Source organism: Cornus florida, unplaced genomic scaffold (genome assembly GCF_030987335.1).
Source record: "Cornus florida cultivar Cherokee Brave unplaced genomic scaffold, ASM3098733v1 CherokeeBrave_3.0.0_Hap2_Chr06, whole genome shotgun sequence".
Lineage (NCBI taxonomy): Eukaryota > Viridiplantae > Streptophyta > Magnoliopsida > Cornales > Cornaceae > Cornus > Cornus florida.
The window spans coordinates 75,507,135-75,579,223 of NW_026775576.1; the positions used below are offsets into that span (position 1 = coordinate 75,507,135).

The 72,089-nt window shown below is 36.7% G+C and overlaps 3 protein-coding genes and 1 pseudogene across 3 annotated transcripts; 1 reads left to right on the forward strand and 3 right to left on the reverse strand.

Moving 5' to 3' along the window:
* The first annotated feature begins 7,700 nt into the window (after positions 1-7,700).
* LOC132314366 (uncharacterized) lies at positions 7,701-8,624 on the forward strand. Its single transcript, XM_059813241.1, has 2 exons — positions 7,701-8,462; positions 8,559-8,624. Exons 1-2 carry the CDS (start codon positions 7,701-7,703, stop codon positions 8,622-8,624), a joined length of 828 nt encoding a protein of 275 aa, XP_059669224.1.
* Positions 8,625-21,545: 12,921 nt separating this feature from the next.
* On the reverse strand, positions 21,546-23,865 carry LOC132314933 (7-deoxyloganetic acid glucosyl transferase-like). Its single transcript, XM_059813704.1, has 2 exons — positions 23,002-23,865; positions 21,546-22,640 (listed from the first exon to the last, which is right to left on the reverse strand). Exons 1-2 carry the CDS (start codon positions 23,675-23,677, stop codon positions 21,712-21,714), a joined length of 1,605 nt encoding a protein of 534 aa, XP_059669687.1. The 5' UTR covers positions 23,678-23,865; the 3' UTR covers positions 21,546-21,711.
* Positions 23,866-35,785: 11,920 nt separating this feature from the next.
* LOC132314367 (7-deoxyloganetic acid glucosyl transferase-like) lies at positions 35,786-37,556 on the reverse strand. Its single transcript, XM_059813242.1, has 2 exons — positions 37,028-37,556; positions 35,786-36,708 (listed from the first exon to the last, which is right to left on the reverse strand). The coding sequence occupies exons 1-2, from the start codon at positions 37,554-37,556 to the stop codon at positions 35,786-35,788; spliced, it is 1,452 nt and encodes a 483-aa protein (XP_059669225.1).
* A 10,976-nt stretch (positions 37,557-48,532) lies between these two features.
* Positions 48,533-49,571, reverse strand: LOC132314368 (7-deoxyloganetic acid glucosyltransferase-like; annotated as a pseudogene).
* Between the last annotated feature and the right edge of the window lie 22,518 nt (positions 49,572-72,089).

A 72,089-nucleotide genomic window follows, 5' to 3' on the forward strand; every position in this document is an offset into this window, starting at 1 on the left:
TTGCAGTTGCTAGTAGAGCTAGGGCGTCTGCCTGTTCATTATCTTCTCGGGGGATCCGATGGATGTAAAACTTCTTAAAACAGCCCTTGATATCTTCTATCTTATGCAGATAGGTCTTCATCTTCTCATCCTTGACTTCATATAGTTGCTATTAGCTGAGAATCAGTGTACGCTATTAGTTGCTCAACTTCCAGGGCTTTAGCCATCTTGTGGTTTACCAGGAGGGCTTCATATTCTGCCTCATGATTGGTTGCCTTCAATCCAAACCTGAATGCATATTTGATGCATTCCCCATTTGGGGAGACAATTACTAGCCATGCTCCACTTGCACGGGCGTTGACTGACCCATCCACATATAATGTCCAAGTAGATTCAGTTTCTTTTTGTTCATTTAAGCCATGTTTATGCCCATCTTTTGGTGTGAATTCTGCTATAACATCTGCCAGTACTGGGCTTTTAAGGCCGTTCTAGGTTTGTATTGGATATCGAACTCTTCAAGTTCTACCGACCACTTCATGAATCACCCCAAAGTATCAGGTTTGCGGAGGACCTGCCTAAGTGGTTGGTCTGTCAGTACTATTATTGTATGCGCTTGAAAGTAAGGTCTGAGTTTCCTTGCAAAGACAACATGAACAAATGCCAACTTTTCATCCTTGGGTACCTCTCTTCTGCCCCCCTGAATGCACGGCTAGTATAATATACTGGTTTCTAGACTCCATCCTCTTCACAGACTAAGGCTGAGCTTATTGCCGATGGAGAAACCGCCAAGTACAAATACAACTGTTTTCCTTGCATCGCCCGTGATAGTAACGGTGGTGATGTGAGATACTCCTTCAGCTCTGTAAAAGCTTACTCGCACTCAGGTGTCCATGAAAAAGCTTTCCTGAGCACACGAAAAAAAGGTAAACACCTATCCATTGCCCTGGAAATTAACCTGTTCAGAGCAATGATTTTTCTCGTCAATCTTTGAAGTTCCTTGGTCGATGCTGGAGACCGCATGTTGAGAATCACCTGGATTTTCTCGGGGATGGCCTCTGTCCCTCTCCTTCTTACCATGTAACCAAGGAATTTCCCAGAGGAGACACCAAAGGTACATTTGTCTGGGTTGAACTTCATTTGGTGTTTACTGAGGACTTGGAATGTCTCTTATAGATCAGCTAGGTGGTCTTGAGTTTTCAAGCTTTTTACGAGCATTTCATCCACATATACTTCCATATTCTTTTCGATTTGGTTCTTGAACGTTAAGTTGACTAGTCGCTAGTATGTTGCACCAGCATTTTTTAGCCCAAAGGGCATCACCTTATAGCAATATAAACCTCTGTCCATGACAAAAGAGGTCTTCTCTCTGTCTGATGGATGCATTGAGATTTGGTATACCTTGAATGTGCATCCATGAAACTGAGCAACTCATGGCCAGTCATTCCTTCAACCAACATGTCGATTCTTGGAAGAGGGAAGCTGTCTTTGGGGCACACCTTATTTAAATCGGTAAAGTCCACGCAACACCTCCATTTTTCGTTGGCCTTCTTTACCAAAACAATATTGGCCAACCAGTTAGGATAATTAACCTCTTGGATAAAATCAGCTTTCAGAAGCTTGTTCACTTCTTCTGATATAGCCATGTTCCTCTCTGCGGCAAATGTTCTTCGTTTTTGCCTGATATGTTTGAATGTGGGATCCGTGTTTAATCAATGCTCGATCGTACCTGGATTAATATCAGGCATGTCTTCATGTGACCATGCGAACACATTTTGATTATGTCTAAGGAACTATACAAGAATATTCGTGAAATCTGAGGGGAGCAGGGACCCTATCCTCACTTTTTTTGTTACGTTATTGTCATTTTGGCATATCTCCACTAGGTCCTCAATTGGTTTGGCTCGGTCTTGCTCATTTTCTTTAATTTCTTCGACATTCAAGGCCTCTTGCTGCTTCTTTTCTTTGAGAGACGCAACACAGCATTCTCTGGCAGTGGTCTGGTCTCCTCTTAGTTCGCCTACGCCATGCTCTGTGGGGAAACGCAATAAAAAATGATAAATCGAAGTGATGGCCCTCATCGCGTTTAAGGTCGTCCTTCCTAGGATGACATTATAAGCAGATGGACAATCCACCACCAGGAAGTCTACTATGACGGTAACTTGTTGTGGGCTGGTTCCTGCAGTAACAGAAAGAATGACCGCTCCTAAAGGATAAACCTTATCTTTCGAGAATCCCACCAATGGTGATCTAGTAGGTTTGAGTTTCTCCTTACCAATCTTCATTTTGTTGAATGCATCAAGGAAAATGATATCAGCCGAACTTCCATTATCCACCAAGATCCGTCGAATACTATAGTTTACGATCATTATGGTAACAACGAGAGGGTCGTCATGGGGCTGTTGCACGTCTTTAATATCTTCATCTGAAAATGTGATAATAGGACCACCTAGACGAGGCATTTTTCGATGTTGAATCTGTACTTCAACTTCACACACCTCAAATGAGTTTCACATTCTCTTGACATGGGCCTTACGGGATGAGCTTGATTCCCCACCTCCTGCACATCCCTGACTATAACCCTGATTTCTCCCATTAGTTGCTGACCAGGGGGCGGTTATCTCAGTCTGCTCTTGGTGGATTAATGTCGGTTCTGTCATCCCCCATAATAAACCTTCGCATATGTCTCATTCGGATCAAAGTCTCAATCTGATCCTTGAGGTCGAAGCAATCCTCTGTGGTGTGCCCATGGTCTTTATGGAACCTACAATACTTATCACGAGGTCTCCTCGTCGGATCCGACTTCAACTTTGGTGGCCACTTTAGATATGGTTCATCTTGGATCTACAGGAAAACTTGATCTATTGGCATATTTAAAGGATGTAATTTGCATACCTTTTCACGCTCTTATAACGAGATGCCCTTTCATTCTGGTTGACCATGGGTTTCTTATACTTGGTTTCCTTTTCATCTTTAGTTGTCAGAGCCGGCCTTTCTTGTCTGCCTTTTTATCATCCCCTTCTTTTCCCTTTCTCGCAATCATAGCATTTTCAGCATTCATATGTTTTTGAGCTCGAACCAATAACTCGACCATGCTGGCAGAGGGTTCCTCTGATAAAGAGAAGAGGAATCTTGAGGTTTAGAGTCCTCCTACAAAGGCGGTTAGGGCCATCTTGTCATCCACTTCCTCCACCTACAGCATCTCCGTGTTGAAACGACCAATGTAGTCTCGCAGTGACTCTCCCTTCTGCTGCTTCACTGTAAAAAGGTAAGTAGCCAGCTTTCTATGCCTCTGGCCAGCAATGAAATGGCCCACAAAGCATTTACTCAATTCTTCAAAGGTTTCGATGGTCCCTGGCTTCAGCTTGTTGAACCATACCTGTACTGATCCTTTGCGGGTCGTTGGGAAGGCCCTGTACATGATCTCATTCGGCATCGCGTGCAGATGCATAAGCGCTTGAAAAGTCTCCAAGTGGTCGAGAGGATCTTTAGTTCCGTCAAAACTCTCAATTGAGGGCATTCTAAATTTGTCCGGTAAGGGGCATTTCATAACCGAGGGGCTGAACGGCAAGTTGGTCTTCTGCACCAAACCATCTATGGCTGCAATGCCTTTCCCCTTCATGGCCTACATCACATCCTCCATCTTCGCCTTAAGATCCTGCATCTCTAGGTCAACATATGTAATACCCCTAATTTTAAAAGGATAGTCTTGATATTTTAATTAATTATTTTATTGCATTTTTATTTGTTTATTTGATTATTTGCTTATTTGCGCCTCTTTGTGTAATTGTTTAAGTATTTAATTGCATTATTTGTTTTATTAATGTATGTTTATGTAGGTTATTTGTTTTCATTAATTGTTTAATTAGGTTAATTTAATTCTAATTTTTAATAATGTTACATTAGGGTTTTATATTCTGTTTAGGTAATTAGGATATTAGCCGACTAGTTATATTTTTATTTTAGTTTTTTCATTTCTTAATATGATTAGAATTATGGTAAAGTTATTAGCCTATAAATATACTTGTATAAGTTTGCCAAGGGTTTTAGAACCCTAATCACGTAACAGTGGAGGCGACGAGATACAGAGAGGTCTGAGAGAAATAGAGAGAGGGAAACTGAGGGTTTGGCTAAAGCTAAGGCTAAGGCTAAGCCAATAAAAGAACGAAGAGGTGTTACGTGTGGGTTGAACTAAGGGGTAATAGAGGAGTTAGAGCAGTGAAGGATTGCCGGAAAAGTTAGGAAGACGACGTTAAGATTTCAAAATTGAAATTAGAGGCAAGTTCTATTTCTTGCTCTTTTCCTTTGACCTGTGTTCTGTGCATGCCTAAGTAGTCTCCAGGAACTAAATGGACATTAAAATTGATTGAGTATGCATGTTATTTTTAGACTTTAAATTATATTGTGTTGATGAATTGAAATTGATTTACCGTATATCTTGTTTCATATTCTGTTTTAAAGTTTTTGTAACAATGCGTACTGGAATTCTATGAGTTTCTGGAACCTTTGGGACTTAGATTGGATCCTAAGAATCTTAATAAAAATAATACAGAGGGCTTTGAACATCGCCGGAGATGAAAAAGATGAACAAGATTAAGGATACGGCTCTCAAGGAGAGAGAACCGGCTCTCTGAGGGAGGGAGCCGGCTCCCCCATGGATAGAGCCGGCTCCCACATGGAGGGAGATGGCTCCCAGCACTACAGAGCCGGCTCCCACTTGTGGGGAGCCGGCTCCCAAGAGAGCAGAGTTGGCTCTCAAAGTGTTGGAGCTTGCTTTCGCGCTGGAATTTGCGAAAATTGAGTTTTTAAGTTCTGTTTGGCTGTTTGGAGTATTTCTAAGTTGTTTAAGATGCTGTGAATGATTTAAATAACTGTAATTGACATGTAAAAATACTCAGAAGCATGATTTATAACAATATGCTAAAGAATGGAACAACATGAATTTTAACAGTAAACTTGCATGTTGAGTATGGAATAAAGGATTTAATTGTTTTCTAGTATTTTAGCAATTTTTCTATGTATGGTTAAACAATATTAATCATATTTAAGCACTGAAATAAGCATAATTGACTATTTGAAAATGTAGTATGCTTATATGGGATTAATTGATGTTTTATCTATTATAGACTTCATCAATTGTTAGATTTTTAATTGATGAACTATTAAATTCTGTTCTGTCAATTACATAGATGTTGTTCTGGATTTTAATTGATGAACTATTAAATTCTGTTCTGTCAATTACATGGATGCTATTCTGGATTTTAATTGATGAACCATTAAATTCTGTTTTATCAATTATTGGATTTGTTTTGTGGATTGTATACACCGGCATGAAACGATGGCATACTAGGGACGGATTAGTTCAAAATACTAAGTTCTACCTATTCTAGAATAAGGGAATATATTATAAAATTAAATCCTACTTATATTTAAGTCAGAGCAGCTGAAAAAGTTAAATGACTAACTAGATTACTTGTTACTTATATTTAGGTTAGATCAGCTGAACAAGTTGAATGAATAACTGAATTTCTTTCGGATGGATAGGATATGATTTTTTATATATATGATTATGGTACCACGATATGAGCTTGAATTTCAGAATCGATGGTTAGGGAGCATATATGCATTGGGATGCTGAGGATGCGGCAAGTGGCATGGGTCGGATATGGTTCGCGGGAACGAGATCGGGTCGAATGATTGAAGTAAGATCCATGCCAAAACGCCCTGGAATGGGCCAAACCTGGGGGATCCACCGAGGAAGGTCAAGCCCATTGGAAGACCAAGCCCAGAAGGAAGAGAGCTTTCGAATATATGCCCAATGTAATTGGTTAACAACAATAAGGGTGATGGCCTATAAATAGACCATTACAGGTGGAAAGTAAGGGGAGAATGCTAGAGAGAGAGAGAGAAGAAACGAAATCTTGTATCTTCAATTGGCGCCGTTTGTGGGAAACGAGGACGAAGATCAATTCAAACCCGATCAGTACCATATTAGTTCAATCGAGTTTGTGAATACGCAGTGTGATTTCTGGAAGTTGAATCCAGATCAGTGAGATTGTAGTTTGTTTCGAGAGAATTCTTGCTTATTGTGGATTCTGAGGCATTTGCTTTGGAATGACGCAATTGTGATTTGCTCAGTTGCAGTCAGATCCGACGAGTTTGAAGCTAGAAAAGTTCAGATCTAGCAAACAGTGATCACGATTCGGTGAAGTTAAGCCCAGATCTAGCGGAGTTTGCATCGGTAACGCTTAGATCTGTTTCGAAGTTCGTAATTCATGCCTTTGCTTCGATCCGGAATCATGATAGGGTGTGACAACTCTAATACGGTTGAGAACGTCCAGCAAGTGAAACTAGATGAGTTGATGAACATGATCGAAGCTCTCCAGAGAGAAAATGCGGATCTAAGAAATGAAATGCAGCGTCAAGAAGCTCCAGTAATTCCACGACCACTCTCGGTAGGAGAAAAAGGTGCACGTACCGATGCAGCACATCACGGTGAGGAGGTTGGAAACAATCTAGTAGATCCTCACCGCGAGGAAATCCGGCGAGACGGTTTGCCGCCAAATCTTCGTCGTATGGATGATCGTGAAGGATCGACTCACATGGACCCACGGTGTGAGCAGATCAGGCAAAACGAAGCAATGACTTTTGATCCACATCAAGAAACGTTCAGCCGAGGTGAAGCAACAGAGGTGATTCGTCAGAAAGCTATGCCTCCATGGCGCAAAGACTTCGTTGAGGATAGATCATTAGATCCGACCTATCGGCCTTCCATGACGACGTGTGACTATCATAGCTCAGAGAGGAGATCAGTAGACCAGAGAGCAGCCGCGGGGTTCCAGAGGGAAAATGAAGCACACCGTTCAGCAGCTCGAACGGTTGATTCACCGTTCACCGATGAGATTCTGAATGCTCTGAGTCCAAGGAAATTTTCCATGCCCGTTTTCATTCTGTTCGACGGAACGACTGATCCGATCGATCATGTGTATCACATTCAGCTGAAAATGGCTCAAAACACTGAGAATGACTCTTTGATGTGCAAGTGCTTTCCTACGAGTCTGGCCGGACCAGCTCTGAATTGGTTCAAGAACCTGCCGAGGGGTTCAGTGAATAGTTTCCGAAGCCTGTGTGATCGGTTTATAAGCCAATACTATGGAAACAAGCGTCCAGCGAAAGATATTTCGAGCTTATTCACAATGAAGCAACACGCTGAAGAGCGTCTCCAGGCTTTCCTAACCAGGTTTAACCTTACCAAGAGCATGGTTATTGAATGTCACCCTTCAACGTCAGTTCAAGCATTCATACTGGCCATGAATCGTGGCACCCCGTTCCACACAAGCTTGGTGGTCAACACGCCAAGGACTATGGATGAACTTAACGAAAGAGCCGATGGATTTGTACGCTTGGAAGAAGAAGAGGCAGCAAACACTCGGAAGACATCCGTTATATCCGCGGAAGAAAAGACCAAAGCAAAGATCAGGCAAAAACAGGTTCAACCGCAACGCTCCTCGTGGAAATCCGAGAAGAGGCCCAGAGAGGAAGAACTGATTACTCCATTGAAAGTTACCCTAGCGAGACTATACCAAGAAAATAAAGATAAGTTCCGACCTCCTTTACCAATCAGACAACCTCTCGAACAGAGGGATCAGTATAAGCACTGTGCATTTCATTCTGATTTTGGACACCAGACTAACGAATGCAGGAACCTAAGGAGACAGGTAGAGATGCTGATAGCTAGAGGGGAGTTCACAAGTTATATTCAAGGACCAGCGGTGGAGCAGAACCGACCAATGGAGCATGTGAAAAAGAATCAAAAGTCGAATTCTCACAACACGCAACCAGTTCTAGTAATTAATGCAATTCACGGTCGGCCAGAACCTGCTGAGGAATCAGATGAACTGCTTCGAACACGACTTCGTCAGGCACGGATAAAGAGAAGGATAGGCAGTGTAAACACTCTGCACCAGCAGAGCGCATCAACGCAGATAAAGTTTGACGCAACAGACTTGTTACGTGTTCAAATCCCTCATGAGGATCCGCTGGTCGTAAGTTTGACAGTGGCCAAATGCTTGGTGCGCAGAGTTCTAATTGACCCTGGAAGTAGTGCGAACATCATGCCAAGAGATACGTTCGATCGGCTCGAGATCAAACAGGATCAGCTGAAATCCACCGGGAATCCACTATTAGGGTTTGATGGAAAGCGAGTGGAGCCCGTCGGCACGGTGGAGATAGAAATACATGCTGCCGAGAGGGTTTTGATGGAAACCTTTGTATTTGTTGAAATTCATCCCTCTTACAATCTTCTGATGGGTAGAGGGTGGATCCACAGAGTTCAAGGTGTTCCTTCCACTCTGCATCAGGTAATGAGATGCCTGGGACCGGACGGAACCAAAGTGATTGACATTCATGGAGACCAAGTTGCAGCTAAAGAATGTTACTCTGTAACGCTGAAACATGCCGGAAAGGGGAAAGCTCCCATTCGTTCAGTAAGTCTGAAATAGCAATTACAGGAGCCTCCCTCCAAGCAGAATGGAGAGGATGAACCAGTAGGCTTGACTGAAGAACCCCTGCTTGATGTGCAGATCGATCAGTTCCAACCGGAACGGACAACCAGAGTAGGGGAACGACTCGTTGAGGAGGAAAAGTAGGAATTAGTTGATTTTTTGTCTCAAAACGCAGATGTGTTCGCATGGAGTCACCTAGACATGCCAGGGATCGATCCTTCGGTATCCTGTCACTCCTTGAACGTTAACCCCAATGCAAAACCTGTAAAGCAGAAGCAGCGACGGTTTGCCCCCGAGCGCAACCGAATTATTGCCGAGGAAGTTGACAAGCTGCTTGATGCGGGGTTTGTAAGAGAAGTGTACTACCCCGACTGGCTATCGAATGTGGTCGTTATACAAAAGAAAAATGGGAAGTGGTGCGTATGCATTGATTTTACCAATTTAAACAAAGCTTGTCCGAAGGATAGCTTCCCGCTGCCAAAGATTAATCAGATGGTGGATGCAACTACTGGATATGAACGCTTGACCTTTTTAGATGCTTATTCGGGTTATAATCAGATCCCCATGGACCCCGCTGATGAAGAAAAAACTTCTTTCGTTACTGAACGCGGGACGTATTGCTACAAAGTTATGCCGTTCGGACTGAAGAATGCCGGGGCAACTTACCAAAGACTTATAAGCAGGATTTTTAAGGAACAAATAGGGAAGACAGTGGAGGCTTACATTGATGATATGGTGGTCAAAAGTAAGAAGAAAGCTGATCATGTGCAGCATCTTCGAGACGTGTTTGATGTGTTGCGGTGATATGGAATGAAGCTCAATCCGACTAAGTGCTCGTTAGGTGTAAGTTCAGGCCAATTCCTAGGGCACGTGGTTAATCTCAGAGGCATCGAGGCAAGCCCTGCCCAAGCAGATGCTCTGACTAAGAATGCCGAGCCGACGACAATCAAAAAAGTGCAAACACTTACGAGACGGATTGCTGCACTGAGCCGTTTCATTTCCAAATTGTCAGATCGATGCAAACCATTTTTTGACACAATACGGAACCACGGCAGGCAGGTTTGGGGAGATGAACAACGCCTAGCGTTAACTGCTCTGAAAAAATATATGCAGAACCTTCCGGTACTGTCAGCTCCAGAATCAGCCAAAAAGCTGTTTTTGTATCTCAGAGTATCCAGCATCGTGACAAGTGGCATTCTGATCCGCTACGCAGAAGGGAAGCAATATCCAGTGTTCTATGTTAGTAAGACAATGACTGAGGCCAAAAGACGTTATTCAAAGGCAGAGCGGGTGATACTCTCGCTAATGCATGCAAAAAGAAAGCTTAGGCATTATTTTGAATCCCATCCTATTATTGTTCTAACCACTTTCCCTATCAGAATAATCCTGCACAAACCGGATCTCTCCGGAAGAATGACGAAGTGGGCCATAGAGTTAAGCTCATTTGATATCACATTCGAACCTAGAACGACAGTCAAATGGCAAGTGATGGCAGATTTTTTACTAGAATGTGATTCAGAGGACGTGGAGGAGGATCCTTGTAAGTGCTTATGGAAACTCTTCGTTGATGGATCCTCAAATCAGATGGGTGCAGGCATTGGGATCAAACTGCAGACGCCAGAAGGTACAGCCTTAAGCCAAGCGCTTCGGCTTGAATTCGCAGCCACGAACAATGAGGCAGAGTATGAAGGGTTGCTGGCAGGAATAAAGCTTGCCAAAGAACTTAAGGTCAGGACTTTGATTATTTTTAGTGACTCACAGTTAGTCGTTCGGCAGGTGAGGGGTGAGTATGAAACCAAGGATGAAACGATGGAAGCATATCGTTCTGCTGTTATGCGAGAGGCGAAGAACTTTGAAAAAATTGAATTTATTCAAATTCCAAGAAAGTATAACGAAGATGCCGACAGGCTAGCATGTAGCGCCTCGGGTTCTGGAGAAACATTGGCAAGGGTGGTTCCAGTGGGAATATTAAACCAGCCATCCATTTTCGAAGAACCTTCAGGCTCGGATCCTTGGCAAGTGAATGTTATTCCATATGAGCCAAGTTGGATTGATCCGATCATAACTTACATCCGAGATGGTACTCTGCCTGAACAAAGAGATGAGGCTAGGAAAATCAAACCAAATGCTGCAAAGTACGCCGTAGTACATGACCAGTTATACAGAAGATCTTTTTCCGGACCGTACTTAAAGTGTGTTGCCCCCACAGAGGCTCGGCAAATATTACGAGCTATTCATGAAGGCGTATGTGGAAACCACTCAGGGGGGAGATCATTAGCACACAAAGCAATGGCTCAAGGGTACTTCTGGCCAAACATGTCGCGAGATTCGGAAGAATTGTCCAAAAGGTGCGATAAGTGCCAAAGGTTCGGACCACTGATTCACCAACCGCCTGAAGACTTGCATGTAATGGCCACACCATGGCCTTTCGCACAATGGGGGATGGACGTTGTTGGCCCTTTACCAACTGCCAGAGCTCAGAACAAGTATGTGTTACTGGCTACAGACTATTTTACTAAGTGGGTGGAAGCAAAGCCATATCCGAGCGTTACTCAAACTCATGTGAGACGATTCATTTGGAGTAATATTATTTGCCGGTTTGGTGTTCCGAGGTCAATCGTCATGGATAATGGTACCAACCTTGACAGTAAGCAAGTAAGAGAGCTGTTGGAGGAGTATGGAATTAATCAAAAGCTGGCAGCAGTAAGTCACCCACAGGCCAATGGACAAGCAGAAATTACAAACAGAACAATCTTTACTTGTATCAAGAAGAAACTAGATGAAAGGAAAGGAAGGTGGTTAGATGAACTGCCGAACGTCCTATGGTCCTACAGAACGACCCCTAGACGACCAACCGGAGAAAGCCCATTCCCCATGGCGTATGGAACCGAGTCAGTAATACCAGTCGAGCACTTAGTTCCGACTGTTCGAAGCTTGGCATGGAACCGTGAACATAATGACAGTATGCTAAGGTTTAACCTCAATTTGCTGGAAGAAAAAAGAGACGCAGCAGCAGTAAGGCTCGCATCTTACCAATAGACACTTGCGAACAGCCATAACAGGAAAGTAAAGCACAGAGACTTTAGGCCAGGTGACCTGGTTCTGAAAAAGAAGGTGGGGATAGTCAAAAAGATGATGCCACCATGGGAAGGCCCATTCAGAACTGTAGAGGCCATAGGAAAAGGCCCATATACCTTAGAAACCATGGCCGGAATGCTGGTTAACAGGCCTTGGAATGCTACTTTTCTGAAGAGTTATTATCAATAAAAAGTTGAGATTCAGTACCGAATTTTGTTTATTTTAAATTGAAAACAGTTGAATGTATAAGTTTCTGAGATTTATAGAGATTGCACTCCTCTTTAAAATCCTAAGCAAAGTAAGTGGCAGCTGGCACTATGAGCCGAACGCCAAACACTTGTTAAGAAAAATAAAAGGCCAAGTGGCAAGTGGCATTCCAGCCGAGCGCCAGGCACCTAAGCAAAGTAAGTGGCAGCTAGCACTATGAGCCGAACGCCAAACACTTGTTAAAGAAAATTAGAGGGCCAAGTGGCAAATGGCATTCTAGCCGAATGCCAGGCACCTAAGCAAAGTAAGTGGCAGCTGGCACTATGAGCCGAACGCCAAACACTTGCTAAAGAAAATTAGAGGGCCAAGTGGCAAGTGGCATTCTAGCCGAACGCCAGGCACCTAAGCAAAGTAAGTGGCAGCTGGCACTATGAGCCGAACGCCAAACACTTGCTAAAGAAAATTAGAGGGCCAAGTGGCAAGTGGCATTCTAGCCAAACGCCAGGCGCCTGAGCAAAGTAAGTGGCAGTTGGCACAATGAGCTGAACGCCAAACACTTGCCCAAAAAAAAAAAAAAAAAGAAGGAAGTTTACACAAAAAGTTTGATCAAAAGTCGGCCATCTCATTAATAAGGTTCAGAGGGTTACAAAAAATGAGGTGTAAAGATGGCAAATATACCAAAGTCAGTACATTTTAAAAAAAAAAAAAGTTCTAACTAAGAGGCGTTTGCCTCGTCGGCCTCTTGATGATGTTGGGCTACCTCCTCATTATTGGAGGTGTCGCCGTCCTCACGAGGTAGAGAGTCGAGGTGAATGACAGAATCATTCTGTTGAGTCCTACCCTCAACAGCTTTGGAAGAATCATTCTGCTGAGGGTTATCTTCAGCAGTAACAGCAGATGGAGTCAAAGTGGACAGAGGAAGAATGTCCAAAGTCAGAGCAGCAACAGGAGTAGGAGTGATCCGAGAAGACGCAATCTCCTGACATTCATCGAATATGCCCTCGGCAGCGGTGGAGTCTGGATCGGTATAAACACCAAGAGGGTCAATATCCAGGTCTTTATCAATATCATCAAGGGTAGAGCCAGTTTGACCCTCATCAGGGACGCGATCGGCGTAACCCTCTCGGAACCCCTGAGCATATCTGAGGGCTCCAACTCTAGAGAACCGAGCATGCAGAGCTAGCATACCACCATTTACCCTGCTGATGGTATCGAGTAAAGCGTTGCGCTCGTCCAAGGCCCTTTTCTCAAAGGCCATTCGAGCGGATTGCTCATCACTCAGAAGGCGTAGCAGTTCTTCCTTCTCGGCCTTAAGGGATTCCCGCTCGGTCTGCCAGACGCTCTTTTCAAGCTGCAGAGCATTCCTCTCATCCTGAAGAGAGTCAGTCTCCTTCCTCAGCGAATCCCTCTCTTTTTCAATTTTACCAAGCTGAACCATCAACCCGGTCTTCTGAGCAGCTAAATCGTCGTTCTCCTTGTTCACTGCATTAAGGCTGTCAGAAAGCGCGCGGACCTTGGCAATCACATGCTCAACTTGTTTCTGCATAGCCATCATCCCGTACAAGGTCTGTAGAGATATACAGGACAACTGGTTAAGCCGAGCAGATGGTTAGAAGAAAATAAGTGTCAAGAGTATGTAAAGATTTATTGACTAAAGGGTAGAAGTTAACTCCATGGCGGACAAAGGAAATCGGCTGAACACCTCCCTTTGAGACAGACCTTTGGCTACCTCGATGTCCTTGGGAGTCCACATACTCCTGTAGTAAGCCATTGCGGTCTGACCATCTTTAAACATGGTCTCGGTCGGTTTCACAGACGATCCGTCTGTCCGAATGAAGCGAGGGCTCCATGGCGCCGTTCCTGAAGCGGAGGCATACCCAGAAGGGGTGGGGGGCTTAGCTTGAGGAGGTTTCGCCAGGGATACCACATTCGGCCCAGAGGGCCTAACCCTCTGAGACAAGGGAACGTCATCTATGCTGAGGGCACTGTCAGGTTGATGCCTTTTTCCTCTGGCCTTTTCCCGTGTGGAAGCAGTGGTAGAACCAGGAGGATTGTTGACAGAAGGGGTAACGTTCGGACTGGCAGTCGCCGTGTTAGCGACCGGGTCAGCAGCCGTCACGGATGGATCGGTGGAAGGAGTGGTATCAGAAAGGGTAGCGGAGAAAGATGTGGAAGCCGGTGAGGAATTTGATGCAGGGGTGATAGCAGGCCTGGGGGCAGTTTTCTTCCTGCTGAAGGAAGGGATCTGGAGTTGGCTCATTGTCTTGGCGAGGACTGAGATATCAAGGAGATTATCTGAGGTGAAAAGGTCCGAGCAAGAGGGAACGTTGGTCAGAACGTACCGCTTCAAGCAGTTATCCCTATCCCTGCACACACTGTAGCTCAAGTCATCACAAGGAATACCTAAGGAATGGCACAAGAAAGTACAAAAACGAGGAATGCAAATCTCGCAAGGACAGTCACTCTTATGGTTTTTATATTTCTTGTAAAAAGAGACAGAGCACTCTCCGAAAGCGCTCGGAATAAGGAAATCCTCCGCAGCTGGAGAGAACTAGGCTCCCCTAACCCCAATAATGTTTTTCCTCCAACCCTTTTCGGATTTGATTTTATCCATGCAGATGGACATCTTCTCAATGGGGAAAAAGTGGTAAAACGGTTCGTCAGTTCTGATCTTGCTGACCTTGTAACAGAGGAGAATATCTACGAGGTCCAGATTCAGACCTCTGTTATGAATCAGGAGTAGCATAACGGATAAAATCCTAAGGAAATTGGGGTTTACTTGTAAAGGGGAGAGATTTAGCTTGTTGAAAACATAGCAAAAGAAAGGATGTAAAGGAAATCTAAGGAGATTGAGATGGAGGAGTGAAAACAGGACCTCGTCGGGAAGAAGGCCAGCACCGGTTCTAATATTCACTTCTCGGGGGCAGTTTCTAATTTCTACATCGTCAGGAAGGTGAAGTTTCATGCGAAGAACGTCTAGATCTACTGTCATGGTGGAGTGAATGAGGATTCCGGGGAGGAGAAAAAAGTCTTCCAAAAGAAAAATACAAATGAAACTAACCTTAGAGAGTGAAAACGGCAGAAAGTATTGCAAAGCCACTGGAAGGAAGATCTTTCGCAAGAGATCGCCGGAAAGGATTCAAACAGCAAAAGGTGAGATGGAGACGGTAAAGAGGATTGATGGAGAATCAATGGAGCTTATAAAGACGAGGAGAGCCTAAGGGCCGAGGAGTCAGGAAAGCGATGGGTTGTCTTTTTGAATCTCGAAACGCCGACCCCTAGATCTAACCGTCCATTCTCCCACACGATCTCCTCGAGCCGTCAGGTCATCATTAGTAGCCTCTAATAATTACCCCCTAATCAATAAGGGGTAATTATGGGGGCAGTTGAGGATGCGGCAAGTGGCATGGGCCGGATATGGTTCGCGGGAACGAGATCGGGTCGAATGATTGACGTAAGATCCATGCCAAAACGCCCTAGAATGGGCCGAACCTGGGGGATCCACCAAGGAAGGTCAAGCCCATTGGAAGACCAAGCCCAGAAGGAAGAGAGCTTTCGAATATATGCCCAATGTAATTGGTTAACAGCAATAAGGGTGATGGCCTATAAATAGACCATTACAGGTGGAAAGTGAGGGGAGAGTGCTAGAGAGAGAGAGAGAGAAGAAACGAAATCTTGTATCTTCAGATGCATAACTGGCTATGATAGTAGAGGTATACCCTGTTAGGTCTAGGTACTCATGCCTACATCCGGTGCATTTTGCATGTTGCCTTCTATTCAGGTCGAGACCCCCTTTGTAGTTCAGTGAGAGTCCTTTAGTGTGGATATGTATATGTATGAACTAGATAGATATTGTTGAGTTATATATGATGTATCTGCGTATCGGGTCTCTATTTGGATTGTAGTTAGAATAGAACTTATTCATAGGCCTGACTCACTATTATTTTTCAGGTATCGGACGGTTTCAGTCTTAGAGCTTGTTCGTACTGAGCAGAGACGGTCACTCATTCTTCCGACGGCGGAGGATTTCTCTTCATGGTTTAGTTTTAGATTTTATTTCAGTTGTTCACTTTTCAGTTTGGGATTTTATTATGGGTCTGCTGGATGGATTCCTGAGTTGTTTAAATATCGGAGGTTTTGGGATCATTGGATTTTAATTATTTAATTTTAAAAGATTTTAATTTAGAATTCTTTCAGCTTCATTATTTATTTATTAAATTCTTTTGTATTCTGTGCTCGGACTTGATTGTTTGGTATCTCTCAAATCTGTGCTCGGACTTGATCACCCGTAGCTCTAGAATCGAGGGATATCACAACATGAGAAATCTCTTCTGTCTTTTCAATGACAGTTGTGTCCTCATGGGGTCGGGAACTCCGTGGAAGAGATGGGTGGATCACCTCTCTATGTCGGTTCCCCACCTGGCTTTGTTCCACTTCGGTCTCATTCCGAGGAGGATGATTATCCCGTTCCTCAAGAATCCCATTACCTCCGTTTGGGTTCGAAAGGTCTTATCGTGACAAGTTCTGTTGAACCGGTGGAACAAGATGCTACAGGAACGTTGCATTTTGCTGGATCAACTGGTCTATACCTTGATTCAGAGTTTGAACCTGTAGTTCCAACGCTGCAAGCCGTTCCTAGTCGTTTGGGACGTCTAGGTTTTCACCCAACTCTTCCCCTTGACCAGATCCCTGTAACGGTATTCCTTCGGTAACCATACCGAACCGTAAACATATATACCCAACTTAACAATATTTAAGAAAAATCGTAGTTCCCATAGACTGTGCCAACTGTTGGGGTTGAAATTCGCTGCAGCCTGGTACGACACCGTTTCCTGCAAAACAAAAACGGCTAAATCAAATATCGATGTAGTGCCGGCCGTTGACCCTCCGACTATCAAGTTAGTGGGAGTTTTTAAAGAAAGAATTTCTATCGTAATCATTCTAGTAGGAGTTTTTTGTATGTCCCTTACTCCCGAGTCGTCTTCATATTTATAGTCACTTCCCTCATCTTTGATAAGGGAATATCATCGTTCTTATCCAATGTAAATCTTATCCCTAATAACAGAATGTCATCATTCTTATCCAATGGAAATCTTATCCTTGATAACGAAATGTCATCGTTCGAAAGTCGAAGAGGCTTGGCGGCTGGTCAACACTTGGTTGTCTCTATTGTTAGGTCAAAGTAGGTTAGGTTTATTTTTTCCTATCACTTGTATTCTTAAATTAATAGTACATATGAATGAGAATAAGGTTCTTTAATTAGACGCAATTGGTCTTCAATCTCAAATTGGGGTTCCATCTTCTAATTGTTTATTGAATGTGAAAAGGGTAGAATAATAGATTGTGGAGGAAGTCAGTGGTTTGGGTGATGATATACAATCCCACACAATTGGATCAAAGTTGACAAATTGATCAAATTTAAAACACAATGTTTGGATCAAATCTCCGATCTCACCAAATATTTTGATACATATCATTATGAGTTTAGTTTTTAGAAAGTACTCTAAAGATATATTAACTATAAAGCTCAAAATAAAAACACATTCCCTCGTGTTTGGATCAAAGGCGAACTCACCTGTGGGTGAGGCCCTAAAGATTGGAAAAAGTAACATTACTGCACATGCATATATGTGTGTCAATGTGAATATAAAATTATTATAACATTAAGGCTTTGTTTGTTTCGACCTAAAATTTTTTTTTTGGTAAATTTTTTTTTATTTTTCGATATTTGGAAAAGATCTAATTTGAGATCAAGTCCATCGAGTTGGGTATGTAAAATAGTTTATCGAATATTAATAAATAAGTTATTTTTTTAGATTTTAATATATTTTTTTTCTTCTTAAATAATTTAGGACAACCAAACCTTAAAAAACACATAAAATATTTTAAAATTTAACTGAATAAACCACTTTATAAAACCATTTCCTCTTTAACCAAGCAAAATGACAAAAATAGAACATACCTTTCAAGGGAATTTCATCAGCTTCAATGAGTTCCGGAATACAAAAAGAAGCCCAAAAAGAGGAAGCACTGGCGGGCCGAAAATAAATAAGTGGAATTCCCCTCTGGATAGCAAAATAACCAGCAAAACTGGGGACCCCTTCTGTTATGATGCATGTGACAGGTCGCCTTGTTTGGGTAGCCAAGCAATCGGTGTCTATCATCATTTCTCTGAATAATGGCCCGGTGACAGATATTAGTGAAGAAAAACATCTCCCCGAGTGGCCTGCCAGCACGCGGATGGTCCTGAGGGAGGCCATCCGGAATAGTCCTGAAACAAAATCCGGGATACCGAGCGAAGTGTGAATGGATATGGGTGTGGGTGAGGAGGCGGCCGGGCGTGGTTATCCTCGGAGACGAGCATGGTCACATGTAGGTTGCCGAGGCAGAGAAGCTCAGCTAGCTTGAGCATGGAGTTCACGTGGCCTTGAATCGGCAACGGGAAGACGAGCACGTGAGGAGGGAGTGGTGGTGCCGATTGATCATGATCCATTAAAACTTGTTTGATCCCCAAATGTCTTCACTTCAGATCCAAACTTGCCTCTTTATTGTATTATTGTAGTATTAAATGCATTGCCGACCCTTTGTTTCATTTTTTTATTTTTAGTTAGGTAAACTTTGTCGGGTTTAGTTTGGCCTTAAGGAAAAATAAAATAGTGTGTCCAATTATGAAACCCTTGAAAGAATCGAATATATAATTTAATATAAAATAATCATTTTTATCTGTTGTTGTGAAGCTGGACACTCCATTAATTTGGTAGTAGACAAAGTCAAAATTATTAGAGAAGTTGAATGGAGGGTTCTTTCACTATTTTATAAATTGCTAAAGATTAATTTGACCCCCTTAGTGATGTGAAATAAAATGAAAAAAACAGCAAATGTCCGTGGGGTTCACATAGTAAGTGATTCATCTCTAACAAGCAAAATTCCAAGAACATGGGGTGTGTGCTATTGTATTGCTTGCTTTTAAAAATATAAGTGGAATGCAAAGAAACAAAAGCGGAATCTAAATATCACTTCCTTTTTCTTTTCTCTCAAAACTTAAAAGAAAATGATATCTGATTATCTTGATACCATTTGGCCATTGGGAGACGGGCAATTCAAACCTCACATGGGCAGCACTGGTTGTGTGCTATCGAAGCCTATCGTATTGCTTACTTAAAAATAAATAAATAATATGGGATTAGAGTGGTTGAATAATACATTATTATTATTATTATTATTATTATTTATTTATTTATTTTTTTTTTTTTGCAGAAGCAATCATACAAACAAAACTACAAAAAAAAAAAAGAGGCATCTGGAAAGTGCTACCGGCAATCTCAATTGTTGTTATATCATGTGACGTCACGTCAACTCCAACAAGAATGATCCAATAGTTGAAAAGCGATAGTTAGAACATTTCTAATATTAAAAGTTATTTTCAGCTGTCAAATTTATATTTTGACAGGTGTTACAGTGTCAAAATATTATATTTTAGTAATTTTGCTCCAATAATGCATTTCATGCAAAATACTATTTTTTAACACAACTACTATTCTTTTTCAATTACCAATTCCACCATTCATATTTATATCAGTAATATTAATATTAGGTACATTCTAAGTCAAGTTGTAGACATTAGAAGGAAACTAAAATTAAACTTAATTAAAAAAAAACAAAAATCTAAAATATCTTGTCAAAAAATGACCAATATGTGTGTGTGTGTGTGTGTAAATTTATATTATATATATATATATATATTTTTTTTTTTCTTTTTCAAAAATTCATATATTATATATATATATATGTATATTATATATATTTGAGTATAGTAGTATTAAAAATATATATTTTTTTTAGGGCAAATCGTTTCAGCCTACCCAATCGCCTCTATCTCTATTCTCATTCTCAACTCTGAACTCCCCCCCTCTCTCTATCTCTCTCTCTGCAACTGTAAACTAGAAAATCTACAAGAATCAGAAGTTGAAACCCATATAATTCAGTTTATCTATTTGTCTGCAAGAATCAAAAGATCAAAACCCATATCGGCATATCATTTCAGATTGTTTAAAAACCCATATCTTTCAGTTTACATCGTCTGCTGTTCCAGTTCGGGTACGCCATTCGTAAGCTTCAGCCGCTCTCTCAACTCTCAAACTTCGCCTCTCTCTCTCTGCAACTGCTAAATTGTATGTATGGGTTTTGTTTTAATTATTTTTCTAAATCAACTAATCAAAGTCTATAATTCTTGTTTTGCAAACTAAATCCTATTTGGTGAAATTTTTTATGATCTTTTTAAAATATATATATATACGAATTTGGGTTGAAATTATATGTGTGTGTGTGTGTGTGTGTGTGTGTGGTTGGTGTTAGAGAGCTGCCAAAAAAATTTGGCAGTTCTTACATTTGAGAGAAATTTTGAGATTTTCAAATTTTGAGAGGCCAAATGAAAGGCCATTGGAGTAGTTTTTTTTACCCATCTCTCAAATTATAAATTTGAGAGCTCAAAATAAAAGAGCATTGGAGATGCTCTTACTTGGTGCTATCATTTGGGTGAAGTGTGAAAACTAGTTGATTATTTAATTTGACGTTTACTTTTGAATGGATTAAGAATAAATTAAGCGCTTATTCAATTAAGTGTATTTGATAGCAAAATTTGAATACTACTGAAAATGATAAGTATTATTTAAAATAGAATAAAATTTTAAATAATTAGAACATCACTTGTCACTGAATGCTGAAAACTGAAAATTCAAAAAAATATCAAAACAAATTTATTTTTTAATTACTAATTAAAAAAAAAATTCAATCCTTAAAATTTTTAATTCAGGCCTTAAAATTTTTAATTTTATCAAACAACACCTAGTGCTATCAAACAACACCTAGTGCTATAATTTTTTTTTTTGAACAAACAAGAATTTATTGTTAGGTAAATAAGGTGGGATAGGCAAAAGCACAAAAATACCCCTCAAGATTCTGTTTACAAAAATAATAAAAAATAAGTAAAAACTAAAATTACTTATAAGAGCTTGTACACAATTCTCTCTCCCACACATACAACGCGTATATATAAATAAAGAGGTCACAGTCGCTACGCGTTAGCAGTCTACTGGCTGCTAACTTTCTACTTTATATTTTTTTAAGTAAGTTTGAAATCTTATTTCTCTCTCCTTTAATATTTTTGCAGTGAATTTTTCCCTTTTTTCATAACTCGCCGGTGTTCATGGTGAATGACCTTCATTCAAGCTGCCACTGTTGAACCCTTGGCCTCGCTATTCTTCTCGTTGTCGGAGAACGCTCGTTACTACCAGAACTACAACTGCTAGAAGCCTAAGCCTTGAAGTCCATCGCCAAGATGGAATCATTCGATCACTGCCGAGCTTCACTTCAAGAGTAATGTTGTTAAGAGAGCTCTTTTATGACAAGAGTTATGACCTAATCTTTATAGTTAATTGGTGGATTGAAACTATTTTTTGAAATTAATAGAAAATTAAATGAATTATTTAATACTCCTTCTATTCTTAGAAAAAATATTCTATTTGAAAAACTGCGACCGGAGAGAGATTATATTTCCCCGGAGAGAGAGATTATATTTCAATCCAGTAATTAATTTGGGGAACTCACAAACCATGTGAGGTGATTCTCTTGAGAGGATTATTCTTTTGTAAATACTCTCGGATCATATTAACTCAAAGGTGCTACATTCTAGACTAGTTTCTATCTTTTTTTTATTAGTGAATTTGTAATACTTTAACAATGTATGACACCGTGGATATAAGTATGAAACTTATGTGTACATCATGAGAAAAATCACAAATACCCCTTCATGTAAAAAGTATACTCAACAATCTTCACTCTTTCATATCCAACCCTCACATTGAGAAAGTCTACAATGGCCATGGTAGAGGTACCGTGTGTAAGTAGCTTAGGAGTATTGTACGTAGTCTTTTTTCACTCACCTTGATCACTCAACCATTGATTTTATATACTTTATTAGACGATCTAAATTACAGTACGACGACCCACCTTCACTCACAGCTCTTTTCGCCAACTTTGCCATCTGATTCGCTCGTTTTTGAAACTCATCTTTCCTAACATCCATCAAATCTCTAACCATCTTCTCAACTATGACTCGATCACACGTATCTTTCATATCCAAACCAAGTTTCCAAACTTCATCAACGAACCTACTATTAATCATCTGGTCAGCAATGTTAGGCCAACAAATCATTGGCACACCCGACACTATGCTCTCTAGAGTAGAGTTCCACCCACTATGAGTTAAAAACCTACCAACAGCAGGGTGGGCCAGAACCTCCTCCTGTGCGGCCCATCCCACCATGTACCCCCTCTCCCTCGTGCCCTCCACAAGCTCTACCACAATCTCACTCTCCCCATCTTTTCCGACAATAGAGTCCGGCCGCATGACCCACAAGAACCGTTGCCCACTATTCACCAGACCATACCAAAACTCCATGAGTTGGTCTCTTGTCACAACAGTGATACTTCCAAAGCTCACGTAGATCACAGATTTGGACGGCTGGGAATCGAGCCATGTCACGCAGCTTCGGTCTTCCTCCCAGAAACTACCTGAAGAGGTTGAGGAACAGTTGGTCTCTGCTATGAGTCTGTATTTTAGGTGTGCGTGAAGTGGTCCGATGGAGAAGAGATTGGGACAGCGAGTACGTATTTGAGAGAGTATTGGTCCGTCTAGCTCATCAAAGGTGTTCTTTATTAATGCTTGGGCTCGAGGGGTTTGTCCAGTCTCTGTTTTGATGAAATGCAAAAGCGGATCATTGACTTCATCAACACGGCAAAAGCCCGGAAGGTCACGTCGTCGGAGAAGGCCCTCCATGCCCGGTACGTTCTTCACCATTAGGTCCATGCCATTTCCTGAAAATATATTAATAGTCATCTTTGATTAAGTTCCTTTTTTAAAAAAATGAAAAAATAAAATAAATTATTTTATAATTTTTAAAAACAAATTTATTTTTTTAAGTTCGTGAGAACTCACTTTTTAAATAAATAAATAAATAATTGAACCAAACACACTGATGGTCTTTTTTTATTATTATTTATTTATAAAAAACTAATTAAACTCATGAAACAGGCCTCATGTAACTGTGAACCAAAATTTCAGACATGGACAACTCAAAAAAAAAAAAAAAAACACAACTGAATCGACCTACCCTGCTTAACAAAATTGAAACCATGTCCTCATTGACCAAACAATTGTGGCAGAAATTTAACATACCTTTCAAGGGAATTTCTTCAGCCTCAATGAGTTGAGGCATACAAAAATTAGCCCAAGATGAGCAAGCACTGGCAGTACGAAAATAAATGAGTGAAATTCCGCTCTGAATAGCAAAATCACCAGCAAAACTCAGAACCCCGTCTGCTATGATGCATGTCAGAGGCCGCCTTGCTTTCGAACTCAAATAATTAGTCGATATCATCATCTCCCTGAATAGTAGGGCCGTGACGGACTTCATAGACGAAAACATCTCCATAATTCTTTCACCGGCACGCGGATGGTCCTCAGGAAGGCCATCCGGAATAGTCCTGAAACAAAATCCGGGATAGCGAGTGAAGTGGGAATGGACATCAGTATGGTGGAGGAGGCGGCTGTGGCTAAACTCAGAGACGAGCATGGTCACATGGAGGTTGCCAATACAGAGAAGCTCGGAAAGCTTGAGCATGGAGCTCAAGTGGCTTTGAGCCGGCAACGGGAAGACAAGCACGTGAGGAGGGAGTGGTGCTGCTGATTGGTGATCCATGTACTTTCCCTTTTTTTTTTCTTTGGATCCTTCAATCTTCTCAATGTGATTCACTTCAGATCCAAACTTGTAATTCAAAGCATAGCTGTAGAAAAGCTTTGCCTCTTCATATATCACTCTCCGACAATATTGCATGGTCCCACTAGATGACATGGAAACAAAAGTTTTTTTTAGGTTTATTTTTTATGCTTTAGGTTTTATTTAATTATTTATTTTCAGGTTGGTGAACTTTGTCTTTGATCTCATTTGATTTTTGATGAGGACCCTTGTCGGTGATCTAAGTAGATCTACCTCTCATGCACGCATCATTTAATATATATTTTTTTTCTTACAAATTATTATTTAAGAAACTTCAACAAAATAAAGTGTTATATTAAATTAACGATCGGATATTTGGTTTAATATAAAATAAATCTTGTTTTTCAAGTCTCTGATACCAAAATTTTATAATTTCTCAAATTATATATGCATTTCTAGTTTAAATTATTCATTAAGAGTATAAAACTTAGCAATACATTTTAATTTCTAAGGTGGTAACCAACTGTTCAAATAGATATTCATATTTATTAGTTAAATTTATTTGTCAAAGTGAAATAAATATGGTTATTGATGACGAAGTGAAATCTCATTTTAAGCTTCACTGCACGTTATTAATGGTATTAATTGTTTCACTTTAAAAAATAAACCTAATTAGTTGGCCTGACTATCAGTACTTTTAGAAAAGAAGCACCCAATTAACTCATTTGATTTATAAATTAGTGAAGTTTGATCATGCTTTCATGTCTTAGGTAATACATTTTATTTTGTTGGCAAAAGTTTTAAAAACCCTCTTGAGCTAGTAAAAAAAGGGAAATGCTTTTTATGACGACAGATATATACCCGACAAAAATCGACTTCCATGTGGTAACAACCTATTTGCGCACAACACTTTCCTCTCTCGCTCTGTTGTTCCCTTAATTCTCAAACTTGTTCCCTCATATGTTTGGACTTGTTCCCTTAATTGTTGAACCAGTTCAACTTGGGCAAAAAGTATTTTCTCCCTAAAAACTTCCTAAAACTTCATAAGTGTTCTCATTAACTCACAAAACTTCCTAAAGCATTGTTCTCTTCATCCCGGAGTATAGTAAACCATGAACACTTGAACTTCTTCAAATCCACATCCGATCTTCATCTTGAAATTTTAAACTGAAAAATTACAACTCGATCGGACTTGTTTTGATAACGAAATTAGCCAATTATAAAATATATATCTCATAGCAAAAGTATGAAAGTATGTTTTGGAAAAAGTATTACAAGTTTGAAATTTTGAATGGCTAGTTAAAAATGTAAGCAAACAAAAGTATCATTTTAATGCTTCCGATTTTGTCCTCAATTTTGGAAGCGTTTCAGTACTATTCAAATGACAACAAACATTACCAAACATGTTTCGTAGTTTTGCTTTGCTATAATACAATCGCAAAACCAAAAAACATGAAGTAAAAATATTAGCCAAACGAGCCCTGAGTGATTGTAATCACCAAATCTACCCTTTTAATTCTAAGGTTACTTTGTACTCTTTTGAGATATTATCCTATCTTTTGAATTTTGAACAAAATTGAAATTTTAAGTTCAAATATGAAACAATGAACACTATATTATTTATCTTCTAATGTTTAGTACTAGCAATTAGATATACATGATTATAGGTGCAAGTCTAATTAATAAAAAATTTTGCTCGAAAAAATACCCTTTTCAACAGGGTCTATTTCTTTTATTTTCAGTCATTCATTTCACAATTAAATTCCCTTTCACCTCCATCAATTGTGTCTGATTTGATTGAATGGTTACTGTGCCTTAAAAGGGTTCTCATTATGTCACACTATGAAGTATTTTAATCTCCCTCTTTGTTATTTAGTTGGGATCATCTTTTATGGTAAATAATCACATCCCAAAGCATGGACTCATCTGCACCACAAGTTGCTCCTATTGCAATTTATTTTAGGGTTAAATGCAAAAAAAAACCCCTGAACTATTGCCATATCTGCAACTAACCCCCCTGAATTACAAAAGTTGCAACTAACCCCCTGAAGTATTCAATTTTGTTGCAAATGACTCCATCCGGCAGGAATCCGGCAGCTTTGAGCGTTAAAAATGGCATGTGCCATCACGTGATGCAAATTTGTAAAATAAAAGACCAGAATACCCTTATTCACATAAAAGGACAAAAATACCCTTACTTGTTACTGTTATAACCAAACGGTCATATATCAGCCTATATCAGCGTATACCGTTATAACCGAACACAGCCTTCTGATAAAAATCGAGAAATTTGTTTGCCCTAGATTAATCGAACCTTTCTTCCCAAAATCAATCAAGCTTCATCTGTGGCCTTCGTCTTCGGAAACATCGATCAAGTTCTTGGTAAGGGTTTGTATTCATCTCTTTATTTCTGTAAATGTTCATCTGTGGCGGTGCCCTTCGTCTTCGAAATCAAGAAATTTGCTCGCCCTAGATTGACTAAACCTGTGTTCTCAAAACCAATCAAGCTTTATCTCTCGCCTCATCTTTGGAAACATCGATTAAGTTCTTAGTAAGAGTTTGTATTCATCTTTTTATTTCTGTGAATGTTCATGTGTGGCCTTCGTTTTCGGAAAAATCCAGAAATTGCTTGGGCTATGAATGTTCAGTATATATATGTGTGTGTGTGTGCGCGTGTGTGTGTGTCTGTGTGTGTCTGTGTGTGTTTATGATTGTCTATATATATATATGTATGTATGTATTGAGGCATAAATTTTATATTTATGTGATATTATTTGCAGAGAATGAGTTTTGTATCATCGACTCGTACTTCCCATCGAAGGGGTCCCTTTCGAAACAAAAAATGTTTTTGTGACGAAAGGGCAGGCGTATTCATTTCCGAGTCAAGAGACAATCCTGGAAAGCTTTATTTCAAGTGCAAGGATGAAGTCTGTAATTTTTTTGTATGGTGGAATAATCCAATAACTACTACAGCAAATGAAGATGAAGCACATCTAATTCCTCGTCTAGCACCTAAGACTGACATCAATTCATTTGCCAAGTTAATGTTTGTTGCAAGCTTGTATTTGTTTGGGTTATTAGTTGTAATTCTAATTGTTTCCATTTTGTTAAAGTGAATTTTCTGTTTGGGGAGTTTAGCTTGTGTGTTGAAGGTGGTGTTGTGGAAGTTAAGGTTGTGTATTGAAGGGTCTATTTTAGGAGCTGGGTTGTGTTGTAACTTTTGTTCAGGGTCTTCAAGTTCTTGTAATATTTTGATGCATAATGAAAATTATTTTCCTTTTGTTCTTAATTGGTTGTTATGTTATTAATTTCCTTTGATGTATATGGCTACAAATTGCTTCCTTTTTGTTCTGTTTATGGAATGGACAAAATAATTAAATAAGAGAATGAATGGACAAATTGCTTCCCAAAGTTGGTTGTTGAATGAATGCATTGCAGTGCACAGATCACTTCCACTAAACATACTTAAATAAGAGAATATTTAACATAATAATTAACCACAACATTTTTTTTTTCCTGAATGGGATTTTTTTATAAAATTTTTCAAAGAGTACAATTACTATAGGAGAATAAACTCCAATATAAATGCGGCAATTGAACTAAATCCAAATACCACCAAAAAAATGACATAACCTTAGAGAAACAAAGCATAACAAACAATACAAGAGCAACAAAAGAAACAATCCAATCTGCCCTGCTCTACTTGATCTAGCTAAGAACCCCAAGGAAAAAACCAAAACTTCAGCTTCTCCAAACCTCAACCATTCTGTCAACCCACAGCCCTCTCGACAAATGCTGTCAACACTTACTCTGAAATGCTACAAACCAAACAGAAAAATGAGACTTGAATTTCAAGACAAACAAAACTGTCAACACAACACAAACAATCCTCAACAACAAGTCTGCTGTCAAACTGCAAAGAACCAGAAAAAAAAACTTGAGAGAAAGAACAATTTTGACAGCAAACAAATCTGCTTACAAGACTGCACCTGTCTTAAAACTCTCAAATTACTTTCCCAAAATGGAACAAAATCGTGAACTTCAAAACCTGAACCTGGAAATTACTGTCTTTTCCCTCAAGGGACACTACAAAAATCAATCCAAACAAATGTAACTTCCACTTCAGAAGAAATATTTTAACCTCCAAAAATTATCAAAAAATCAACAAGAGTAATATTCAGATATGTAATTACATCCCAAACAATAGCCTGCACCACTTGAGTTAAATAAAATTCTTAAGATCACATAACACAGCACTTAACAACCATAATGTTGCAGTGAACAAAATAACAAATAAGTTCTTCAGTCATAGTAGCAGTAGCAACAAGAGAAACTTGATAACATTACTAAGTTAATTTCATAGATACTGATCTAATCCCATCTCTAAATTGTTAAGATTTTCAGTAACAGGAAAGCATCAACAAAAGCCAAAAAAGTAAGCTTCAATAGCAACTTAGAAACATCAACACCAGCAAAAAAAACAACCTCCAACAGTAACTAGGAACCATCAACACCAGCAAAAAAAGGAACCTCCCACAGCAACGGGGAACCATCAACATCAGCAAAAAAACAACCTCCAACAGCAACTGGGAACCATCAATATCAGCAAAAAAAACAACCTCCAACAGCAACTGGGAACCATCAATATCAGCCAAAAAACCACCTCCAACAGCAAGGGAACCATCAACATCAGGAAAAAAAATAAATAAATAAATAAATTAAATAAATAAATAAATAAAATAGCACCAAAAGCTGTAACCATCAGAATTACCAACATGCATACACAATCCCATCCATCATTAACCTGTCAATACATGGGAATTTGTTGTAATTTCTAAAAAAATCATTATCCACTTCAACACAACAAAAATTGTAATACCTAGAAGATGATGCTTGAGTTGATTCTAGCCGGGACATTCTTATATTTTGAACCTAAAACTTGAAAGTCAATAGTAATAGTGAAGTAAATGCAATCCCAAGAAAAAAGAAAAAAAAAATTGACATTAAGATATGTTTTATGATTATTAAGTAGCTTTACCTCTTGATTTGAAGGTACCATACTTGGAACTTCACTTCATCTACCCTTTCTTGGTCTTCCTCTACCTCTTCCCCTTACTGTCACTTCACCATCACCAATACCAGCCACTTCTCCCCTTGTTCTTCCTCTTCCTCTGCCAAGAATTGATGGTCTACCTCCCCTTCTTGGTGGAGGTTTTTCAATGACCAATGCTTTAGGTAACATACAAGTTCTTGAATTATGACCATTCTCCTTACAGTTTGAGCATTTCAGACTTTCCTTAGACCTACTAAGTTTAGTTGAGCTCTTACGGTCATCATTTTTCTTATTTCTAGCCTTCTTTGGTCTACCAGTAGGTTTTCTAAAGTAAGGTGGACGCAATGGGTTAATAGGGTCTGTTTCCATCAACCTTCTCATAGGAATGGGCATGATTAACCCAGCATATGACCTCAAGTAAGTTTCCTTATGATAGAATTGATCAACATATGCTTCAGGTTGGTCTCTCTTGCTAAATATGCACGCTATAACATGTTTGCAAGGGATACCAGTCAAACTCCAAACCCTACAGCTGCATGTTCTATAATTAAGGTCCACAGCCTCACTAATTCCATAGCATTGAACCTCATACTTGTTCTCACCAGCGTAATGCACCTTACAAACTTTAGCTGCTTATTTCACCTTGTTCAATTGCTTCTGTATTTCTAAACATAATAAGCTAGGTTGTGATTCCATCCACTATCTCTTAACTTGGAACCTTAGCATGAGATGCCTCCAAATCCACTCCAGCATGTACATGATTGGTTTGTCTCTTGCTTCAAGAATAATTGAGTTCCAACTTTCACACATATTATTGATCACCACATCATTTTTTGAAGTAAAATTGAAGGTTGACATAGACCACAAATGAGGTGGGACCTTTCTCAACCAATCATGTGCTTTAACATTTATTTGCCTAATATTTCTCATATGTTGTTCAAAATCAGCTTCTGTACAATCCCTAGCAACCCCCCATAACTCAATTTTCAACTGCTGCCCTTTGAACCTGAGCTTGAAGTTTTCATACAGGTGTCTCACACAATACTTGTGATCACGCCCTTGCAAGATGTTCTCAAATATGTCTACTAAACCCTGAATTACAAACAAAACAACAAACATACTAAGTGAGAACCATAATTTAAACAAAACGTAATTAAATTCCAAGATTGTAAAGTATAAACAAATTACTAAGCAAACATATGAAATATACTAACTTTTTGTCTATCAGATTTGAATGTGATACCATAGTAAGGCCCACAGTATCCATCAGTTCTCCCATAAACCATTCCCAAGAATCCCTTGTCTCAGCCTCCACTACTCCATATGCAACTGGGAACATTTGATTATTTCCATCAGTAGAAATAACACTCAAAAGATGGCCACCATGTGGTCCCTCAAGGAAGCAACCATCAACACCAATTAATGGCCTACAACCTTCTTTGAAACCCATTTTTATTGTAGAATAGCAAATAAAAACTCTCTGAAATCTCCTAACATTTTCAATAAGAGTGGGATCTGCTGCTATCTTAACAACACTGTCAGGATTGGTTCTAAGAATCAAACTATAGTAATCCCTCATTTTTGCATACTGGTCTGCTTCATTCCCCTCAATCATTTCTAATGCTTTTCTCTTTGCCCTATACACTTTCTGTTTGGACACATCAATGTCCAAATCAACTGCAATAATGGTTCTAAGTAAATCCAAAGGCATTTTGGGGTTCAATCTCAGGTGTTCTAAGTACTTAGTTGCTAAATAGGAAGATAAAACTTGTCCATTATTATTAAACCAGAGGCAGTTTGTATGCTCTGAGACATATGTTTTCACTACCAAACAGTTCTCACCATCAGGTTTGCTTGCATGTATCTTCCAACCACAATCAGCCTTACACACTACACTCACCCTTATCTCCATTATTTCTTTTGAACTTAATATCAAACTTCTTCTGCAAGCATAATTCTCTAAGTGCCAATCTGAAGTCTGCAGCTGAACCAAACCTCATACCTAATTCAAGTTCCTCTTCCCCCAAATCCCTTAAACGATAAAAGTCTTTGTATACAGAACATGAATCAATTTCTTCACTGTCATTAGAGCCACATAGACTGACCAAATCATCAATATGACCATAATCTGATTAAACAGGAGTAATTGTATCTATTTCATATAGTGCATACTCCCACCATACTTCATCTGAGTTTTCAATCCCTTGCATGAAGTCATCCTCATTTTCTGCACTATTTAGCATAGGTGCAACAATGTACAACCTGATTTTATTGGTTACCCTATGGGCTTCATCATCATAAAACAGTCTAAAAACATCTAAGTCACACTTGACTTCTCTAAAGTTTTGCCACTTATAAGGTACTTTATAAAAAAAACCTTCTTTAATCACCCCATATCCCAACTTGCTAGCAAAAGCTTGAATCACAATAAGTGACATCTTGTCAGGGTTTACATTGTCAAATTCAAATATACTTCCTCCTAGGTATGTCATAGTATGTGATTTCTCAAAAACACCCCCATAGTGAAGTTCAATGCTGTAAAGGCCATTCATCTACAATAATAATTTACAATAACCAATAAACAAATATATAACTAAACAAATATATATTTAGTTATAAAACAAGAATAGCGATCACAAAGAATTATTTGACACTTCAATCACTAATAATCACCAAATTTAATACACAACAAAACTGTACAAAACATATAAATGGCAAACCAGTAAATATAGGGACCACCATTGAGAGAAAACTGACTACAAGTAGTAGCTTTGAATATAGAATAAGGACCACTACAAAATATAATACTTTGATTAATATAAGGGACCAAAATTAAAATATAACAACAAAAAGATAATATATAGGGTCCCAATCATATTTAATGTTTGATGCAATCAATACAAAAAATAAAAAATAAAAAATAAAATAAAACAAAACAAAACATACAGCGACTTTTCTACCTTTAAACTTTCAACAGTAAAGAACAAAGCATATAAAGCCACAATATAAAAGGGGTTGGTCGGCCATTTTGAAACACATAACAGAGACCTTTATAAATCATGTATAAAAGTGAAATCGATAAATTGCATTTCATAGATTTAGGTGTTTGGACAATACTGAACTTCCCAACTCATTTATAGAAGTAAAAACAAAACAAATTCGGGTAAAAAAAAATCAACAAACATAGGTTTTCATTTCTTTCTAAAATAATTTGTCATATCATTCCACAGATGTATAAAACACATTGATAATTATTTAGGGTTGAGAGAATTACTGATGGAATACCACTTCAAACTTCGTATCCAGATCAACTGAGCAAGAAATGTTAAGTTACCCATATTATCAGAGCTTAGTGTGAAGAAAATGGCGTGAATGCAGTGGTTGAGAGAATGACTGGCTTTGGTGGGTTATGGTAGATCGAGGTAGGTCAGTACGAAGGGATAAGGCTGGATAAGGCTTAGTGTTGTCGCTTGGTTATTCGTCGTTGAGATTGCAATCTGTCACATCACTCAGCTAACTCAGCATATGACCAATACTACACCGTTTTATTAACGGCTATATTGGTCATTTTCTATTTCCGATTAGGTCACATGCCGGAATGGATTAAATTGCAATAAAATGATAGTTCAAGGGGGTTTTTTGTAGTTTATGGGGGTTAGTTGTAATATGGCAATAGTTCAGGGGAGTTTTTTACATTTAACCCTTTATTTTATTTGGCAGGAAAATAATTCAAGGGCATTTAAGAACAAATCAGCTATTGCCCAACACATTATTTGTCTCATCAAGAGTTCCATCAAAGCCAAGTTTTCATCTATCAAGTTGAAAAGTGGTTATGAAATCAGGGATATTAAATCAATTGAGGAGCTACAACATTTATTCCTACAGGATTGCTCCATTGCACATGTTCATGGTTCCTTGTGGATTAACCTTGGCCAAGTTCTTATGGTCTGTTTGGTGCTAACCTAATGTTGCCCTTCATAGAATGCTGCAATTTTTTGGAAATACTTTAATACTAGAATGTCGGTATGATTGGATTGCTGGAGTGTTGCTTGTGTTGACCAACATGTATTTATGATATGGGATGTGCTTTGCATGTTGACATTACTGGTTATGCTTAGTTTGATTTTTGAGACCAAATTTGATTAGTCTGTAGTCCACATTTTGTTTCTTGACAATCTGGTTTCACCTATGGCACTCCTATTTTGCCTTGGCCTTGTCCTGCTCTTTTTGGGCTCCTTGTAAATAGTTTTCATATATGAAATAAATTGTAATTTTAAAATTTGTATACATAGAGAATAAATCAATGAACACTGACCATAGTTTTTCACCCAACAATTTGCTCCTAAATACTCATATATATATATATATATAATAAATTCATGGACACTAACTCTAGTTTTTCACCCAACAATTTGCTCCTAAATACTCATATTTATATATATATATATATATAAGCATTTATGTATATATCACTCTCAATCATTATTAATTATGAAAGAAAAAAATACAATAAAAATTTAGTTTAGTATGCACATATAAATTTATAAACAATTAATTTAGTATTACATAATCATATAAGCAATTTATAAAAGAAGGAAAGGAAACTCATGGTGAAATCTGTGGGGAATGTGAAAAAGAGTGACATATATATATGCATATATAGTTATACTATATAATATACATAAATGCATGTGACTATATAATTAATATGGTGGGTTTAAATTAAGGTACTGAGGGTACTGTTGGTATTTTGCGTATCTCTGATTTTTTATTTTTATTAATAAATAATTAGTGGGGGTAAATTAATAATTGTACCCCTGACAACCGGAAAGTGATCTACTGTTAGTTTCAGGAGATGGAGGACTGGCAAGGTCTAAAAAAAATACTTCAGGGATATTTTGTAACTTTTTAATTATTTGGGAGGTTTTTAGAACTTTGCCTATTCTCCTTTTCCTTTTATTAATGAGTTGTGTGAATTCATATGCAATCGTCGTGCCCTTATTTATTTTAGGAAAAAGTACAATAAACTCCCTTTAAACTGTTGAAGTTTTGCAATTTAACTCCTAAACTAACAAAGAGGGTGCAGAAAAAGTCAAAAGACAACATTACCCTCAATTAAAACGACACAGTTTGAAACATTAGTCACTTAAGTTGCTTAGTTGTAAAGTGAAATCCAAGGGCCAATAAAAATTCGTCAACACACCTTCAAGAGATAAGGTTGACTAAATGATTTGGCCCCTTGTAATCTGAAAAAACGCTTAAAGTTTGACACGTCATCAACCTTTGCAGAGTTCTGCAAGTCCTTCTCGCAACCACAGCGATCTCTCTTGCTGTAAAAACATAGCGATCTCTCTTGCTGCAAAGATGGAAACCTTACCCGAGAAACCATAGCGATCTCTCTTGCTGCAAAGATGAAAACCTTTTACCCTAATTAGTTGAGTTTACAAAAGGGGCAATTTAACCTGTTAAGAGGGTTCAAACAGCTTCAGTTTGAAGCTCACCGGCTTCAATGGACGTTGTTGCTCGGAGCTCGCCGGAACGGATGGTTTGAATCTTTCGAGTCGTCAGTTTGATCGATGCGGTTTGGTTGTGAATATTTCGCCTGACGAATCGTTATACTTAACCTCTTTCCGGTTGGTCGTTGTTCTTATTTTGTTGGTTTGATCCCCAAAGCTTACTGTTTTTGGTCTTTGAAGTTTACTGTTCAGACCAAGATTTTGGAATTCTCTAATTTTTAGTTACTATTTGGCTTACTGGACTTCGTTTTTGGCACAATTTGTATATGAAGCTCGTTGGTTTGAATTGAAAAATCTTGATTATTTGTCAGAAGATGCAACAACCTAGATCCGAACAGCCCCAATGAAGCTCCATTTTTTTTTTTTTTGCAACACTTCCAAAACACCCAATCACACACACACCCAAACACCGGCCACCTAATTTCCCCAAAATCCCTAAACCACTCTCTCTCTATATATATCAACCCCACTGTCTCTCAATGTAAAATTCAGAATATACACACACCATCTCCCTATCAAAAATTCAGAATATAATAGTATAATATATATATATATATATAGATATATAATATATTTGTGTCTGTCGCCTCTCTCTGTATATGTGGTTATATATATATCTGTAGCCTCTCTCCCTCTGTATATGGGTGGTTGCCAGTGGAAGCAAAATCATAATAGTCCCCACAAAAATTTATAGATCAACATATAGAAAGGAATCGCAAAAAGAAAAAGAAGAAGAAGAAGAAAAAAAAAAAAATATATATATATATATATATAGATGATTGTGAGTGAGTATGGCAGATTTATAATTTATTTAACCTTTTTTTCTTTGCCCGTCTATTACTCTTTAATGGATAAAAGATAAACTTCCACTCTGGAGATGGGTGTGAGGGAAGAAGACGAAGAACGGCAGACTAATATTACATGTGTATTGGGTGCTAAAAAAACATGGGAAAAGATTTATATATATAACCAAGAGGCACGATCACAAAAGGGCTATGTTGTCTTTTCAATTTCCAAAGGATATTATTGTCCATAAATTTCAGTTTCTAAGTCACATGCTTCAATAAAGGTCAATTTTGGCCGGAAGTTAGCTAAACATAAAACTGTAAAAATATTTTTAAAAACTGTTGAGCAAGATTACTGTGTGTAATATAAACTACTTGTAATTAATGCTAATATTTATGGCTTGTTTTGTAATGGTAATTTTCACTTTTTTTAGTTCCTGTATCTTTGGCTTTGGAAAAGTTTCCTTTTTCTTTTCATTCCTTTGTAATATTTGAGATAGATTAAGCCACAAGAACAGGAAAGAAGAATACATTTATGAAACATTTAATCTCACCAATAATGTCATTTTTGATTATGTAATTATAGTGAGACTTAAAATAAAAAATGGATGAGTTTACTTTCAAAAAATATTTAAAAAAAAAATGGATGAGTTTACTTTCAAAAAATATTTTTAAAAAAAAATGGATGAGTTTTATACATGATGGTATTTTATTATAATTTATAACAGCAATTCTTAAAATAATAATAATAATAATAAATAAACTTATTTGAAAATAGATCTCAAAAGTAATAGTATTTGTGACTTATTTGGAACTTAATTATTTGTAATTTTTCTGAGAATATTCCAACAACCTCTACTAAATCTTTCATTTCCAACCTTCACCTTGGTCACTTAATCATAGATTCTATGTAGTTAATCAGATAATCCAAATTACAATACGATGACCCACCTTTACTCACAGCTCGTTTTGCTAACTTTGCCATCTGATTTGCTCGTTCTTGAAACTCATCTTTTTTGACATTCATCAGATCTATGATCTTCTTCTCAATTGTAACTCGATCACACGTATCTTTCATGTCAAAACCAAGCTTCCAAACTTCACTAACGAACCTACTATTAATTGTCTGGTCTGCAAAATAAGGCCAACAAATCATTGGCACACCAGAGACTATGCTTTCCAAAGTAGAGTTCCACCCACTGTGAGTCAAAAACCCACCAACAGCTGGGTGGGCCAGAACCTCCTCTTGTGGGGCCCAATCCACCATGTACCCTCTCTCCCTCGTGCCCTCAACCAGCTCCACCGGAATCTGAGACTCCATATCTTTGTCAACAATGGAGTCCGGCCGCATGACCCACAAAAACCTTTGCCCAGAATTCACCAGACCATACCAAAACTCCATGAGTTGGTCTCTTGTCACAATTGTGATACTTCCAAAGCTCACGTAGATCACAGATTTGGACGGCTGCGAATCAAGCCACGTGACACAACTTTGATCTTCCTCCCAAAAACTACTAGAATAGGTTGAGGAAAACATGGGATCTGATGCGAGTCTGGCTTTTAGGTGTGCGTGAAGTGGTCCGATGGAGAAGAGATTGGGACAGTGAGCACGTATTTGAGAGAGTACGGGTCCTTCTAGCTCATCAAAAGTGTTCTTTATCAATGCCTGGGCTTGAAGGGTTTTTCTGCTCTCTGCTTTTAAGATTTGCAAATTATTTACGTCGTCCACACGGCAAAAACTCGGAAGGTCACGTCGCCGGAGAAAATCCTCCATACCAGGTACACTTTTTACTGGTAGGTCCATGCCATTTCCTGAACAAATAATAGCACTGACATAATGTGTGGTTATTATTGAGAAAACTAATTAAGGCAAAATAAAATAGAATTCTATATTTGGAATATGATGTTGATATCACCGTAGATGGTTTAAGGGCCCTGATATGACACAGTGATACAATAAATCACAAAAGGAAGGATTCCGATGACAAAAAAATATATATTAAACTAAAAATATTAAGGAATTTATCTTTATATCTACATTTGATGCATAGAGTTTAGAGATAGAAACTCAAAAGTGTTTGGATCAAAGACAACCCCAAAAGTGTTTTATATATACTAACCAACAACGTACCTTTCAAGGGAATTTCATCAGCTTCAATGAGCTCCGGCAAACAAAAAAGAGCCCAAAAATTGCAAGCACTGGCAGTACGAAAATAAATAAGCGGAATTTCCCTCTCGATAGCAATATCACCTGCAAAACTCATCGTCCCGTCTGCTATGATGCACGTCACAGGCCGCCTTGTTTCGGTACCGAAGCAATTGGTGTCTATCATCATTTCTCTTAATAGTGGCCTCGTGACGGACTTCAGAGATGCAAAAAACTCCCTAACTCGCTCACCGGCACGCGGATGGTCCTCAGGAAGGCCATCCGAAATAGTCCTGAAACAAAATCCGGGATAGCGAGCGAAGTGGGAATGGACATGGGTGTGGCGGAGGAGGCGGCTGTGGATATACTCGGAGACCAGCATGGTCACGTGTAGGTTGCCAAGACACAGAAGCTCGGCCAGCTTGAGCATGGAGCTCACGTGGCCTTGGGCCGGAAAAGGGAAGATGAGCACGTGAGGAGGGAGTGCTGGTACTGGTGCGGATTGCTGATCCATTAAAACTTCTCTGCAATCTTCTCACTGTGACTGGCCCTAACACGTTTTCGCACACAGTATGTGGGTTGCAATTCTTAAGTATTACTGATTGCATTTAGGGTAATTAATTAAACTGATGCTTTTAGAAGAGAGGATACCGGTACCGATCGAATAAATTTATGAGTTACTTGAAACAAAATTAATGGGCACTTACTTGACTTTAGAAACTGATTATCTTTAAATTAGAAAGCTGGTACACACATAACCGAAATGATATCCGATTATTTTAATTCCTTTTCACCCATGTAGGTCCATAATTAAGTGAATCAAACTTTATGGAGGTTGACCAATAAATTTTAAAAGGTTTGAGAAAAAAGAACAGGAAAAAGTACAAAAAAAGTCCCTCTGTTTGCAACTAACCCCCATAAAGTACAAAAAACCTCCCTAAACTATAATTTTATAGCAAGAAACCCCTTAAACTATTGATTTATTGCATTCTGGTAGGTGACTTGCTCGGAAACATTAAAAGACAAATTTACCCTTATTTAAAACTACGTCGTTTTGAAAATTATGCTATAAACCAATCAAAATATGCCAACCTTATCTTCAGAAAAAGAAAAAGAAAGAAAGAAAGAAAGAAAACGAACGGGCTAGCATCCATCTCTCCCTCTCTTTATTTCACTGTGTGGGTGTGTATATATACTATATCTCTGTGCGGAGGGAGCACATCGATCTCGCCGGCCATTTATGGCGCCACCTCGTTCATGTCGTCATTGACCGACGACACCGACGGCAAGCAGCCGTCGTCCTCGTCCGCGTTCCAGATCACCAACATGTCCCACGTGTCCCGCAAAGAACAGAAGAAAATGCGGCAGAGATAGACCATAATGGTCGAGTCCTCACCGGACGACCTTTTCACAGCCGACCTCTTCACGGCGGTAGACGACGAGAGCAGATCTAACATCCCAGTGTTGTCGACGACGCAGATGGTGATGGTCTCTCGTAACTCCTCACCAGTAACTCCTCGTGCCACACCTAACGCGTCTTCACTGTCTCACCAGTAACTCCTCGTCGGCGCCGTTTCTGGGTTTGACGACGGCAAAAAACCATAACAGTTGCAGAGTTCGTGATTTGGGGATTTTTTTATATTATTATTTTCGGTTGAATATGATTTGGGGAAATTTAGTAAAGCCATGATCAATTTCATTTTCCCGGCTAGGGTGGATTGGTTGGGCAGAAGGGAGGTTTTGGGTGGAGTGCGGTGATGGTTTTGGTTGAAGGTGGTGGTGGACCAGTAATTATGGGTTTGATGTGTTATTTGGTTTCGGATTTGGAATGGGGTGATGGTGATGGTTATGGGTTTGCAGAGATAGGTGGCGGTGGTGTATAGGCAACCTTGTCAAAACTTTACCCCTTTACTAGAAGGGTGCCACATCAGAATGTTTCATATCATGTACCTTCCAAAACAAAACAAATGTTTCATATCATGCTCCAATGGTTTTTTCTTCTCCGGCGACGGCTTCCTCTGGTTGGTTGTTATTTTTTCTTCTACGGCTACCATGTCCACCATGAACGAACAACACCAATATCTCAAACATTCTTCCATCATTTTCTCAATAAACCTTCTTTTTTATTTCCTTTTTTGTTTTTCCTCAATTCACCTTAAAGCTGGCGTAGGGAAGAAAAAAACAAGGATGATTTGGTACGTGATGAATCTAATTCGTAAATAATATCCCAAAAAAAAATATATTATTTAGTGTGTGATTTGGTACATGATGGGTCACTCTGTTTTATATATATATATATATATATATATATATATATATAACACCTAGTGAAGGATTTGATTCAGGATTCCATTCGGAATTTGATTGACAAAAATGGTCCTCAAAGATTGGTATGAAACGCCAACACTCTCCCATCGCCTTTATTTCACCATCAAGCTGACCATGTTTTGTATCCTATTGTTGATCCCCAAAACCTAATAAATTGGCCTCAAAACTTGCTGTGATTGACCCACTGGAGCATAGTTTCCACGGCGACAAAGGGGCAGATTGAAAGACGTGAGTTCAATCACCTGCCAGAGGTGATGGTGGCGGCGTGAGAAGCAGTGAGGATGGAGACGAAGAGGATATATATATATATATATATATATATATATATATATATATATTATATAGTAAAAGCGTAAAAGCATATGATGGAGAGGATATCGATTTAATATTTAAAATAAGGGGCATTAGTGTCTTTTCAAGGTCACGAGGGCATTAATGTCATTACAATTATAGTGTCTATCATGTGACCATCACGTGATCACTTTAACGTTGAGATGCAATCGGAACAGTGACGGATGGGGCTATCTGCAACAAAAATGCATAGTTTAAGGGTTTCATTGCAATTTTAGTAGTTCAGGGGGTTAATTGCTGATTCTTGAATAGTTCAGGGGGGGTTTTTGAACTTTTCCCAAGAGAATATATAAAGCTGAAACTCTCAGCAATAGTTTATAGTCTATTGTTACAGTATAATTATGCATGTAGTATGTACACATTATATAATATATTTGTTATGCTTTATAATTTTTTTGTACATAGATATATATATTTTTTTTCTCTCTTTTCATATATTATATATGGTTTGAATAGTCATTAATTTTATGTTTAAACCTATTATTATTCATTAATTTAGTAAAATATATAATTAAAAAGATGAATTAAAAATTATAGATAGGTCATTACTTGCATCAAATCAAATGGTCTTAAAAAAATTCAATAAAAATTACAAAAATTCACTAAAAAATCATATTTATTGGATTATGTTGTATAAAATTGCGTATTGATGCATTTTGGATCTTATGTGTGAAATCGAAAAGCATTCATAACCAATTTCGTTATGTAATGTGATGCGAGACCAATTCTATATATTACACCGGAATCCTTACCAGCGAACCTGAAGTGGTAAAATTATACATGTATTAAAATGCAACCGGCAATCTCAGCAATTAGATCAGATCACCTCAAATGAACTCGATCTACCATGATTCAGTTGCATTTCTTTTGTGTGTCACATTTGGCAGGAAAAAATAATGGGCTCTAGGAAGTTAGGAACACACCATCTTGGCAATCATTGGTTCTCAAGCTTATTACCGCATCCATATTTGCCGAAGCTCTCTTGGCATCGAAGAAGGATATGTTAAAAATAAATTAATGCCATGCATGTTCATTATGCATTTTGGGTTTATTCATGTATTGTTATTGTACATGTATCAAGAGGGTACATGTATCAAGTATATACATGTATCAAGTGAGTGCATGTATCATGTGTGTGGTTGAGAATTATCTTGGAAAGATCAAAGGTCTATGGGAGAATAGTATATATAGTGTAAGGGATTTGTTGTTAAGAATATCAACACAACAAAGAATTCAATACAATACAGAAAAATATTTATTTCTTTATTCTTCTCTTCTCTTCACTTATAAATTATTTAGTGAGTTGAAACTACAGCCAACATAAGTGGTATCAGAGCTTGATTTCGATCAAAAGCAAACTGGGCGTGAAGCTTATTGACGGGAAAACAAACCCCGAAGAAGATCCATCGTGATGGCGACTACAGGCAATCAAAACCAAGGTGCCCATCAATCAGCACTTCCCATTTTTTATGGGGAAAATTATGATTTTTGGTATGTGAAGATGAAGACCATTTTTCTCTCATATGATTTATAGAATTATGTTGAAGATGAGTATGATGAGACAGAGGATACAACAACTTTGACGAATGCCCAAAGACAACAATTGAAAGATCATAAGAAGAAATATGCAAAAGCTTTAAGCTTGATTCAACAAAGAGTTGCTGATACAATCTTTCCCAGAATTATCAATGCTTCTAAAGCAAAGGAGGCATGGGATAGCCTCGAGAAGGAGTATAGAGGCAGCACGAAGGTAAGAACTATAAAACTCCAATCTTTGAGAAGAGATTTTGAAAATATGAAGATGAAAGAAATGGAGTTGTTGAAAGATTATTTTTCTAAACTTATAGAGGTGGTAAATCAAATGAAGACTTATGGGGAAGATATTTCTAATCAAAGAATTGTTGAAAAAATTCTAATTAGTTTGCCAGAAAAATATGACCCTATTGTTACTGTTATTGAAGAGACTAAAGAGCTTGAAAACTTGAGTGTTGAAGAATTGATGGGTTCCATAAAGGCATTTGAGCAAAGGTTGAGTAGGCGCTTCAAAAAGACAATTGAAAGTGTTTTTCAATCCAAACTCAATGTTAATTCCAAAAATCAAGAAAAATACGCATCAAGTTTTGATCGATCCAAAGGTGAATTTTCTAGAGGTAGAAGACGCGGAAGAAGAAAAGGAAGAAATAATTTTGAGAGAAGTGGAAATATAGAGTCCACTCAACAAAATTATGGAATTTGCAAGAGAAGTAGCCATGTTGACAAAGATTGTTGGTTTCGGGGAAAACCTCAATGTTTCAATTGCAAGAAATTTGGACATGTTCAAAAAGATTGCCGGTTGAAAACAAATCAGCAAGCTAATTTTTTCAAAGAGCAAGAAGGTGAAGCGAGCATGTTTTATGCTTGTCACACGACATCGGAACAAAAAGATGATGTGTGATTTCTTAATAGTGGGTGTAGTAACCACATGACCGGAGATAAAAATATATTCTTGGAGATTGATTCTTCATCCAATTCTCAAGTGAGGATGGGAAACGGTGCATTGGTCTAAGCAAAGGGAAAAGGTACTATTGCCGTAGAGACAAAAAAAAAAAAGGAAGAAATCATATTTGGGATGTGTTACTTGTTCCGGATTTGGAGCAAAATTTGTTAAGTGTTGGACAGCTTGTAGAGCATGGGTACTCCATTCATTTTGATGAAGAGTCTTGCAAAATTTATGACACGGGAGGACAAAATCATATTGTGGCAAAAATCAAGATGGACAAAAATAGAAGTTTTCCTCTCACTTTTTCATGTTAAAAAAATATGGCCTTGAAGATGGATGTTGTTGATGAGTCATGGCTTTGGCATAGAAGACTTGGCCGTTTGAATTTCCAAAGCTTAAAGAATTTACAACAAAATAGCATGGTGTATGGGCTGCCAACAAAACAAGAAGTTAAAGAAGTTTGTGAAGGTTGTGCTCTTGGCAAGCATCACCGAGAGTCATTTCCGAAAGAGAAGGCATGGGAGCCTAAAGCACCATTGGAACTTGTTCATACCGATGTGTGTGGACCGATGACAACACCAACTCAAGCGGGTAACAAGTATTTTATTATTTTCGTTGATGATTTTTCAAGAATGACATGGATTTATTTCATGAGACAAAAATCAGATGTGTTCTCTATTTTCAAAAAATTTCAAAAGCTAGTTGAAAGGCAAATTAGCCATCTTATCAAAGTGTTAAGAAGTGATAAAGGTGGAGAGTACAACTCAAATGAGTTTGAAAAGTTTGAAGATATTGGCTTAGAGAGGCAATTAACAGTTGGGTACACTCCACAACAAAATGGAGTGGCAGAAAGAAAAAATAGAACAATTATTGAGATGGGAAAATTAATGCTTCATGAGAAGGGGCTACCTAAATCATTTTGGGGTGAAGCCGTGTATACAGCTGTTTACTTGATGAATAGGAGTCCAACAAAAGCGGTGGAGAATAAAATTCCATTTGAAGCATGGAGTGGAAGGAAACCATAATTGAACCACTTGAAAGTTTTTGGGTGTATTTGTTTTGCTTATGTTCCAAGAGAAGTGAGGCACAAACTTGATGAAGTTAGTGAAAAATGCATCTTTGTGGGTTATAGCTCAAAATCAAAGGGCTATAGACTCTTTAATTTGAAGAAGAATAAATTGATTATTTGTAGATATGTTCTCTTTAATGAGAAGGCTGCTTGGGATTGGAAAGAGAAGAAAGTTTAAGATCAAATTCCCATTTTCAATTAAGAATCAAGAAATCAAGAAAGTGAAAATGAAGATTTTCTTGAAGTTCCATAAGAAATGTCTCTCGTATCTAGCTTACAATCAATCCCAACTTCTCCATCAAACTCAAATTCCTCATTTCCAAGTTCAACTCCAAGAAGAATGAAAAGTCTTAGTGATGTGTATGCAAGTTGCAATTTTTGTGTTGTTGAACCGAAGAACTTTAAAGAAGCAATTAAAGAAATGGCAAGGAAGAAATTTAAGAAGAAGAGGAAGAGGATGAGATTCAACTCAAGTATTGCAAGACCGAAGACCAAAATGCGGACATCTTCACCAAAGCACTTCCAAGAGATAAGTTTGAATACTTCAGAGAATTGTTGGGTGTCACAACATGGCATTAAGGAGGGGGGTGTTAAAAATAAATTAATGCCATGCATGTTCATTATGCATTTTGGATTTACTCATGTACTGTTATTGTACATGTATCAAGAGGGTACATGTATCAAGCAAGTACATGTATCAAGTGAGTGCATGTATCATGTGTGTGGTTGAGAATTGTCTTGGAAAGATCAAAGGTCTATGAGAGAATAGTATATATAGTGTAAGGGATTTGTTGTTAAGGATATCAACACAACAAAGAATTCAATGCAATACAGAAAAATATTTATTTCTTCATTCTTCTCCTCTCTTCACATAGAAATTATTTAGTTAGTTGAAACTACAGCCAACAGGATAGCCTATCTACTTTGGCAAGAGAGTGGAGCCTCGCCCATGGCCGTTCTTGTCCACCATCACAGCCTCCAGACACCGTTGTTGGGTTATCAATCACGGATTGCCCTTGCACTCACAGGTAAGGCTGCAACTCGGGCGGGTTGGGCACTTAACTCGGGCTCAGCCCAACCTACAAACCTTCAGCCTAAGCCCAGGTATAATTTCGCCTACTGAGCCCAAGCCCAGCCCATACTTAATTTTTAAAACACGGGCTAAAGTCGGTTTCTTTATTCGGGTTACATTTTCGGGTTTTTTTGGGCTTTTAAATCGGGCTCTCAATTTTATTAGTGTTTGGAGTTGGAGTAGTTGTATGACACGACTCCAGAAGCTGATGATGATGATGAAGTTGCAGTACCACAATCCACAAGGCCTTGAATCTGTGCTTAGTAAATTATTGAACAAAAAAAAAAAAAAATGCTCAGTAAATCAATAATAGCAAATTGTGCGTATATATAAATTTCTACTTCAATATGCAAGACAAAACATCAATAACAAGAAATTGCAATGGATTCAACTCATTAAAACAAAAAATAAATAAAAAAATCTGTAGTACCTACTGATATGATAGCAGACGATGACGAAGGACAGCAGGACAGAGGACAGTGTGGCGAATAAGGGTTGGAGATTTGGATCTGGAAACTGAAAGATACGGGTTTTGACTTTTTGAACAATCTGAAATAAAATAAAATAAAAATTAAAAAAATTGCAAAACAAGAGTTACAGTCTTATAGGCTTGATTAATTAGTTGATTTAGAAAGAAAAAAAAAATTAAAACAAAACCCATACATACAAGTTAGTAGTTGCAGAGAGAGAGGAGGACAAGCTTGAGAGTTGAGACTTGAGAAACAACTGCCAGCGGCTAAAGCTTGCGAACGGTGAATCCGATCTGGAACAACGGGCAATGGAAACTAAGAAGAAGGGAAGTTTTTTTTTTTTTTTTGGAAAGTAGGGGAGGCCGACTTTTGGAGCAAAGGAACTAGGAAAGTAGGAAGTATCAAGTAAGGATAGGAAACCCAGGGTTTCTATATACCAAAAAGTAAAAACCGTGTTCGACTTTTTCTTTTCTTTTCTTTTCTTTCTTTTTTCTTTTTTACTTTTAAGTAAAAATAGTGCTCAACTTTTTCTTTTCTTTTTTTCTTTTTTTTTTTTGAAGTGTTCGACTAATTCTTTCTTTCCTGATTTTTATTTTATAGTTTTTCTTAATTTCCTTAATAATACAATAATAAGTTTTTATTTTTATTGTGTATATATATAATTATATATATAACCAATGTTTCAGTTTTGATTATTTTTTGTTGATATATGTTTTCATTATGACATGCAATGCTTATTAGGAGATATTATATATATATGACTATATGAGTCATACTATTTGTCGTGATAAATAAAAATTTAATACTTCACATAGTTTACGTGGCTATGCATGACTACATGTGTCAAATATAATGGGACCTATTTAAAAATAGAAGGTAATTAACTATTTAGAAAGTTGTAATCTCCTTTCTAGATTTCATCTTAATCTAGTATTTTTGTTATTTATTAAAGTTTCAATCACTATGTATATCAAATTATATATATATTTGTTTTATGTATACATCACATTGCATATATGTAAGGACTCTTTATATATAATTAGATTGTGTATCCCTTTTGTTTATATGTGAAAGATTGTGTCGTTGATCATTAATATACATCTATTACTTTGATAAGCATTGATATATATATATATATATATATATATATATATATATATATATATATTGTTTTATGTATACATCATATTGCATATCTGTAAGGACTCTTTGTATATAATTAGATTGTGTATCCCTTTCGTTTATATATAAAAGATTGTGTTTTTATCATTAATATACATCTATTACTTTGATAGGCATTGATTTATATATTTGTTTTATGTATACATCACATTGCATATTTGTAAGGACTCTTTACATATAATTAGATTGTGTATCCCTTTCGTTTATACTTTATATGTTAAAGATTGTGTCTTTGATCATTAATATACATCTATTACTTTGATAGGCATTAGTGATTAAAACTAAAGATCTATCTGACACTCATAAACAAAAAAACAAAAAGAGAAAAAAAAAAAAAAATGCAAAGTTTTGAAAAATTATAAAACATTGCAATTTTTGTAGAAGAATTCCTCTAATAATGAGTCAATAATGCAAGTCAGATATTAAAATCATCAATAATATCACTTTCAATAAAGGAATTCCTCTAATAGTGATTAATGAGTCAATAATTCATATTTTGAAAAAAAAAAAAAAAAAAAAAAAAAAAAAAAAAAAAATTGATATTTTTATATGACCCCTAAAAAGAAATAATTTATTCAATAGAAATAACCTTTTTTATTTTTTGGATCTTATCAAAAGAGATAAATATAATTTTATATTAGATATAATTTTATATTAGGTATATATAATTTTTTGGATCTTAATCAAAAGAAATAATGGCCTTCCTTATAATTTTATATTAGGTATATATTATTAGTATTTATATATTTTACTAAGTAAAAGATTTCACAACTATTGGAGCAGAAATGATAATGTTTCATTCTTTCCTCTTAAAGGTCCAGCGTTCAAATCTTGGTAGGTTTTGCGGTAGTTAACAGCGGCTATATGCTTTTCAGGGTTAAGAGTTGCGTTAGCCAACTGTTGGGTTTTTTTTGGTTGGGCTAATACTGTTGGCCTTGGATCGTTTGAATTCTCAATTTGGGCTACCCAGCCATAATGGCCCTGTAAATTGTTATATATATATTGCTTTAATTAAATAATAATTCATTTAACATTTTGTACTATAGAAAGTGCAATAAACTTATTAAAATTAGTAAAAACATCCCTTAAATTTTAAAGTGGCAAAAAATAAATAAAAACCTTTTAACTTAGGTGTTTGATTGCAACTTGCCCGTGCAAGTGAGTGAGAGGAAATATTCATGTAAAGACCATACAGGCTATACAGCCCTTATGGAATTGAAAAGATCATAATGCCTTGGTTGACCATTTGATCCAAAACCTACCAAACAAGCCCTAACGACGGCAGCCACGATGAAATTCCACATGTTTTGATATTCTGTAATCAATAGCATGTGCCACTCGTGATTTATACACCATTAAAGATGTCCGTGTGTATGTATATTTATATGCAAATATATATGACCCCGCCTCTGCATTGAGCTATGGACAAGGAAACGCCAACTACATCGCCGACGTGATGTCATCTCCCATCAGACACGCTTAGAATAACTGCTCGTGCGTCAAACCCGACACTGCCAAAGTCGCCGACACCACTGTAGCTACACGCCGCCCAACAGTGTCATGCAAGAACAACTTCACCTTGTGCAACCATCCCGTCGTCGTTAAAGCCACTATACTTGAGTAATAAATTTTTTATAATAGAACTTTTGTCTTTTGACTTTTTTTTGAAACCCTTCCTTTATAATCATATTCTTTTTTTTAATTAATTAGGAATGTTCGGGATGACACGAATTCTTAGGACCCCTCAACAATCCGTCTAATCGCCAAGGATTCAAAAAGATATCTCCCTACCGGACAGGGGACTCGAACCTATACATTGGGCTTACTAAGGTTCAAAGTCCCGCGAGTAAACCGCTGAGCTATATCTGAAGTGAATTTTATAATCATATTCTTGTAAAGCAACAATAATTGTAAAGCAAGTCTTTGTTATTCTTTGTTTTAGACTCCTTTCTAACTCACCTATAAATAGAGGTGGGTATTTCTAAACATGATTTAAAAAGTTCATAATAAAAAGTCATGTAATCTTCTGAATTTTGTGTGTTGCGGATGTAAGCTCCTATAGTTAAATCACGTTATATTCATTTCAATTTGGGGGTTCATCGTTCTGCTAGTCGGTTTGATTTTTTGGTTGTTGGTCGAGGATTCATCGTTTGTTTATTGGTTTCGCTTCACTGTCATATTGTTTCTATGTTGCCTGATCTCACCATTGTGCATGCAGACTCCTTCGTGAGAACCAATTTCATAGGATATGAACATTATTTGTAATTGAAGGGGTTAATTGGTATATATATACTTGAGGGAGTTTGTTGCACTTTACCTTTATATAGATGTGAAAAAATAAATAAATAAATACAATGATTTAATATGAATATTTTATAAATCTTATCTAGATGGAGCTCACTGAATAGCATTACTCATTTGTGATATTGAATGGTGGAGATGTATAAAACTTATTTATGCATCATAGAGAAAAATCACAAATACCCCTTTCTTAAAGAACATTCCAGCAATCTTTAGGTCCAGCCCTCGCATTGATCACTCAATCATAGAATTTATTGATGTACTTAATCAGAGCATCCAAATTACAGAACGAAGACCCAACTTCATTCACAGCTCGATTGGCTAAATTGGCCATCTGACTCGCTTGTTCTTGAAACTCATCTTTTCTAACATCCATTAGATCCCTAACCATCTTCTCAACCATGACTCGATCATTTTCCAAAAAAAAAACTATGACTCGATCACATGAATCTTTCATCTCCAAACCAATTTTCCAAACTTCACTAACGAACCTACTATTAATCATCTGGTCCGCAAAATAAGGCCAACAAATCATTGGCACGCCCGAGACAATGCTCTCCAAAGTTGAGTTCCACCCACTGTGAGTCAAAAACCCACTAACAGCTGGATGGGCCAGAACCTCCTCATGTGGGGCCCAACCCACCATGTAATCCCTTTCCTTCGTGCCCTCCACCAGCTCCACCGGAATCTCATTCTCCCCATTTTTTTCAATGATGGAATTCGGCCGCATGACCCACAAGAATCGTTGCCCACTATTCACGAGACCATACCAAAACTCCAAGAGTTGGTCTCTTGTCACTACATGATACTTCCAAAACTGACATAGATCACAGATTTGGACGGCTGAGAATCGAGCCACGTCACACAGCTTCGATCTTCCTCCCAAAAACTACCTGAAGAGGTTGAGGAAGAGTTGGTCTCTGCTGCAAGTTTGGCTTTTATCAATTATCATATAAGACTATATATATATATATATATAAATAAATAAATAGTAAAAAAAAAAAAAAAAAGGCTGACATACCTTTCGAGGGAATTTCTTCAGCTTCAATGAGCTCAGACATTCAAAAACAAACCCAAAAAGAGCAAGCACTGACAGTACGAAAATAGATGAGGGGAATTCCCCTCTGAATAGCAAAATCACCGGCAAAACTCAGAACCCCAACTGCTATGATGCATGTGAAAGGCCGCCTTGTTTCCGAAGCAAAGCAATCGATAGCTATCATCATCTCCTGAAATTGTGGACCGGTGACGGACTTTATAGATGACATAATCTCCATAATGTTGGAAACGGCATTAGAAAACGCAAACTTTGGAAGGATTTTTAAAAAGATTCCGCTAAGAATTTTTTGCGAATCTATTGATGAGCGCGTTCCTCTCTGCGAGGAGATGAACGTGGTATACTTATTTTCTCAAATCCGTTTCCGGGTGAATGAGAAATTGGCTCCAAAGTAAGTGATTTATAAAGCCTAAATAGGTGTGAATAAAGTGAGAAATGCTTGTCCCACATCGAAAAAGTAGCAAAGCAACCTTGAGTATATATATGTCTAGTATGGGATTTGGGTTTGGGCCCAAGGGCACCCAAGTTTTTAAGAGGGGGAGGACCTAGGCTAGCCTGGATCCGAACCAACTACCACCCGCCCGACCCGACCCGGTCCGGTCCGGGCTAGGGCGGGGCGGGGCTTGATTGTGAAATGGGTTTAACTTTTTACCCAAAGTTGGGATGGGCCTGTGTGGTTGTAATTTTATTTTGTTGCTGGACTTATCAAAATGGGCCTGTTTACTGGGCTGAATTAATGACCGAGTTGGATTATGCTGGGCTGGATCAGAATTAAAAGGATTCAGTTTTAAATTTTGAACCAAGAGTTGCACCCTTTACAAATTAAAAACCACCAACAAGCCTATAAATACCCATCATTGGGTTCATTTCAATTCACACCAATTTCAGAAATCTCTTCTCTTCTTCTGAATTTCTTCTTCTAATTCTTCTTTGTTCGGTTCAGCCACTGGTTTGGATTGGGTTCGAACCTTGGTTTCCAAGTTTAGGTTCAATCTTGGTCTCCGAGTTAGGGTTCAATCCTGGTCTCCGAGTCTGAGTTCATCAGAGAGTACTACACCGAGCCGGTTCGCCTATTCCATTGGTTTGAAGTGCTACTACCAAAGGAAGAAAAGTCGTTGTATCCTGGGAGATAGACGCCGAAGAGTCCGTTAGCACCGTAGCGGGGCGTATCTGTCTTAAGGCTATAGAATTAAATTCTAGCATCGACTTTATCAGGTTCTTTTATAGTTTTATTTTCTTGATATTAAACTATATAAATATATATATATAGATTATTATAATAAATATTATATTTACAAATAATATTTAAATAAATTATACTATAGTATATGATACATTATTTTCTTTTTAGATCAACAATCTTAAGACAGATATCTTTATACTATAGTAATAATTATTTAATTATTATTCTTGTTATAATTATTATAATTTGACTCGTGGTCTGTATATCAATATATAACAGACAAATGGCAAGTACGAGTATTACTGTGCCTAATGTTCCCGTCAGTCATGGGGAGAAGCCCGAAAAATTCAACGGGACAGAGTTTAAAAGGTGGCAACAGAAAATGATGTTCTACCTTACAACTCTGAATCTAAGCAAGTATCTGACTGAGACTGCTCCAGTGTTAGATGATGGTGATACAAACATTACCAAGCTTGGAGCTGTTGATACATGGAAGCATGGAGACTTCCTATGCAAGAACTACATCCTCAATGGATTGGACAACACCTTATATAATGTGTACAGTCCAATAAATACTGCTAAAGAGCTTTGGGAGTCGTTAGACAAAAAGTATAAAACAGAGGATGCTGAATTGAAGAAATTCGTGGTTGGACGATTTCTGGACTTCAAAATGATAGACTCCAAGACAGTCGTGAGCCAAGTGCAGGAGCTCCAGCTAATCCTACATGAGATACATGCTGAAAAGATGATATTGAGTGAATCCTTTCAAGTAGCTTCAATCATTGAAAAGCTGCCACTTACTTGGAAATATTTCAAAAATTACTTGAAGCATAAGCGCAAGGAAATGGGGCTCGAAGACTTAATTGTCAGGCTGAGAATTGAAGAAGATAACCGTACATCTGAAAAGAGAGCCGGAAATTCTTCAATAGTGTCAAAGGCAAATGTAGTGGAAGCAGGACAGAAAAATAAGAAGAGGAAGCACTCTGGAGAAGGTTCTAGCCAAGGAAACTACAAGAAGTTCACTGGGAAGTGTTTCATATGCGGCAAGCTAGGACACCGAGCTAAAGATTGTCGTAGCCGCAAAACACATCATAACCCCAAGAAGAAGACCACTGAGGTGCACATAGCTGAAGAAGATAAGTTGACAACTGATGTATCAGAGTTAAATCTTTCAGCTGTGGTTTCTGAAATCAACCTGGTAAGCAACAACAGAGAATGGTGGGTGGACACAGGAGCTACTCGTCATGTTTGCTCTGAAAAGAGGATGTGCACTACCTATGAAACTATAAATAATGAAGAACAACACTACATGGGGAATTCTTCTACTGCAAAGGTTGAAGGACAAGGAAAGATCAAGCTACTAATGACCTCAGGGAAAGAGCTCACTCTTAATAATGTGCTGCATGTACCAGACATCAGGAAGAACTTGGTCTCTGGGTCACTACTAAGCAAGAATGGGTTCAAGTTGGTCTTTGTATCTGATAAGTTTGTGCTGACTAAGAATGGGGTGTATGTGGGCAAAGGGTATCTAAGTAATGGACTATTTAAGTTCAATGTAATGACTGTTGTACCCAAAGCTATTAATGATAATAATAAAGCTAGTGCTTCTTCTGCTTATATTATTGACTCATCTGATGTATGGCATGGTAGGTTAGGACATGTTAATTATGATACTATTCGTAGATTGATTAACATGGAATCTATACCTAAATTTAATATTGATTTAAATCAAAAATGCCAAACATGTGTAGAAGCAAAATTGACTAGAACCTCATTTCACTCCATAGAGCGAAGTACTGAACCTCTAGCATTAATTCACAGTGATATCTGTGACTTTAAATCTGTGCCAACTAGAGGTGGGAAAAAGTATTTCGTTACTTTTATTGATGACTGTACAAGATATTATTATGTATACTTGTTAAGAAGTAAAGATGAAGCCTTGGAAATGTTTAAACATTACAAGAATGAGGTTGAGAATCAACTTGGAAAAAAGATAAAGATGTTTAGAAGTGATAGAGGTGGTGAATACGAAATACCATTCGCTGACATTTGTTCAGAACATGGTATTATTCACCAAACTACCGCTCCTTATTCACCTCAACAGAACGGTGTTGCTGAACGCAAAAACCGTACCTTAAAAGAAATGATGAATGCTATGTTGATAAGTTCTGGTTTAACCCAGAATTTGTGGGGGGAAGCTTTGCTCTCTGCTAATTATGTTCTCAACAAGGTACCTCAAAAGAAATCAAATGTGACACCTTATGAATTATGGAAAGGTCAAAAACCTTCCTATAAATTTTTAAAAGTGTGGGGGTGTTTAGCTAAGGTTGCGGTTCCTACTCCTAAGAAAGTTAAGATAGGACCAAAAACCTTTGATGGTATTTTCATAGGCTATGTACAGAATAGTAGTGCATATCGTTTTCTTATGCATAAATCAGACATTCCTGATATCCATGTCAATATAATTATTGAGTCAAGGAATGCTTATTTCTTTGAGGATATATTTCCTTGCAAAAATCCTCTTAAAAGAAATTATGATACTGCTAATAGCAATATACAAGAGAATATAGACCAAGAGTCTATAGATGATGAAAATGAGGAAGAACCTAGACGTAGCAAAAGAGCTAGAACGTCTAAGTCATTCGGTCCTGACTTTCTGACATATATATTGGAGAATGAGCCACAAAGCTACAAGGAAGCTATGTCTTCTCCTGAAGCCAATTTATGGAAAGAAGCCATAAATAGTGAAATTGAATCCATCATGCAAAATCATACTTGGGAGCTGGTGGATCTTCCTCCTGGTACTAAACCTTTAGGGTATAAGTGGATTTTCAAGAGGAAGATGAAGCCTGATGGTTCAATTGAAAAATATAAGCCCGACTTGTTGCTAAGGGATATAGGCAAAAAGAAGGCCTGGATTATTTTGATACATATTCACCAGTCACAAGAATAACATCCATTAGATTGTTACTAGCTATTGCAGCACTGCAAAACTTAGAAATACATCAAATGGATGATTAAGACTGCCTTCTTAAATGGTGAATTAGAGGAGGAAATCTATATGGAACAACCTGAAGGGTTTATAGTTCCAGGGAAATAAAAGAAGGTGTGCAAACTTGTAAAATCCTTATATGGATTAAAACAAGCACCTAAACAATGGCATAAAAAATTTGACAAAGTGATGTTATCAAATGGTTTTAAAATTAATGAGTGTGATAAATGTGTGTATGTGAAAAACACTCAAAATGGATATGTCATTGTGTGCCTATATGTGGATGATATGCTAATAATGGGTAGTAATGATGTTATAATCAAAACTACTAAAAAGATGTTGACCAAACATTTTGATATGAAAGATTTAGGCATAGCAGATGTCATACTAAGAATTAAGATTTCTAGAACATTAGATGGTCTAGTATTATCTCAATCTCACTATATTGAGAAAATATTAGAAAAGTTTAATAAAGGGGATAGTAGTCTTGTAAAGACTCCTGTTGATGTAAATCTTCATTTATCGAAAAATACTGGTCCTAGCATATGACAACTTGAGTATTCTCACATTATAGGAAGCTTAATGTATTTGACGAATTGCACACGCCCAGACATAGCATACTCAGTTAATAAATTGAGTAGATATACTAGTAATCCAGGAAAGAACCATTGGACTGCAATAATTAGGGTTCTAAGGTATTTAAAATATACTATAAGTTATGGATTACATTATTCTAGATATCCAGCAGTACTTGAAGGATACAGTGATGCTAATTGGATATCAGATACTAAGGATTCTAAATCCACAAGTGGCTATGTCTTTACTATTGGAGGAGGTGCCATATCTTGGAAATCTTCAAAACAAACTTGTATTGCCAGATCCACTATGGAATCTGAATTTATTGCTTTGGATAAAGCAGGTGAAGAAGCTGAGTGGCTTCGTAATTTCTTAGAAGATATTCCAAATTGGCCTAAACCGGTGCCCGCTATATGTATACATTGTGATAGTCAATCAGCAATTGGAAGGGCACAAAGTAATATGTACAACGGTAAGTCTCGACATATACGTCGACGACATAATACCGTTAGACAATTGCTCTCAAGTGGGATAATCTCAATAGATTATATCAGGTCAAAAAATAATTTAGCGGATCCGTTTACAAAAGGTTTGACAAGAGAGCAAGTATATAGTTCATCGAGGGGAATGGGATTAAAGCCGAAAGCTAACGAGTCATCTTAATGGAAACCCAACCTAGTTGACTAGAGATCCCAAGATCTAGGTTCAAAGGGACAACAGAAATACTGAATGGCTCACCAGAAGCACTGGGAAGATTCAATCTTCTACCCATTTCTATGATGAGACAGCGTTACCTACAGCGATGAATAGGATAAGCTATGCTTTTAATGACTCTTATACCTTGAAAATTCAAGTGGGGTATGGTAGGATACTCTTAATAAGAAGTCACCTATATGAGTGTGAAGTGGGGCCGCTTCTATGAGAACTTCTAAGGCTAAGTTTTCTGGAGCGCTCATGAAATACCAGGCGTTGTTCAGGGCCATATGAACACAACCGTGAGAACCGACTTTGTGTGGGAAGGAATTGTGTGTTTGCTATTGTCTTGGTTTACATCAATGCCTGAACAGTTCAAGACATAATGTTCACTAGTTAGCTAGTAAATCCGATAGTAATACACTAGGGAAGGTTCAAGGCCAAAAGCTACCTATCCCGATGCAGTAACTTTCCAATAGTACTCTCTATAGTGTCTGTATCTTCTCCTTTTGTAATCTGCGAAAATTTTCATTCATGTGGGGGATTGTTGGAAACGGCATTAGAAAACGCAAACTTTGGAAGGATTTTTAAAAAGATTCCGCTAAGAATTTTTTGCGAATCTATTGATGAGCGCGTTCCTCTCTGCGAGGAGATGAACGTGGTATATTTATTTTCTCAAATCCGTTTCCGGGTGAATGAGAAATTGGCTCCAAAGTAAGTGATTTATAAAGCCTAAATAGGTGTGAATAAAGTGGGAAATGCTTGTCCCACATCGAAAAAGTAGCAAAGCAACCTTGAGTATATATATGTCTAGTATGGGATTTGGGTTTGGGCCCAAGGGCACCCAAGTTTTTAAGAGGGGGAGGACCTAGGCTAGCCTGGATCCGAACCAACTACCACCCGCCCGACCCGACCCGGTCCGGTCCGGGCTAGGGCGGGGCGGGGCTTGATTGTGAAATGGGTTTAACTTTTTACCCAAAGTTGGGATGGGCCTGTGTGGTTGTAATTTTATTTTGTTGCTGGACTTATCAAAATGGGCCTGTTTACTGGGCTGAATTAATGGCCGAGTTGGATTATGCTGGGCTGGATCAGAATTAAAAGGATTCAGTTTTAAATTTTGAACCAAGAGTTGCACCCTTTACAAATTAAAAACCACCAACAAGCCTATAAATACCCATCATTGGGTTCATTTCAATTCACACCAATTTCAGAAATCTCTTCTCTTCTTCTGAATTTCTTCTTCTAATTCTTCTTTGTTCAGTTCAGCCACTGGTTTGGATTGGGTTCGAACCTTGGTTTCCAAGTTTAGGTTCAATCTTGGTCTCCGAGTTAGGGTTCAATCCTGGTCTCCGAGTCTGAGTTCATCAGAGAGTACTACACCGAGCCGGTTCGCCTATTCCATTGGTTTGAAGTGCTACTACCAAAGGAAAAAAAGTCGTTGTATCCTGGGAGATAGACGCCGAAGAGTCCGTTAGCACCGTAGCGGGGCGTATCTGTCTTAAGGCTATAGAATTAAATTCTAACCTCGGCTTTATCAGGTTCTTTTATAGTTTTATTTTCTTGATATTAAACTATATAAATATATATATATAGATTATTATAATAAATATTATATTTACAAATAATATTTAAATAAATTATACTATAGTATATGATACATTATTTTCTTTTTAGATCAACACATAACTCGCTCACCAGCACGCGGATGGTCCTCACGAAGGCCATCCGAGATAGTCTGAAACGAAATCCGGGATAGCGAGCGAAGTGGGAATGGACACTGCCGTGGCGGAGGAGGCGGCTGTGGCAGAAGTCGGAGACGAGCATGGCCACATGGAGGTTGCCGAGACTGAGAAGCTCGGCCAGCTTGAGCATGGAGTTCACGTGGCCTTGAATCGGCAACGGGAAGACGAGCACGTGACAGTTCAAATAATTTCAAAAGCAGCACCTATTTGTTTGTTAGCGAGTTGTGCAATGATATCGTGCTCCTTCTTCTTTAACGTTCTGCAGCAAGAAGTCAAATAACTCTATCGTTTTCTTTTAAAGTTCTGCAACAAGAAGTCAAATAACTCTATCGTTTTCTTTTAAAGTTCTGGAACAAGAAGTCAAATAACTCTATCGTTTTCTTTTAAAGTTCTGGAACAAGAAGTCAAATAAGACAATTCTATCATGTTAATTGGCGTGCGCCTAATCTTGTTTCCATTGGACTCCTTTTGTTCTCTTATACACAGTGGACCTATAGTACCTATCTCTCACACCACTGAGAATTTACTCTTTATAATATATACTTTGCCTCGTAGAAAGTACCATGTTTAAAGGATTGTAATTTACAAATTTATGAATCACGTTCCCAAACATAACACTTTCTAGTCCAATTTGGGAGAAAAAAAAAAAAAAATGATTCTGATTGAACTGCTTTGATCTCAACCTAACCCTGGTGATTTGAATCCATCACCCGTGCATACGTTCAGTGCCTTAAATAAATTCAACCATCAGGACATGTGCAGGGGTCTTTATTGTAGACTAGATGATCTTAATAAATAGATATATCAACCACAAATAAGGAGAGAGGGGCTAATGAAGATAGATTCTCAATTGTAATTTATGGTGAAAGTCTAGATGTTTATTGGTGATGCAAAAATTTGCATAGGAGGGGATTCTTGCAAGACAAGAGAAGTCGATTGAGTGGTGGCATTTCGACAATCAAGTTAGTATTTGAACTATTAAAAATTAAAGAAATATTATGTATTTTATAATTTTTGACGTACCGGGTTAGATGGACTAACGACTTCTTTTATAAAAGTATTAAAAGTTATAATGTTTAATTATGAAACCGATTTTTTTTCCTTGCCCATCACGAATTGTGAGTGTCTTCAGAGAGGGTGGTGTTTACCTGCTTGAGTTTATTCATACCTTTTGAATTTGGGCAAACTATAATGACTTCTCCTGATGTTTAGATTAATTACAACTAAACATGAGGCTTGTCATTTTGTTGCAAAGGCCCCCCAATGTCAGATATTATAATAAATTTACTTATCTACCCTCATTATTATATTATTAAAAAATTAAAATACCTAGAAATAACAAAGGCAAAAATGCAAAATACCCCCCGAGGTTTACTCCATCGAGCAAAATACCCCCTGAAGTAAAAAAGTGAGCAATTTAGTTAAGTAGTTCTGAAATAGAGCACTTTGCCCCCCCTACAAATGCCGGAATCCTCTTTCCGGTGATATGTGTAAGTGCAATTACATATATGCCCTCTATGATTATCAATTTAAAAAAAAATTAAAAAAACATGAAAATGCAAAGTGTCGTATATACCCTTAATAGTTTAAAAGGCATGTTTGACGAAGCCTTGGTTAGTTACATTAATTTAGGGTTAGAGATTAAATTTTCATCCCATTGTTTTACAAATATAACCTTATTAATCCATGCCACCTCATTAAAATCAGGTATATTAATGTAATTTCTAATAAAACCCCAAACTCACAATCTCTCTCCACTGTACTGTCTCTCTCTCAACCGGTATTCTTTCTCTATATTCTCATGAAACTTCATTGTCATTGTTAGATCACCGCCGTCGCCGTTGTCAACCATGGTGCAGTAAACTTGTTACCGTGATCCATACCATCGCGGTTATCTTCAACCATGGTGCCTTGAATTAGTCGCCGTGAATCATGCGGTTGGCAAACAATTGCTGCCATGAGCACACCACTGCCGTCGTTCTCTAACCCAGAGAGAAAATGAAAAAATAAAGGAAAAAAACAAGAAACAACCAAGAAAATTGACAAAAAATATCAACAATTTGGGATTTGAATTTTGAGTTTTACCGTGGGTGTTCAAGGGTTGTGAAGGAACATATGATTATGGGGTTTCGGATTGGGGATTTGAGAGATACTGTGTGTGTGTGTGTGTGTGTGTGAATTGGGTTTGATTTATTGTTCTTTTTGGTTCAATTAGGTTCGTCGTGGGTCGGATTGGGTGGTGATTATGGTGGTAGAAGTGGTGAGATATATATATATATATATATATATATATATATATATGTACAGAGATCGAACTGATCTGGCGACGGCTTCCTTCATCAAAAAAGTGAAAGCCCAGAAGTTTCTAAAGCGAACAAATCGAAGATTCAGATCCAGCTGCTGTTCGGCGGTCAGCTTCTTAGTCTCGGCAAAGGTCATCTCTTCATTGACGTTCTTGGAGACAAAAACTCAGTAGTTCGCCGGCGTTAGGGATCCAGGTGAGGTTGTGGTAATTGAGGGGTTGTTTGAGGGTGTGGTAGATGTGGAGGGACGTGGCGGCGCGTGGTGAATTTGGCGGTGGCGAAGGGGAAATTCTGTGTTGATTTGATTTTTTCTTAATAGTCATGCTAGTTTGATTTTTTCTTAAATGGAAAGAAAATTATCAGTCTTATAGTTATGCTAGTTTGCTGTTGTTTTTGTTTTTAAAAATAATAAAAACTTGTTTAAAATTAAGCTCAGCAAAGCGGTTGCATTAGATATAATTTATTTCTGCATCTTTGTTAAGTAAATAAAAATTAAAAATAAAAATAAAAATTTGTTCTTTATAGCTTTGTGACTATCACCTATTATTTTTAATTTATTACAATTAAAAATTTAAGATGATTTATCCTATATATTCTCTAATTATTTATGCACTTTAATTGATTATCCAGATAATTTAAATCTTTTCAAATGTTATACTTTTTTTCTTTTATTCTCTATTAATGTCCCAAAAAAAAAAAAAAAATTGTTCTTAATATCCTTGCGACTCTCACAGTCTCACTTACGATTTTTAATTTATTGCAATTAAAAATTTGAGATGATTTATCATATATATTATCCAATTATTTATGCACCTTAATTGTTTATTCAGATAATTTAATTCTTTCCAAATATTATATTTTCCCTTTTGTCCAAATTTCTAACTAGTTGCACAGATTCGTGAGAAAAGTTATGAAATAAGGGAATAGATTAGTTGCAAATGGGTTTGATATAAAGTTTGGATGCAAAAGCTTTTTTTTATAGGGGAGGGGTATAATCGTCATATTGAAGGATAATTTTTAAATTAGTTAAAAAGTTTGAGTCATGTGCATTACCATATCACTGAAAAGAGGATTCCGGCGTCGGCAGGGGGCAAAGTACTCCATTTCAGAACTACTATGACTAAATTGCTCACTTTTTTACCTCAGGGGGGTATTTTGCACTTTTGCCAATAACAAATGACCTTTTTACCCAATAACATTTATCCGCTTCTTCTTTTTTCTGTCTCCACCAATTCCTATACCCAGGCCACTTTTACTGCCACCATCACCACCTACAGTGCCACCATCACCGCCAAAGTGGGTTTGTATAGCAAGTGACATACGGGTTATTTGCGTGTAAATATATATATACCACCACCACCAAGCACCATCACTTCACCACCCCCACCAAGCACCATCTCCTCTTTTTCTTCTTTAAAACTGAAACCCATCCCAATATTCAATCTCAAGCCTATCTCATCAGCCAGCGGTTCCCTATTGTACAACAATGCTTTAAATGTAAGCATATGGGTTAGACCGAATTGAAGGCAAGTTAATCGACCATGGGCAAGGTTTAGACGCTCCATTGGTTCTAGCGAAACAAAGAAGAAAATAGAGCTTAACCCAAACCGTGACGAAGAAGATCATGTTGAAACTCCATTGATTCAAGCGAACTCGAGTGACGAAAAAGAAATCTGAATGAATCGATGATGGTGGTGGTGTTGGGTTCGATTAAGACACTACAGTTATAATACCGCTAATTTTATAAAGGATAGTCCTAGTATTTCATTAATTGTTTAATTGTAATTTTAATGGTTTAATTATTTAATTGCTTGTTTGTGTGAATTAATTGTAATTATTTGACTTATTTGAATTATATTATGATTATGTGAATTATTTGAATTAAATTGTAATTATGTTAAGTACTTGAATTAAATTGTGATTATGTGAATTAATTGACTTAATTGTGATTGTGACTTTTGAATTACTGGTGTTAATTAAATAGTTTGTTTTAACGATTTCATTAAATTACATTGGTTAATTATATTATTTGATAAATTGGTAATTATTTAATTAAGTTAATTATTGAATTGTTTTGTATTCACAGTTTATTTGTTTTACGTTGTGTAAGTTAGGGTTTCATGTCTCACATTGTAGCCGACTTATGGTTAGTATAGGAATTAGGTTTTGGTGATATTTGAAGCCTATAAATACTATATGATATGTCAACTTAGGGTTTAAAAGACAGAACCTTTATTTCATGTAGTGGGAAAAATAAAGAGTTACAGAGAGAGATACAGAGAGGAAGTCTAGGGTTTTGCCTTAGGCTACGGTTGAACCAAGGAAGGATTGAAGGGGTTGTACGTGTGTGGAACCAAGGAGAAACAGAGGGATTGATCGGTGAAGGATTTGCTTGAAAATCTAGAAACGACAGTTAGAGATTTTAATCCAAAGTCTCAAAGGCAAGTCTCTGTTCTTCTCTTTCCCTTAAACTTGTGATCTGTGCATGCTTAGATGGACTCCAGGAGTTTAATGAATGCTTAAACAATTTGTTATGCATGTTTAAATTGATAATTAATCTCGTTGAATGAAACTGATATACAAATTCTTTAGGTTTCTGTTAGTTGGTTTCTTCTGTAAACATGTTTAATTCTTGCTTATTTAAGATCAACGATTCATATGGTTGCCTAGTAATTAATCTAGAATGTTAAACGTACACTTAAACAAGAATTTAAACCCATTACAGAGGCTTAGAGATCACCGAAGTCGAAGTAGACAAGGTGAAAATAGACGACGGCTACCAAGGGAGGGAGAGCAGGCTCCCAAAACCCTTGGAGCCGACTCCCAAAGAAGTGGAGATGGCTTTTGGTGCCTTGAAGCCGGCTCTCAAGTACCTAGAGCCGGCTCTAGGTGAATTAGAGCAGGCTCCAAAGTTTAAGAGAGCCTGCTCCATTTATCTTTACATTCAGTTTTGTATTTTATGTTCGTTTTACATATTAATTGTTTGGTATCTCTCGGATCTGTACTCGGACTTGATCACCCGTGGCTCTAGAATCGAGGGGTATCACAATAGTGGTGGTGGTGTTGGGTTTGATTAGGACTCTACAATTCGTGTCACGATTGTGGTGGTATTGGGTTTCGATTACAATTGGTGATGGTGGTGGTGGATCGATGAGGGCTCTGTAACCGTGCCATCACAAATTCCTCAAACAGGTGGTGCAGCAGCGGTGACGGACCTACGAGGATGAAGACAGGCTCGGTTGCGGCGGCTCAAATATTTCGGCCGTAATGGACAATGGGCGGTGGTGACAAATTCATGGTGAGCAAGGATCTAGGCACGGTGATGGCTGCCATGACTGGTTCAGAAGCTCAGCGGCGATGATGGACTGCAGTGACTGGTTCGAAAGCTAAACGACGGTGACGGACTGCCCTGACTGGTTCGGATCGGACTGGTCTGATATATATATGTTGGTAAAATATATACTTAATGTTACTTTTAAGATATAACAACCTTTATACTAATATGTCATGAGATAATTAACAATATGTTAATAAATCATTAATTAAATATGCAACTCTATATTTAATTAAATATACAAAATAAAGCAATAAAATAATAATAATATGCAAGGAATGAACCTGGACCGAGGCTAGTATTGGATACTATGTCCTTAAGACAGATTCGCCCCGCTATGGTGCTAACGGACTCAGTGGCGTCTATCTCCCAGGATACAACGGTCTACATCCACCAGTAGCAGCACTACAAACTCGTGGATACGGCGAACCTCCTCCGTGTAATACTCTCTCTGACTAAAAAATGCATCTATATACTATATAAATGCTGAATTGGGTGTAATCCGAACCAAATGGTTCGGACCAATCTTAATATAGCTCGATGAAATTGGATTAGGATCGAAGTGGCTCGAACCACTTAACCTAAGGTTTGAACCCACTTGGGTTGGGTTCTAGTCTAGAGAGGGAGATAGAAGAAAATGAAAATGAATGACTTGCAAATGATCTAAATGGGGGTATTTATAGAAATAGAAATGCCTTTTCGGATGGGGTGCGTCTTTTCATCATTGGACACAACCATTGCAATAGGTTGCAATGGTTCACATGGTGTCTATTCACCATTAGACACATCCATTCCAATAGGTTGCAATGGTTCACATGGTGTCTGTTCACCAATAGACACATCCATACCAATAGGTTGCAATGGTTCACATGGTGTCTGTTCACCAATCGACACATCCATACCAATAGGTTGCAATGGTTCACATGGTGTCTGTTCACCAATAGACACATCCATTCCAATAGGTTACAATGTGCCTTTTCGAGTGGGTGCAACTATGGGTTATGATGGTTCGGAAAAAGGTGTAACCCTTTGGAAAAAACTAAAAGTGGTTTTTTTAATTTAAAAGGTGTAACCCTTTAGAAAAAACTAAAATATGGTTTTTTAATTTAAAAGGTGTAACCTTTTAGAAAAACTAAAAAGTAGTTTTTTTAATTCAAAAAACCAACCACCCAAAAACCCTACTCATTTGTGAAACCCATTTAAATAAGCCCAGCCCAAAATTAGGCCCAATCCAAAATTCCAAAAAAAAGAATAATCTGGACTTTACAATTAGGCCCAAGCCCAAGCCCAAATCCTAAACTCAGCTTATTTAAATTTCAATTTGTTTCAACATTTTTTCCATGTGGGACAAACACTTCCCACATTTTGCATACCCATTTAGGCTTATCAAAACACCACACTTTGGAGCTAATTTCTCATTCATCCGGAAACGGATTTCAGAAAGTAAATATACCACATTCATCTCCTTACGGAGAGAAACGCGTTTGTCTAGAGATCCGTAAAAAATTATTAACGGAATCTATTTCAAATCTCATCCAAAGTTTATGTTTTTAATGCCCCCGTTTCCAATAATCCCCCACATGAATGGAAATTTGCGTAAAATGTAAAAGATGATTATGCAGACACTAGAGAAAGTATAATCGAAAAGTTACTGCATCAGGATATGTGGCTTTTGGCTTTGAACCTTCCCTAGTGTATTGCTATCGGATTTACTGGCTAACCAGTGAACGCGATGTCTTGAACTGTTCAGCCGTTTGTGTAAACCAAGACAATAACAAACACACAGTAGCTTTCCTCACAAAGTTGGTTCTCATTGTTGTGTTCATTTTGGCCCTGAACAAGTCCTGATATTCAATGAGTGCTCTAGAAAACTTAGCCTTTATAGTTCTCATAGAAGCGGCCTTACTTCACACTCATATAGGTGACTTCTTATTAAGAGTATCCTACCAAACCCCACTTGAATTTTCAAGGTATAAGAGTCATTAAAAGCGTAGCTTATCCTGATCATCGCTGTAGGCAGCACTGTCTCATCATAGAAATGGGTAGAAGATTTATATCTTCCCAGTGCTTCTGGTAAGTCACTCAGAATTTCTGTTGTCCCTTTGAACCTAGATCTTGGGATCTCCAATCAGCTAGGTTGGGTTTCCATTAAGGTGACTCGTTAGCTTTCGGCTTTAAACCCCATTCCCCTCGATGAACTGTACAATTGCTCTCTAGTACAACCTTCAATTTTATATGTGGCCACAAGGTTGTGTTTAGAAATATTACACTCTGCAGAGATTTCTCCAGGTGAGAGCAACTGTATACTTTGTGCCCTAAAATTGCTTATTGTTAGCAATATCATTTTCTTTAGTGGCACAGGTGTAGACTTACTTTGAATTTTCCTCTAAGTGAAGTCTATTGACTTCCCTATTTGATTTATTCAAAGTTTCTAACTTTGAGTTATATTAAGAACATAGAACTACACCTTTAATATAAAAGACATATCCACTATTGGATTTGAAGTCTTTAATATCCCATATCCAGATTGCATCACTGTTACACCTCCAATTTAGTTAGATACCTCGATCTATGCAATATTGGATTTAGGGTGTATCTCAACTACCCAATTTATTATTTTTTAGTGATCCGATCCTGGATTGAAAATGTGCAATTAAACACAGTTATTAAGTTGCCTTACAATCTCAACCAATGATATACTTTGGTTAGTATATATATTTGAGATTTACATCTACAAAAGTTAGCTAGGCTTTTGTTATCATAACTAGTATTATCTCAATCTCACTCTATTGAGAATATACTATATTATCAGATGTTAAAATCTTTCATATCAAATATACCAATCAGTATATTATTTATATTTTAAGGCATACAATGACTTACGCATCACATTTATGTCATTGTCTCGGTAGTAGCTTTAATCCATTCAAGGACTTATAAGCTTACACACTTGACTTTTCAACTAGAACAAATAACTCAGCACTTCAACTGAAAAAAGAACTCTTCTAGTTGTTCCATAATATTTTCCTCGTAAAAAATAATATGCACGTACTATTGTTATAATAATATAAATGATTTTTGGTTCTATCATAAAGCTCTTAGGACTTGGAACCCCCCACATTTATAAGTATTTCTGTTAAGATGAGTGACTCGTAACAAATTTCATCTATGGATAATATCTCCCCACAACTTTGAGATAATCCTGAAATTTTATCTCTAATGTATTTATTATGATTTTTCAACTATGAAAGTACCATATATTAAATACTTCACCTCATCTATCTTTTCAAGGTTCCATACTCGCTTCTCAACAAGCATATATAACAGTCTCTAGTGCATATGTACTCACTTTATCTTTAGCATATTCTTATAATAATTCACCGACAATACCGTGAATTAATGCTAAAGATATTAATTACAATGGGCTCGAATTAATATATTTGATTTTACTTCTTTTATATTTATAAATTGAGTTATTCATATTTAGGTTCATGTTAAGTCAGTCATATTAACATGTTATAACCTTTCATGTGTCACACATCACATAACTCAATCATTTAAGCAAATAATTATCTTATTATTTAAGCTTTGGATACAATCACTACAGAGTGAGCACTCACTTCTCAAGTATTATTACACACTCTTGTCATATCTCACTACTAAATTATGATGAGCACCTACTTTTCAGTCATTACCGCTAGCTTGAAGTTAAGTTTGTTTAGCTAGCAATTCTAGTAGCTCATACCTTTAGTACACACTTATCTAAGTGGTCTATCTTGGTAGTAGAGTAATTTGTTTTGAAGAATATTCTTCAAAAACTACTACTTTACAAGTAATATTATTCTCTCCTACATGAGCAACTATGATGAATAGCTCAAATAGCTTATGGCTAAAATAGCTACTCGTCACCCTCGTGTTCTTTTTTTTTTTCACTACCAAGTTGAGAGCTAGAACCAACTAACAGATTTTCCATCTTCCTCTTAGGTTCTGTGCACCTCATTAATCATTTTAACTTATAGCTAATCTAACTAGTTTGCAACTTAGTAACATTTTAGCTTTCAGCTAAATTGTACATTATAGCTAACTAGCTTGATTTAGCTTGTCTCAGTGTACTTGCTTACTGTATCCATAACATTTTCCATTAAACACTTTAAAGTTGTTGAAAAATCTTATCTCAGTGTACTTGCTTACTGTATCCATAACATTTTCCATTAAACACTTTAAAGTTGTTGAAAAATCTTATCTTATTCAGCCCATTCACAGCTATACGTGTCTTTAAACACTAGTATAGATCTTTTTCCCTTGACTATCAAGAGAATTGACATAGCTAGACTAGTCAATTTTTGTCTGTTGTATTAAATACACAAACCAGTCATGAACTCATACAAAATTAATAATATTAAACATTAAATCAACTATATTATAAAATTAAATTACTATGCACATTAAGTAATTCTACTACATAGTTTAATATTATAATCTCAATTAAAAGTAAGCACTTATATAAATAATATTGAACTCAGATAAATAATATTATACCATATGATTAATTATATCACATAACTAATCTAAGAAAAAAGATTTGTGGCTCATTCTCCAATAAACATGCTAGAAAATTAGGACCAAAAGATGTAGACGTTCTAGCCTACAAGAAAATGATATGCACTGATGTTATAACCTATCAAAGGTTTTATGTAACGATCCACTCCATCACATAATATGATATTGTCCACTTTGGGATCAAGCCCACACGATTTTATTATTGGATTTTATCTCAAAAAGCCTCGTACCAATTGGAGATAACACCACTACATAAAATCACTTTACCTTTCCCTTACGTAGGTGGTGTGGGACTGTGCACCTGTAACTTGCTCAATGTGATAACATGTCAGTGCCTCTTGCACCCGCCCACGGCACACCCACCCACAAGGTTGCCACATTATAGGTCTCACTTTAACTTTTCATAGAAGTAAGATCTGCAACCTTAAATAGACACCCCCACACTTTTAAGAATTTATAGAAAGGTTTTCAACATTTCCATAATTCATATGATGTCACATTTCTAAGGTTTCATCTTTGCTTCGTGGCAAATACACATAACGGTATCTTGTGCAACCAATGATAAAAGTAACGAAGTACTTTTTTCCACCTCTAGTTGGTACATGTTTAAGGTAATGTCATATACTTCATAATATCATATTACAAAATTAAATAATTCAACCAATATTGAATAATTCAATAATCTACTTATATAACATGCTTCAATTTCACGTAATATTGAATGCATTAATATTTAACATATTATCATATAATAATGTATATAACATTATTTTATCATATCTCAACTATTAGTATAATATCTACTTATTTATATCTTAAATAGAAATATATAATAAAATCTACGCAAGGAAGGAATCTGTCTTAAGATTGTTGGTAAAATATATACTTAATGTTACTTTTAAGATATAACAACCTTTATACTAATATGTCATGAGATAATTAACAATATGTTAATAAATCATTAATTAAATATGCAACTCTATATTTAATTAAATATACAAAATAAAGCAATAAAATAATAATAATATGCAAGGAATGAACCTGGACCGAGGCTAGTATTGGATACTATGTCCTTAAGACAGATTCGCCCCGCTATGGTGCTAACGGACTCAGTGGCGTCTATCTCCCAGGATACAACGGTCTACATCCACCAGTAGCAGCACTACAAACTCGTGGATACGGCGAACCTCCTCCGTGTAATACTCTCTCTGACTAAAAAATGCATCTATATACTATATAAATGCTGAATTGGGTGTAATCCGAACCAAATGGTTCGGACCAATCTTAATATAGCTCGATGAAATTGGATTAGGATCGAAGTGGCTCGAACCACTTAACCTAAGGTTTGAACCCACTTGGGTTGGGTTCTAGTCTAGAGAGGGAGATAGAAGAAAATGAAAATGAATGACTTGCAAATGATCTAAATGGGGGTATTTATAGAAATAGAAATGCCTTTTCGGATGGGGTGCGTCTTTTCATCATTGGACACAACCATTGCAATAGGTTGCAATGGTTCACATGGTGTCTATTCACCATTAGACACATCCATTCCAATAGGTTGCAATGGTTCACATGGTGTCTGTTCACCAATAGACACATCCATACCAATAGGTTGCAATGGTTCACATGGTGTCTGTTCACCAATCGACACATCCATACCAATAGGTTGCAATGGTTCACATGGTGTCTGTTCACCAATAGACACATCCATTCCAATAGGTTACAATGTGCCTTTTCGAGTGGGTGCAACTATGGGTTATGATGGTTCGGAAAAAGGTGTAACCCTTTGGAAAAAACTAAAAGTGGTTTTTTTAATTTAAAAGGTGTAACCCTTTAGAAAAAACTAAAATATGGTTTTTTAATTTAAAAGGTGTAACCTTTTAGAAAAACTAAAAAGTAGTTTTTTTAATTCAAAAAACCAACCACCCAAAAACCCTACTCATTTGTGAAACCCATTTAAATAAGCCCAGCCCAAAATTAGGCCCAATCCAAAATTCCAAAAAAAAGAATAATCTGGACTTTACAATTAGGCCCAAGCCCAAGCCCAAATCCTAAACTCAGCTTATTTAAATTTCAATTTGTTTCAACATTTTTTCCATGTGGGACAAACACTTCCCACATTTTGCATACCCATTTAGGCTTATCAAAACACCACACTTTGGAGCTAATTTCTCATTCATCCGGAAACGGATTTCAGAAAGTAAATATACCACATTCATCTCCTTACGGAGAGAAACGCGTTTGTCTAGAGATCCGTAAAAAATTATTAACGGAATCTATTTCAAATCTCATCCAAAGTTTATGTTTTTAATGCCCCCGTTTCCAATAATATATATGTATGTATGAATTTGCAACCATATATGTATTATATATATGTGTGTGTGTGTGTGTGAATTTGCAACCATATATGTATTATAGAAGTGATGGTGGCTAGTGGAGGTGGGTTTGGAGAGAAAGACAATGGTGACCAAGTGGTTTAAGGGTATTTTGGTCCACTTAAAATGAATTTTATTATCATTTATTTACTCTTTTTACGTTGTTGACGGATATTTTAGTCACTTCAAACTAATTCTTTGATAAAAATATTATTTTTTGTACGAAAAAGAGGTCATTACAAAATAAAAAAAATCTCAAAAAGTCACACGCAACGAAATGACAAATTTTAAATTCAGTTACAATTAATTCAAACTTCAAGGGGGAGGGTCAGTGTGATTTGCCCTTTAAATTTTCGTGTTCCGTATTGATCAGTGAGCTTTGTTCCCAAACTTGCTTGTCGTCATGCGCAGCGAATGATAAGTCACTTTTCCCGAGGGTTGAAGGTTTGAATTTAAATGACTTTTTTAACCTGCAAACCATTGAATACATACAAAGCAATAACACCGGTTTAGAGTGAAATTGGTCATACACTCAACAACTCACCCTGTTATTTTTATTTTTATTTTTTTATGATTATGAACAAGTTTAGGTGGTAATTGTAATTTGTTGTGAAGAAAATTCCAACAACCCACAGATTCACATGCAAGCAGACAGGAGATTAATAAGAAATAAAATCATTCATGGTGTATTTCACACGGATCCATGATGATTTTATCTATACTCATTGCATATGGCATATGGCTCGTAAACATAGAAATCTCTTGGCCTCAATTCTGACGTGCGCGTGTTGAGCTCACTTATGGGGCTTTTACATTCTAGTTTTTTTTTTTTTTCGTCCACATGCAAGTGCGCAGGCACGCCGAGGACCTAATGAGCCACAGTTTTTGTTGGAAACCGAACATATAAAATAGAAATTTTGGGTAAATTTTTAAATAGTCCCGCTCGAACTTTTTTTTTGAATCTATAAACAAATGTTTCTCTGTAAGAAGATAATTATGTTATATTTATTTTTTTAAATTCGTTTTCGATTGAAGAAAAATTTAGTTTCAAAGTGAAGTATTTTGATAAACTTAAATAAATAGTAAAATATGAAAATGGTTGTTCCACGTTTAATAAAATGTGAAACTAATAAGAATTTATATAGTATAAATTTATAATTTAATTTTGAGCCAAGAAAAACCCAACATATACACATTATATAATATATTTGTTATTCTTAATAATTTTTTCTTCATAGATTATTAATTTTTTTTTCCTTTTATATCTTATATATGGTATGAATATTGATTTATTTAATGTTTAAATATATTATTATTTATTAATTGAGTTAAAAATACTCATAATTAAAAACAGTGAATTAAAAATTATAGATAGATCATTCACAGTTGTTCTCCTTACGTAATGGTGATACAAATCCAATTCTATTATTACACATCCGTTGCCGCGATTGCGAACTTGAATATTATAAAATAATACCAGACCTTGAATTGAAGTGGTAAAATGATACATATATATATATATATATATATATATATAAAAGGCACGTGATGAATGTATTGTAACTTATTGAATTTTTCTTTTTATATATTTTTTAATTATTTAATAGAAATGATTTTATTTTATTTTATTTATATATATCCTTGTCTAATTAGATTTTCTTCTATTAAAAAACTCATAATAATAGGTAAAAATAGTTAATTTGTGGTAGAGTTTAAGTAATTTGTGTTACTGTTTTATAAAAACTCTTTTAATATATCCTTATTTAATGTGATAAAGTTTTATTGAAAATAAAATAGGTAATTTGTGGTAGAATTTTATAGAAATTATTTATTTTCTTTAAATATATATATGCTTGTCTAATTAGATTTTCTTTTATTAAAAAAAGGGTAATTTGTGTCAGAGTTTTATTTTTATATTAATTAATAAACTTTTTTATATTAATAATTCTTGTCTAATTTGATTTCCAATAATTAAAAAAAAACTCTTAATAAATAGATAAGTCGGTAATTTGGGTTAGAGTTTTATATAAACTCTTTTAAAAATTTATTTTATTTTCTTTAAGTATATATTGTCTAATTATATTTCCTTTTATTAAAAAACTCATAAGAAATATATAAATGCAGGTTATATGTGATAGAGTTTTAAAGAAAATAAAATAGGTAATTTGTGGTAGAGTTTTATAGAAATTATTTTGTATTCGGTAAGTATATTCATAATAAATAGTTAAATTTAGGTTATTTGTGATAGCGTTTCATAAAAAATATAATAGCTAATTTGTGGTAGAGTTTTATAGAAATTATTTTATTTTATTTAAATATATTATTGTCTAATTATATTATACTTTATTTAAAAACTCATAATAAATATATAATGTGATAGAGTTTTATAGAAAATAAAACCGCTGTTTGTGGTAGATTTTTTTAAAAATCGTTTTATTTTCTTTAAATATATTATTGTTTAATTATATTTTCTTTTACTAAAAAAAACTAATAATAAATAGATAAATAGGTAATATGTGTTTGAGTAAATCTTTTAGAAACTCTTTTTATATCAATTAATAAATATTTTTTTATATTAATAATTCTTGTCTAATTAGATTACCTTTTATTAAAAAAACTTAAAATAAAAGATAGTTTGTGGTAGAGTTTTAGAAAAATTATTTAATTTTTTATATTAATTAATAAAAAATAGGTAATTTGTGTTAGAGTTTTATAAAAATTATTTTATTTTCTTTAAATATATCATTGTCTAATTAGATTTTTTTATTAAAAAATTATGATAAAAGGTAATTTGTGGTAGAATTTTAGAAAAAATTATTTTATTTTATATATCATTTAATAAATTTTTTTTATACTAAAAATTCTTGTCTAATTAGATTTATTTTTATTTTAACTTAAAATAATAAATAAATAAATAGGTAATTTGTGTTAAAATTTTATAGAAACTCTTTAAATATATTCTTATCTAATGTGATAGAGT

What these genes read in the sequence shown, in the direction of transcription:
- LOC132314366 (XM_059813241.1), top strand. Translation starts at nt 7,701, where the DNA reads ATGCTGATAGCTAGAGGGGAGTTCACAAGTTATATTCAAGGACCAGCG. An exon ending in GGAAAGCTCCCATTCGTTCA is followed by an intron (nt 8,463 to 8,558) that starts GTAAGTCTGAAA and finishes CTTGATGTGCAG; the next exon opens with ATCGATCAGTTCCAACCGGA.
- LOC132314933 (XM_059813704.1), bottom strand. Translation starts at nt 23,677, where the DNA reads ATGTCATCTAGTGGGACCATGCAATATTGTCGGAGAGTGATATATGAA. An exon ending in TGAAGAAATTCCCTTGAAAG is followed by an intron (nt 22,641 to 23,001) that starts GTATGTTAAATT and finishes ATATATTTTCAG; the next exon opens with GAAATGGCATGGACCTAATG.
- LOC132314367 (XM_059813242.1), bottom strand. Translation starts at nt 37,556, where the DNA reads ATGGATCAGCAATCCGCACCAGTACCAGCACTCCCTCCTCACGTGCTC. An exon ending in TGATGAAATTCCCTTGAAAG is followed by an intron (nt 36,709 to 37,027) that starts GTACGTTGTTGG and finishes TTATTTGTTCAG; the next exon opens with GAAATGGCATGGACCTACCA.